General features: G+C 45.7%; 1 protein-coding gene across 1 annotated transcript; it reads left to right on the top strand.

The window, feature by feature from the left end:
- Nucleotides 1-32,395: 32,395 nt before the first annotated feature.
- PERP (p53 apoptosis effector related to PMP22) lies at nucleotides 32,396-61,264 on the top strand. The gene is made up of 3 exons (XM_088453172.1): nucleotides 32,396-32,930; nucleotides 51,776-51,913; nucleotides 59,379-61,264. Exons 1-3 carry the CDS (start codon nucleotides 32,738-32,740, stop codon nucleotides 59,594-59,596), a joined length of 549 nt encoding a protein of 182 aa, XP_088309298.1. The 5' UTR covers nucleotides 32,396-32,737; the 3' UTR covers nucleotides 59,597-61,264.
- Nucleotides 61,265-72,089: the final 10,825 nt, after the last annotated feature.

Genomic DNA, 72,089 nt, shown 5'->3' with positions numbered 1-72,089 from the left:
GCAGGTTAGTGACACGGGGATGATGTAGTGAGGAGCAGGTTAGTGACACGGGGATGATGTAGTGAGGAGCAGGTTAGTGACACGGGGATGATGTAGTGAGGAGCAGGTTAGTGACACGGGGATGATGTAGTGAGCGGCAGGTGAGTGATATGGGGATGATGTAGTGAGGAGCAGGTTAGTGACACGGGGATGATGTAGTGAGGAGCAGGTTAGTGACACGGGGATGATGTAGTGAGGAGCAGGTTAGTGACACGGGGATGATGTAGTGAGGAGCAGGTTAGTGACACGGGGATGATGTAGTGAGGAGCAGGTTAGTGACACGGGGATGAAGTACTGAGCAGCAGGTGAGTGACACAGGGATGATGTAGTGAGCGGCAGGTGAGTGATATGGGGATGATGTAGTGAGGAGCAGGTTAGTGACACGGGGATGATGTAGTGAGGAGCAGGTTAGTGACACGGGGATGATGTAGTGAGGAGCAGGTTAGTGACACGGGGATGATGTAGTGAGGAGCAGGTTAGTGACACGGGGATGATGTAGTGAGGAGCAGGTTAGTGACACGGGGATGATGTAGTGAGCGGCAGGTGAGTGATATGGGGATGATGTAGTGAGGAGCAGGTTAGTGACACGGGGATGATGTAGTGAGGAGCAGGTTAGTGACACGGGGATGATGTAGTGAGGAGCAGGTTAGTGACACGGGGATGATGTAGTGAGGAGCAGGTTAGTGACACGGGGATGAAGTACTGAGCAGCAGGTGAGTGACACTGGGTGATGTAGTGAGTGACATGGGGATGATGTAGTGAGCAGCAGGTAAGTGATGTGTGGTATTGTAGTAAGCAGCAGGTAAGTGCTGTGGGAGGTTATGTAGTGTGCAGCAGATAAGGAACATGTTGATAATGTAGTGAGCAGCAGGTGAGTGACATAGGGTTGATGTAGTGAGTATTAAGTAAGTGGCAAAGGGATGTTGTTGTGAGAAGCAGGTAAGCGACATGAGGATGATGTAATAAGCATTGTTAGTGAGACCGGCATGATTTAGTGAGCTGTAGGTAAGTGACATGGGAGGTTATGTGGTGAGCAGCAGGTAAGTGATGTTGGGTTGATGTAGTGAACAGCAGCTAAGTGACACAAGTAAGTGACACTGGGATAATGTAGTGAGCAGCAGGTCAGTTTTGTCATGATGATGTAGTTAGCGGAAGGTAAGGGTGGTGGGAGATTATGTAGTTAGCAGTAGGTAAGTGATGTGGGAGGTTATGTAGTGAGCATGAGGAACACGCAACAAGCAAAGAAATTCAAGTTGAACCAAACAAAATCAAAGACCATATAACGTATTACACAAGCAGTGATATACCTACTGGAGTGTGCCTATGGATTCCAGTAAGTGGGTCAAGCAAAGGAAATTCAAAACAAGAGTAGCAGAGCACATTTACAATTTTTAAGAAAGGTCTGAGCATTGTCTGTTTGCACATTATTTGGAACAACACAGCAAAGACCCCAAAGGATTACAATTTCTAAGCTCTAATTATACTAAATGGATGTACCTGCTCCAAATCATAAAACCAAAAGGATTGAACACTGAACTAGAACTCAATGTCTTTTTATAATTTTAATATTTTTATTCTGGTCTTATAAGATTTTAACGTATTTATAAGTTCTACTCATCCACATATACTGTATACCACTCACCTAAACACATTCCCCTCCCCCTTTTTTTTGAGAAAGCATAAAAACTAAAAGATTTGTAAAAGACTTTTAACAGAATCCCAAGAAAAGGAAAAAGAAGTTGCCTCCAAATCTGGGACTTCCATTTTTACAATTTTTTTTTTTTACCGTTTTTCAATAAAGCTATTGATTATTTAAACACTGCATGGGGAACACCCCCATTATCCTTGAAAAAGCACACGATGTGCAAAATGCGTTGTTTTCATTGGGAGCACACAAGTAGGCTCTAGCTCAGTGTTGGCTAACCTTGACACTCCAGCTGTTATGGAACTACATAACCCAGCATGCACTGCTACAGTTTTGCTATTAGGGCATGCTAAAACTGTGGCAGGGCATGCTGGGATATATAGTTCCACAACAGCTGGAGTGTCAAGGTTAGCCAACACTGCTCTAGCTGATGCCAGCAGGATTATACAGAGAACAGCCGGCATCTGAAATCACCGGAAGACGCCGCAGCTACTTCTGGCCAAGTCCCCACTGTAGACCGCCAGTGACTGCGAGGAGGACAAGAGCACGGCCAGACCATCTGCATTCAGGTAGGGCTAGATAGGGAGAGCAGTGACCACAGCCCATACATTCAGCGCATAAATGGACTTTTACCAAATGGACACTGGCCCTCCCATTGCCTCATCCTTCTCACAGCGCTGCCGAACCCGGCTGCCACTTACCTGATCCAGCAGCGTTGGGGTCTTGGCCGGTGCGAGGCAGCAGGGAGTTTGCTTTTCCGGCTCCTTCTCTCTCCCTTCCTGGCGGTTGCAGTACAGTTGTCCACGGCTTCCCTAGGGGTGCAAGATAATTTAAAGGGACAGGCGTGCCAAACGGAGGGGTCTCACGAACAAGAAGTAATCCAACGTAGTTATTGTCATTACGCTAAACTAGGAGAGTGATAATTTAATACAGAATTTCAAAGAAATAAACATATTGATCTATGAAATAAAAATCAGGTCACACAGTGAGGATACTCTGATTTTAGTTCAAATTCTTCAATTTATTTCACACTTTCTTTTTTCTATTTTTAACCTCTATTTCGCAGGTCTTGTCCCATAATGGGGCATTTTAGTGTATACCTAATAAAGATTATTTTTCTATTATAACAATAAACATTACTGTGCACCATACAACAGACAAAACTTTTCTTCTCCTCTTGGTATTTTGCAAAACATTTATACATTTTGTCATTCGGCAGCAGACCCTCATCTAAAATAATATGGGGTTCCTTGTCTAATATTGATGTGTGCAGATGTATTTGTTCCTTTCTTTTCTTATGATTTCTTTAGTTTTCTGAAATAAATGTAAGAAACAGTTTGTGCGTGATGCAGCAGAGGGCAGTGCAAATCTAAAACATGAGAGCTGATCTATATGACACTTGCAAATAAGATAGAAAAAATATGACTTATTAACCTTTTGTTATTTAACAATGACTGGAGTGTCAAGTTGTAAAGCAGTTTCTATGGAAATAATTTATTCTTTTTCTAGTGTATAAAACCATTTGTAATATTGTGGTTTGTTTTTCAGAACAGAGGGCCTGATTCAGAGCCGGACGCTCTGACAGAACGCTCTCTCTGAATCAGGGCCGGCCCTCTGGTTTTTTTGAGCGGCCTCCAGGCCCACAGCTATAGCGAGCGGCCATGATGATGGTCGTGATGGTCAAGACCATCGCGACCATTGGGCTTGTGACGAGACCCTTGTCGAAGCTGGATTAGTGGCTGAGACGGAATCAGCATAGAAATTAGCGTGCACGACACCATCTTGCGAATGACTGCTAGACTCCATTTTAGAAACAAGAATCTGCAAGACGCCATTTTGCGAACAGCACCATTTTAAGTTACAACTCACCAGCTAAGTACAGATGGCAATGTTTTTGATAATCTACCAAGGGCAACTGGAAGAACAGCCCCTGAGAAAAAGTAAATAGAATAGACAATGCACCTGAATACTGTGTTTTACATACAAATTGGGAATCCCTGTATGTAGACAAGTATAGTTGTGGCAATTGTAATATAACCCAGGCATTGATCTACACAATTGAATTTGTCTGAATCCTAAACAGCTTTTAGTCCCACACCCAGACAGAATGGCCCCAGCTTCACAGCTGGGGGTAACACATTTGCATTACAGTTTGAAACTGTAAATAAGGAATGAGATATGTGTGTGTGTGTGTGTGTGTGTGTGTATGTATGTATATATATATATATATATATATAATGTGTGTATGGAATCTCATGCATGAACACCGCACATTACGAACAGTTGAGCTGCTAACATGACGCTCAGTAGCGAATGCACAATATCCTGCATGCGAAAGCTGTTTATTAGCTGCATGCGTGCACATCTGCCCCAAATCAGATAAACCTAACTAGCGTATTTTCCCAAACCCCTAATACTTACATAATGCACACTTACACAAAAGGTTCCATAGCTATAAAGTAAAAGATTCAAGTTTTATTCATTTATTACAAATGCTGTGAAATAAAGACTATTTTTGTATCTAAGGTTTAATACATGATAAGTAAGCCATGTTTGATATTATACTGATCCGCACTTTATCCACAGCTTCCCGGTATCAATGGTGTGAAGATCGCATCATGCATTCTCAACTTATGGACCGCAGAGACTTCAAGCAAGAAAAAGTATATGATATGAACAACTGTTAAGATGTTGCATGAGGCGGGAAACCAGAGACCCCCAGTTGTTGGAGGCTGGATTGGGTCTATTTGAATCAGCCCGTTAAATGCTCTGTAACAGATGCATCCCCCTTGGGAACCAATGCTGATTGACGAGGGGTTTCTTGCTGATGCCTAACATCTGGTCCGGAAGCGCTGCGTATGTATACTGTACTTGGGTCTGTATAATTCCTTTGCGCCGAATTGTGTCTGGATCAATAGCGTGTAACTGACTGTACTTTTACTTGAATAATACTTTGTGCTTTGGAACCACAGATTCCAGGTCTGAAGTCTTTATTTACTGTATGACTGCGTACGCAAATTAGCATCATCCTTAGAAGGTATAGGCAGGATATTAGAAGGTACAGGAAGGAGTGTATAGAGGTTCTAAGGCAGTATAGTTACCCTTGTGGTAGGGTCTCGTTGCCGCAAGCCCAAGAGTGCTTTCGGCTCAAACAGAGCCGAAAGCACTCCCACTGACATCACTTGTGATGTCAGTGGGGCCGGCCCCAGACGGAAGGCGTTCCCATGGGAACGCCTCCGTCTGGGCAGCCACGCCCCGGCCTGCCCACCAAAGGGGGCGTGCTGTCACTCAACATCGACAGCACGCCACCTTTGGTACGAGACCCAGAGCTGGCTCCGTCGTGCGCATGCGCACTGGGCCAATATCGACCCACTTGCGAGCGGGTCTGAATCAGGTCCAGAAAGTTTATTTTACTAAATATGTTTTAGGGGCCTATTCATCAACACTAAAATAAAGTTTTTAAGGACATTTTCCTTAATTACCATTATTTTAGTATTCATGTAGAGACTTAGCAAGGAGATATCAGTGATATCTCCTGTGTTAAGTCCCCCTGCGTTAATTTCCACACTTCCCATACATTAGTATGGGGATATGGAAATTATGCTATTCATCAAATTCCGAAAATTTATGTATTTTCGGAATTTGATGGTGTTACTATCCGCCACTGTGAGGTGGCATATAGTAGGTAACACTTACCTGCTTTCAGCTGGGCGTGTCCCCCGATGTCTCCCTCCATCGCTCTGGACTCTCCTCTGGCTCCGTCTGCTATGCTGTCATGTGTTCTGCCAGCATTTTTTTTTTCTAAACAGTACTGTGTTTTGCTGGGAGACCACATGACAGCATAGCAGATGGAGCCAGAGGCTGCTGCGTGGGCAGGTAAGTGCTGGACGGGGGGGAGGTGACTGGAGGGGGGCAGGTGAGCGGAGGGGGCAGGGGGTCACACAAAGTTACCGCCACTGTAGGCAGTGCTGCACATGCGCAGGCTTTACGAATGTAACTGCACATGCGCAGCACAGATTCCAGCTGCGGTAAGTTAGAGCAGGCAGGGATAACTATCTATTTCCTGAAAAGCTGTCATCGCAAAAATGACAGCTTTTCGGAATAGATAGTTATGGGGAGGAGGAATGATGAATTCCTCCAGTAATTAGTTCCATGCGAGTTCTAAACCTAATTACCTCCAGCGAAAGTTTAGGTATGATGAATAAGCCCCTGAGTACTTTACATAAAACAAAAGGTAAGGGGAAAATTCACCTAACATTCTCCTATTTTTAACCTCTTAAACAACTTGTACTGGCAGGTAGGAAAGATCAGATAGAAGACTCTTCTGCACTGTCCTGGGTGCAGGGGCAAATTGGCCAAAAGCTTCACCTGGAGAGGGGGCTGCTTAGTGGAAATCAGTTATTTTACATATATCTTTTTTTTTCCCTTGCCCTTATATAAGTGGCCACTGCTTATTAGGGCTAGCTGTTACTTATTAGTGGCCAGTCTTGATATAGTTGTGCTTCCTCGTGGCTGGTTTCTCCCCAGAGACCAACTACTTTAATGCACCAGCACAGCGGATCAGCATCGTAATGTTTGTCCCTCCTCCTCCTCCTCACGCTGTATTGCATTGTCATCACAAGGATGCTGAGTGTACTGTTTTGCAATCACCTGGATGCTGTCACGCTCTGGACTATTAAAACCACTCTCTTACTGCTCCGTGCCTATCCAGGATAGCACAGAGGTCCGCTCGCGCTGCACATTGCTCCCAGCTGGTGCTGAGGTCTGTCTGTGCTGCCTCTGTCCTGTGTGCTCAGTGTCCTGTTACTGAACATAGAGATGGCTCTCTGCAGCCTCTTGCTCACAGCGTGACTTCCCAGCATGATGGCACACAGGCTGCACGCCAGAGTTCCCTCCTAAAATGGGCACAGCCATGTTGACTCTGTCACCTGACACACTTCCTCTACTCAGAGCGCTGCTCCCAGACCAGCTGATCGCAGCATCCAATCCCTGGGGATCCTCCCCTATAAATTCCATTTCCAGACTGGCCTCTGTTGCCAGTACAAAGTCGCTTCTTGCTGAAGTAACAGCTCAGTGCTAAGCTCGCAGGTATTCTGTATCAAAACGATCCCAGTAAGTTATATCCAGTTCCTACATCTGGTAAACAAGTCTCCTATACCATCTTGCAAACCAGTCTGGTTTTTACCACTGAGACTTATTCTTACAGCCACCATTGGTTCCAGCAGATACCTCCAATCATCGGTCTCATCCGATGCTTCAATTCTTTAACATCGGTCTCAAACCAATCAAGTTCATCAGTTCTTCAACATCGGATTCAAATCCATCAAGTTTTTGTAGATCAGCATCGGTCTCAAACCAATCCAGCTCTCAATCCAGCATCATCGGTCAAAATCCGATTCTGCGCTTTCATTCTGTATTATCATCTCCAGTTCTCATTCCAACCTGGTGTTTAATAAAGATATTCCATTCTTGTTCTCGCCTTCGGACCCATCATCCTCTGCAACTCCTCTACCTCCTCAATGCATGAGGAAGTCCTGGCTCAAGCCACACATGTTCATTCACACCTCCCAAGTCTCCTCTTCAGCCTCCCATGCTTGTTCCAGCCCAAACCAACCCTCAGATGTGACAGTTTGTACTGGCCTATGGATCCAGCAGAGAATCAGGCACAAGCTGCTGGGTTTACACCTGATCTTATTGCTCACCTAGAACACTAAGAGACGGTGCAGGGTCAGGTGGTACAGTACAGAACTGACTAGCCGGTTGAATAACACCCAATCCACTCTGAGAGGCTCAGGAGCTGCCACTTCATCCATTCTGATTTCTCTGGTTCTAGTTTCTTCAGTGGCACCTTGTCTGCACATTCCTACTCCTGCAAAATTTGATGGGAACCCCAAAACTTACAGGGGCTTTCTAAATCAATGTGAAATACATTTCGAGTTCCAACCCAGCAATTTTCCTACACACCGTACCTGTGTGGCATATATCATCTCTCTTTTATCTGGATCAGCCTTAGACGGCTTCACCCTTAAGGGAAAGATCGGATTCCATACTAGCATCTTACAAGGAATTCATCATGGCATTCCACTGAATCTTTGATGAACCTGGCAGAGTGTCATCTTCATCTATTTTCTACCAGGGTTCAAATTCTGTAGGCCAGTATCTAGTGCAGTTTCAAATACTAGCATCAGAACTCTCTTGGAATGATGGAGCATTCTATGCAGCCTTCTGGAACGACTTATCCGACAAAATTAAAGATGTTCTTGTTACTTGTGATCTCCCGGACAAATTAGATGACTTGATCTCCCGTTGCACCAAGGTGGACTTAAGTTTTAAAGAACGTGCTATTGAGAGAGGGAGATTCATTCATTCCAAGCTTCGGGTGAGAATCTCTGTTTATATTGTGCTGTTCCTCCTCATCAGCTCAACAATTGTTCCAAGCATCCTGGAACTCCCGCTCCTAACTCAGCAAGGAGAGGCTAAGTTAGGAGCAGTTCATTCCTCTTCGAAGAAAGCCGATTGCATTCTCTCAGTTTATTTTCAAGTGGGCAAGCGCTTCAAGCAAGTCTCTGCACTGTTGGATTCAGGCGTAGCTGGTAACATCACATCTGAATTGGTTGAGAGTCTGCTTCATTCTATCTACCTCACATGAAGCCCAGACCTTACTCAGGAATTGTTTACTTCAGTACACACTATGAGGTCTCAGGGGGCATCTGGTATCGCAGTGGCGTTCGCCCAAACCCTCCACCCGTCACCAACCTTAAATGGCACTTCCTGTCAATCACTCTACCATGTGTCTGCATATCCTCTGCGATCGCTGTTCTGATCACAGTGGCTAGTTCGCGCACATGCACTACGATGCATACATATGCGCTGTACGCAAAAATCGACTGATTGCGTGCGTATAAGCAACTGCGTTCCTTGCTGAATCAGGCCCCCAATACATTATATCCAGTTCCTATAACTTGTAAACAAGTCTCCTATACCATCTTGCACACCAGTCTGGTTTTTAACACTGAGGGGCCTATTCATCTTACCTTAAAATTCTCTGGAAGTAATTAGGTTTAGAACTCGCATGGCGTTCTACCTAATTACCGGAGGAATTCATCATTCCTCCTCTCCATAACTATCTTTTCCGAAAAGCTGTCATTTTTGCGATGACAGCTTTTCAGGAAACAGATACTTTTCCCTCTCTACACTAACTTACAGCAGCTGGAATCCGTGCTGCGCATGCGCTGTTACATTCGTAAACCATGCCTACAGCTGCGGTCATTTTGTGTACCCCCCCTCCCTCCTCCCACCCCCCCGTCCTGCACTTACCTGCCCACGCAGCAGCCTCCCACTCTGTCCTGCTGGTCTGACACGTGTTCTCCCAACAGACCGCAGTACAGTATAGGAAAAAAAATATATATATTTTTTTCTAAACTTTGTTGTATTCTGCTTGGAGAACACAGTTGTCCGAGCAACCACCGGAGCCAGAGGAGGGAACAAAGCGCTGGAGGGAGCTGCGGAGGACCTGTCCAGCTGGAAGCAGGCAAGTCTCACCTGCTATTTGCCACCTCACAGCGGCGAATAGTAACTCCATCAAATTCCGAAAATACATAATTTTCTAAATTTGATGAATACCATAATTTTCACATCCCCATACTAATGCATGGGGAGTGTGGAAATTAACGCAGGGGGACCTAGCAAGGAGATATCAGTAATATCTCCTGTGCTAAGTGTGTTCATGAATACTAAAATAAGGTTAATTAAGGAAAATGTCATTAAAAACATTACTTTAGTGTTGATGAATAGGCCCCTGAGACTTGTTCTTACAGCCACCATATGTTACAGCCTATACCTCCAACCATTGGTCTAATCCAATGCTTCCAACATTGGGCTCAAATTAAGTTCTTCAATTCACCAACATCGGTCCCAACCGATCAAGTTCATCAACATCGGATTCAAATCCAACAAGTTCTTCATATCAACAACAAACCGATCCAGCTCTCAATCCAGCATCATCGGTCCCAATCCGATTCTGCACATTCATTCAGTATTATCATCTCCAGTTCTCATTCCAACCTGGTGTTTAATAAAGACATTCCATTCTTGTTCTCGCCTTCAGACCCATCATCCTCTGCAGCTCCTCTACCTCATCACAGCAATACATTAGCCAATGTTTGCATTGGACCCCAACTTTACTTTATTTGGTCCTACTAATCTGCCGCTTCCTGGAATGCATTTTACTGAGTGGTGTTTCAAAAGTTACTTCACAGGATATTCTCTTCAAATGTAGGACAGTTCTCGATAATCAAGGTACTAGGGGCCTGATCGCTTATATGATTGCAGCTGCGATTTCGCACAGAATGCAGCTGCAAAAATATGCTAATTATTTTCAAAGCTCAGCTGGCATAGAGCTGCCCACTTCTGCTTTCTCATATCTATCCACTGTCGCTCTTCTACGTAAACATCGGTACCTTCGACATACATCGACCAATCACGCAACATTTACACCAGGTCTGACCTGCCGCAGACACTGCAAATCTCTTCGCATGCAGTGGTCTTTCAAGCTGCATATGCAATCGCAGTGGCTAATTTATGCACGCCTAAGCAATGTCGTTCAAACAGAAAGGCACGTCTGGATTTTTCTGACCACTCCCCTGTCACCGCCCCCAAACACTCACAGCCTGTCACTCACTCTGCATTAGATTCCTCTGTGCGTGCGTGATCGTAGTGCATGCGCAGTGTGGCTTATACACATGCGCAATGGCTAACAATCGCTCGATCTGCGTATGTAGATACCAAATTTAGCAGTTCTTACCAGCCTTTTTGGATTCTCCAGATTTCATTGACAATCAGGAAACAGCAATGTCTGTGCTTTGAAGAGTGCTAAATTATTTTCTTCCTATGATTTGTGGAGCATTGTTCAGAGGCCACTACATACATGTATACATTAGAGATGTGCGCTGACCCCTGTGATTTGGTTTTGGATCTGTATCTCCTTGTGTTTTGGATCTGGATATGGTTTTGGATCTTTTTCCTTGGGGTTTTGTTTTTAGGTTTTGGATCTGTATTTTTTCCCAAAAAATTATATAAACAGCTAAAACCACATAATTTGGGCATGTTTTTGTTCCTACAGTATTATTAACCTTGATAACAATCATTTTCAGGCATTTCCATGCACTTTTAACCACCTCACAGCTCACAAAATTGATTTAAGTATTTTTCACCAATATAGGCCAAAGGCTGCAACGAGCTGGCTGAAAAAAGTAAGAGACAGAGCAGCGGCACAAACGCACGGCAGTTTAAAAAAATATAGGACATCTATGAAGCATTGCCACACAGCAGTGGCAGACAGGATGGCAGTTTAATAAACTATAATAATGTAAGTCAGCAATGCCCCAAATTGTGAAAATGTAAATAAAAGAGGTGCAAGATGGAATTGTCCCTCCCACCCACTCTTATGTGGGATATTAAAAAGGACATGCACAGTTTAACAAACCAAGCACTTTAGCCACTAGGACTGACACTTTTGTGGCTGAACTCCTTGGTTTGTTTGGTCCCCCACAAAACATTTTTTGGAAGGACTATCTTCAATTATTAAGGAGGAGGTTGATGATGAGGGTGTTGGGGGTGAAGATTGCATGTGCTGGTCCAAATTGCTGGTAGCTGATACTGGACTGCTTGTTAATAATTTCCAAAGTATTATAATTTTGTTAACAAAATTGCATGAACTCACTGCAAATGATGTAACAGGGAGGAGGTGCCTAGATGGTTAACGTCCCTTCCTCTGCTAACTTTGGATTTACAAATGGAACAGATGCCTTCACAACTGTTGTCAGAATTTACATTAAAATAATTCCACACCCACGATGTGGTTTTTTTGGCTTTTTTATCATGAGCAAGAACTGTTGCCACTGGTGGCTGATTTACGCAAACAACATCCTCATCCTCATTAGCGTCAGATAGGACACAAATTTCCCCCTCATCCTCCTTTTGCACTTTCTCCAAACTATTATCCTAATTTTCTATTATTTCGCCATCTAATACTAGCACAGCCGTCAGGGCGTCAGTGATCCACTGTGAAACTGGGTGACAGCTGTTATACTTACTTCCTCTATCAAAGGACTGTTTAATAGTCAATTGTTTTTTAAAATTACTACTAGTAGTAGTCTTCTTGGTCCCTTTCTGGGAAGATCCACCCCCAGCAGCAGGCGTAGCACTAAAGGATCCTTCTAAGGAACAACGGATAGGAGAGGAGTCAGTCCTTATGAAATTGGATGTAGAACTACTTCCGATCACGAATGAGGATGTCGATGATGATGCAGGTGTTGGTGGTGGAGATTGCAGGTGCTTGTATCCAGATAGAAGGGAGCAGGCTTGGCCAAGGTTGTCTGGATTTGGGTGAAAATTATTCCACACATGAGAAGTGGATTTTTTGGTCTTTTGCCCAGGCATGGCAACAATGGGACTTTTCCCACCATGGGCAACAACTGTTGCCTGATTTACATTTTTACACAAACATCCTCTGCATCAACATCCTTATCATCCTTATTATCATGCACTACGTAAATATCCTCCTCATCCTCCTGGTGCAATTCCACAGAAGCATCCTCGATTTGTACATCAACATGTTGATTTGTGTTGCTCATCCCCACATTTGCAGAGGGCACACAAATGGAAGGAGAACCCTCTTCAAGTACAGTATTAGAAAGGTCAACCTTTGGCAACCACGGACACACTTGCACTCTCCTCGGGGATCTGTGACTTTTTGGCGACAATTTTTATTTTTTTTGTACCTCTTCTACAAGCGGAAGGGCTTAAATCATCACAACTAGAACCACCAGTCATAAATAAAGGCCAAAGCCTTATCCTTTCCTTGTCACTTTGTGTAGTGAATAGCATATTGACAATTTTTTGTTTCTCTAAAGCGGACTTAGCTTTAGATTTTTTTTCTTTAACAGGGTAAAAGTTGATTTTTTTTTACAACATGGCCTGACTTAAGCCTTGGTTTCTCGGTCTTCACAGATGACGTTGACGGCCTTACATCGTCATCATGACTGCTGCCGGCAGATACAAGACTGGTATGAGGATCCTGCTCTCCTGTCATGTGACTGTCCTCCACACTCACTGTGGTCTTACAGCAGTGTCACAAAGCAATTATAGCGCAGGTAAGTTGCGGCTAACGCACACAACCACACACAGAAAAAAAAAATATTTTTTCCACACTGGGGGGGGAGAGCACCCCTGAACGAGGCAGCAGCCCCTTGATAAATGACACAGGCAGCACCCCTATGTTGCTGATAAGTGTGGCTAACGCACACTCACACACTGAAAAAATTGTTTATTTTTTTCAAACTGGGGGGAAGCACTCCTGAATGAGGCGGCAGCCCCTTGGCAAATGACACTAGCAGCACCCCTGCGCATCTACATTGCTGATAAGTGTGGCTAACGTGCACACACATTTTTTTTCACACAGGGGTGAAGAGCACCCCTGATGGACAGAGCACCACCTGGAAAACACAGCAGCACAGCCAGCCCCTATGGACAACAGCCAGCCCCTATGGACAGGACAACAGCCAGCCAGCCCCTATGGACAACAGCCAGCCCCTATGGAGTGAATAGGACAACAGCCAGCCCCTATATGGACACAGCCAGCCCCACCCCTATGGACATTAAGCAGCCAGCCCCTGAGTGACAACAATAGCCAGCACCTATGCACAGCAACAGCACAGCGATCACATTCACAGCCCCCTCCCTTTTCATTCTCCACAGCCGGAATGAAAAATTGCGGCGATCGCGGGACCTTTTATACAATCCAAAACCAGACCCAAAAATCTAGCGTGCAAAGGAAACCTCCATGTTCATCATATTATTATTACATTTTATTTATAGGGCGCCACAAGTGGTCCGCAGCGCCGTACATACAGTAAAGGGTACACAGAACATTACATTACAATACAGTAACCAAAATATAAACAGAACACAAGTAACAATTAGCAACACAATTCTCCACACACAGTACAGCTCTGAAGGTGAAGGCTGTCATAGAAGTGCTAGAGAAGAAGGCTGTGAGAAAGTGGGGAGGAGGACCCTGCTCCTAGGAGCTTACAATCTAGGGGAGACAGACAGATGACATGAGGCATGAGTGTGTAGAGGGGGACCTGAGTGCAGGAAGTAAGCAAGGTAGAGATGACTGAGGCGGGAGGGACAGAGACCTGGTAACATGGTTACGTGGTGGAAGGGTATGCTTTGATGAACAGGTGGGTTTTCAGTGCATGTTTGAAGCTCTGCAAGGTCGGGGAGAGCCTGATCGAGCGAGGAAGCTCATTCCAGTGGATTGGGGCTGCACGGGCAAAATCTTGGACACGAGCATGAGATGAAGTAACCAGGGTGGAGGAGAGGTAACAGTCATTGGCAGGCCGGAGTGAGCGGGAGGGAGTGTGTAAGGAGATGAGGTTGGAGATGTAGATAGCAGTAGTGTTAGAGAGGGCCTTGTATGTGAAGGTGAGGAGTTTGAAGAGGATTCTGTAGGGGAATGGGAGCCAGTGAAGGTTTTGGCAGAGGGGAGCAGCAGAAGTGGAATGGCGGGAGAGGAAGATAATGCTAGCTGCAGCATTGAGAACAGACTGGAGGGGGGCAAGATGGCAATGTGGGAGGCCAATAAGGAGAAGGTTGCAGTAGTCAAGCCGAGAAATGATTAATGAATGAATAATCAGTTTGGTAGCATTCTGGGAGAAGAAAGGCCTAATGCGAGCGTTGTTGCGTAGCTGGAACCGATACATCCATATTCTCTAGATCACTATATAGAACTACATAGTTATCATAACATACCTGCAATGTATGACTTAATACAACCTCATTACAGCCTCATACAAACACATCCCCGATTCACAAAACATGACAACCAATGTGGAAAAATTATTGCAGGAAAGAAATGTGGACAAGCTAAGTAGTGGTTGTGGCTACACTACTGTAAGTAATTTGTGTGATTTCATTGAGGGTGATGCTGGTATGATAATAAATATATAGAATAGCTGAATAATTTAAACAAAATTAACTTCACTGTGACCAGAGACGGATTTAGACCTCATGGGGCCCTAAGCAAGATATAATTTTGGGGCCCTGCTAACTCAACTGCATGCAATTGTACACACACACACACACACTGCCCCCATAGCCTCACACACTCACAGGGCCCCCATAGCCGCACACACACACAGGGCCCCCATAGCCGCACACACACACACATTGCCCCCATAGCCACATACACACACATTGCCCTCATAGCCACACACACACACACACATTGCCCTCATAGCCACACACACACTGCCCCCATAGCCACACACACACACTGCCCCCATAGCTACACACACACACACTGTCCCCATAGCTACACACACACACTGCCCCCATAGCCGCACACACACATACACTGCCCCCATAGCTGCACACACACACTGCCCCCATAGCCGCACACACACACACACACTGCCCCCATAGCCGCACACACACACACACACTGCCCCCATAGCCGCACACACACACACTGCCCCCATAGCCGCACACGCACACATTGCCCCCATAGCCAAACACACACTGTCCTCATAGCCACACACACACACACACTGCCCCCATAGCCACACACACACACACACTGCCCCCATAGCCGCACGCACACTGCCCCCATAGCCGCACGCACACTGCCCCCATAGCCGCACGCACACTGCCCCCTTAGCCGCATGCACACTGCCCCCATAGCCGCACACACATTGCCCCCATAGCCAAACACACATTGCCCCCATAGCCAAACACACACACATTGTCCCCATAGCCGCACACACACACACATTGCCCCCATAGCCACACACACACACACACATTGCCCCCATAGCCACACACATTGCTCCCATAGCCACACACACACATTGCTCCCATAGCCACATACACACACTGCTCCAAAGTCACACACACACTGCCCCGGATCCTGGTGGCGGCAGGTGAGAGGGAGCAGGGAGGGAGAGAATGCTCCCCAGGTAGCAAGTAAGAGGGAGCAGGGGGAGAGAATGCTCAGCAGGTGACAGGGTATGCAGTCGGGAACATGGCTGCCTTAATACCGACAGCCGGCTTACCGGCTGCTTTATCCCGGCATGGAATAAATGACCGGCGTCTATATATAGACGCCTGTCATTTACCTGACGCTGGGAGACCGGCACCCGGCATCCCGATCGAAGGGATGCCGGGCACCGCGAGCGTACAGCCGCGGGGGGAGGGTTAGGTTTAGTGCACCCGGGGGGGACTTAGGGTTAGGCACCCCCCCAGGAGGGTTAGGCTAGGGGAAGGGGGGGGTTAGGCATCCCTGGGGGGAGGTTAGGGTTAGGTACCCCCCTGGGTGACTTAGGTTTAGGCAGCAGGGAAGGGGGGTTAGGGTTAGGCACCCCTAAGGAGGGTTAGGGGGTTAGGTTAGTTTATACTTACCTTAGGGATGATCGAGATGTGCAGCACTGCCGGGCTTCCGCTGCGGGGCTCTGCTGATCTGTCGGGCTGCCGCTGCCAGGAATCGAACTGCCGGCCATGCGGCAGCCGGGATTCCATACCGATTCCTGTGAGAGGGAGCAGGGGAGGGGGCGGATGAATGCTCCCGTCCAGGCAGAGCCGGATTTACACTTCATGGGGCCCTAGGCAAGTAACTGGTCTGGGACCCCCTCATCTGTCCCTACAAGGAAAAAAAATTCTACATAAACTAAAAATATTCTGCATGGAATAAAGTATTTTTTAAGGGATTTTAACCTGCTGAAAGAACAAGTACTGTGACAATATAAGTAACGTCATAATACCTGTGCTGTTTATATTGGAAAGCTTCACTGGCGAAAATTACATCCTTGCAATAATGCAAATGCAGCAGGAGATGTACGACACGGAATCAGTATGAATTACCGCTGGACTCCTGGCCGGCGGGTCAAATCCCGACAGCGGATGGCCGATAGAGGAGGAAATCCCGATCGTCCCAAAGGTAAGTATAAACTAACCTATTCTACCCCTAACCCTCCTTTAGGGTGCCTAACCCTAACCTCCCCACCTGTGCCTAAACCTAACCCCCCTCTTCCCCGCCGCCTAAACCTAAGTCCTCCGGAGGGGTGCCTAATTCTAACTTCCCCCCGAGGGTGCTTAACCCTCCCTCCCCCTAGCCTAACCCTAACCTCCCAGGGGGGTGCCTAACCCTAAGTCCCCCCCGGGAGCCCTAAACCTAACTCCCCCCCCCCACAGCTATCCGCTGTGGCGCCCGGCATCCGCTCAATCGGGATGCCGGGCGCCGGTCTCCCGGCGTCGGTAAAATGACAGGCGTCTAGATTTACACACCTGTCATTCGGCCCTCGTCGGGATTAAATTGTCTGGAAGCCGGCGGTCGGTATTCCGTCCGCCGGCTTCCTAAATGTATACCGTACGACACACTCTGCATTTGTGATCCCAGCACTGCTTTGGAGGTTGCAGGCTGAGATCACCATCACGACCATCGGTGGTCATTAGTTGCGATGGTGGACGGCGCCAGGCCTCCGGCCAGCTGAACAAGCCTCAGCTTACTCAGGCTGGCCAGCTTGCAAGCAGATCCTGGGCTTGACACTCCCGCAAAAGGGGTGGACACGCCCCCCATTTTCGGAAACGGCGTCCGACCCCGCTCCGCCCCTTAAATGCCTCTGCCTGTCAATCAGGCAGAGGCATTGAAGGGTATGTGTGCGACTATGCAGGACCCATTCTACACACTTGCAGAATGGGTCCTGTGCATGCACAGATTCCCGATGATCGGGAATCTGCTATCAGCAGTGCACTGCTGAATCAGGTCCTTAGACAGCAAGGAAGTAAGGGCCTATTCAGACCCGCTTGCAAGCGGGTCGATGGAGGCCCAGTGTGCACGTGCATTCCCTGGAGCGAGCGCAAAAGGCACTTGCTCCGTGGCTCACTACAAAAGGGGCAGCTATCGATGCTGATCGACAGCTCGCCCCGTTTTGTAGGCATGGCCGGGGGTGGCTTCACAAAAAGAGGTGTTCCCAAATGAATGCCTGCCGCTTGTGGGCGGCCCCACTGACATCACCAGTGATGTCAGTGAGAGAGCTTCCAGCTCTATTAGAACCAGAAGCTCTCTGGGGCTTACGGCGATGACACCCTACCACAAGGGTCTTATCGCAAGCCCGATGGTTGCGATAGTCTTGAGCATCATCCTGGCTGCTCGCAATAAGTGGCCAGGAGGCCGCAACTAAAAAAAACAGCGCCCGCCCTGATTTAGAGAGACAGCTACCAAGTAAGCTTCCCCCTCTCCCCATAGAGACAGTCAGGAAGGAATGGCTCTGGATTAAGACAGTAGAAAACGAATATGTGGTGTGTTTGGTCACTAGCGGAGATATGCCGATAGTGGTGTGGAGGGAGGCAAACAAGTAATGAGCAGAGATAGTTGGAGATGGGACGGATACAGTCAGAAGGGCACATGGGATAATAAGGACTGGCAGAGACTCCTGTACAAAGGGAGGATAATGAACATGAACAACAGGGGAGAGGACTGGTGCTGGAGGGAGATGGGGTGCGCCAGGGGCAGCAGAGGAGCAAGTCACGTACTTTGAGCTGCTTTGGAGGTCGCAGGCTGGGATCACCATCACGACCAGAATAATGGCAGAGCAGCACAGCACCTGCCACCGAGCATTGTGTCAGTGACCAGCAGTATTAAGCAGTCACAGCGCCGGAGTCGGGTTCCAGGCAAGGGCAGAAATGAGGATGAGATTAGGCATCCGTGCTGGGGGCGGACATCACTGACTGCACCTGCCCCCAACTCCCCACCATCGCAGGTAGCTCTGCCCACACCACGCCCCCCGCTGAAGGCAGCAATGTGGATTCCCTCCCTCAGAGTGGCATGAGAGAGCCGGCACCCGGCAGTTGTCTAATGCACTGACAGCCTGCCAGGGCTGGAAGTATTTAACAAGAGGAAATGCTGTCCAGTGTCGATTAATCAGCCCCGTCAGCGGGCCCCCTGGGACCCGCCGGGCCCTAGGCGACCGCTTGTGTTGCCTAGCGGTAACTTTGCCACTGCGTCCAGGGTCCCAGTGGAGGAGACAGGAGAGGGGAGAGAAGATGTGGCAGAAGGGGGAGGAAAGAGGACACGGAGGGGGACAGAGCTGACACAGCACCGGGGAAAGTATGCGGTGCACGGGAGACAGCAACAGGGGAAGGAGAGAGAGGACACGGGGGAGACAAAGCGGACACTGAGGAAAGGATAAGGGGGTTTACACACAGAAGCGTGTCTGAGGGGGCACCGGCTGCAGAAAAATCCATAGGGACATGGCAGGTGTAGGGGGGAAAGTATCACTTTTTCAAAAAGCTGACTCAGCAAAAAGAGCAGCTTTTCAGAAGTCATATTTCTGTTAGGGAGGCATGATGAATGCCTACAAAACATTTTTTTAAACTCACAGCGAGTTTAAAACATAATTATCACAAGTGCTAATTATGTAAAGATGAATAGAGCTCTGACTGACACACCTTACAAACACAAGCACCTACTGACACACACTTATAGATACAGATACCGCTTACTGATACAGACACCACTTAGTGACACACACTTACCTACACAGACACCTCTTACTGACAAAGACCCCTTACTGACACGGACATCCCTTCCTGACAGATACCGCTTACTGACAAAGACACACTTATTGACACAGATAACACATACTGAAAGATTCCCCTTATAGACACATTATTATATTTACTCACAGACACCACTTACTGACACACACACTTATTGACAGATACCACATACTGAAGATTCCCCTTACTGACACTTATTGGCACACTATTATACTCACAGACACCCCTTACTGACACAGATACCCATTACGGACAAACACACAACTTACTGACACAAACACACTCACTGACACAGATACCACTCACTGACACAGACACCACTCACTGACCCATACCCCTTACTGACATTCACACTTACTGACACAGACACCACTTACTGACAGACATACTTACTGACAGACACTACTTACTGACACAGATACTGCTTACTGACACAGACACCACTTACTGACAGATGCCTTACTGACACAGATACCACTTACTGACACAGACACACTTACCGACACAGACACCTCTTACTGATACAGACATCCCTTCCTGACAAATACCACTGCAGCAAGTGCTCCTCGGTCCTGACCTAAGCTGTCTGTGGAGTGGAGGGTAAAAAGACAGCTTGGCAGGTAAGCAACCTTTTGCTTGGGCCAAAGAGGGGCAGTGTGACTGGGGTGGGTGCAGGCGACACAGGATAGCATTTCCATTTCCTCACCCTGCACAGGATAGCGGTATGTGTGCTTTGAGTGAGGTCCCAGTGAGGAGCGAGGGGCCAGTGTGTACCATTGTGAGGAGAGGAATGTTGACACCTAATGTCCCCCTCTACTATCTTGCTAATACGCCACTTTCTCTGATGACATTATAAATATATATATATATATATATATATATAGTAACACGACCGGATTAGGGGTCCCTCTCCTGGGGTAGATGGACTCCCTCTTCACACACACCGCAGCTGGAAAAATAGTACACCAGTCTGGGGTCTCGTACTAGCTGGTCGGTACCAGTCTTTATTGTGCAACGTAAAAGGAAAACAAAGCATAAAAGTAAACGCTAGCCCGTCTGGGCGCTAACTAGACAAGAGGTTCCCCCTCTAAAGAAATAGTGGGGCCTACTGCAAGCATATGCACAAGACTTGCAGGTCGTTTTCACCAAGTGTCTCTGAGCCAGCCAGTCTGCTTGCTCTCCCAGGTATGAGCTTACAATCACACACAGCCTATATCAGCCAGTTCCAGGTGCAGACCCTAATGAGCCTGCTAACAGACCAAAAAGGCCAAAACCTAGAGTGGCCTGTGGATGGAGCCCTTCCTCTCCTCACATCCACATCCCCAAGATCCAAACCGGCTTTTCAAAAAGCCGATACTCAAATCTGCTTCATTGCAGACTTTTCTCCTGGGGTTTTTTAGAACACATAGGTTAAAAACCTAGGACAAATGTATCTACCACTGACCACTTTACCAGTGTTCCTATCATATATCACCCCCTTTGTTTCGACCTGTGGGGCGGAACAACTGAAGCCCCCAAGCAATGAACACGTGACAATGCGTCTGCATTGGCCAGCTGGCTTCCTGGCCTGTGTTCTACTGAAAATTTAAAGGTTTGTAGTGCCAAGAACCATCTTGTTATTCTTGCGTAACTGTCCTTGTTTTCTGACATCCATTTCAGAGGGGCACGGTCAGTAATCAGTTTGAACTTCCTTCCCACCAAATAGTGTCTGAGAGTTTCTAACGCCCATTTTATGGCCAAAGCTTCCTTCTCCACTGTGGCATAGTTTCTCTCTCTCTTCTGTATATTCAATTTCCTGCTTAGGTAAAAAATAGTGTGTTCCTCATCCTCTTTGCTTTGGGACAGGACTGCTCCGATGCCTACACCGGACGCATCAGTTTGTACCACAAACTCTTTGTCAAAATCAGGGGTCACCAGAACAGGTTGGTTACATAAGGCTATTTTTAATTCTTGGAAAGCTTTCTCTGCTTCAGTACCCCATTCCACCATGATTTTTTGTTTACCCTCGGTAAGGTCAGTAAGTGGGACCGCAATGGTGGCAAAACTTTGTATTAACCTCGTATAGTATCCAGTGATCCCTAAGAAGGCTCTCACCTGCTTCTTATTGAGGGGTTGAGGCCAGTTCTGTATTGCCTCAATCTTATTGAGCTGTGGTTTTATCAAACCTCTGCCAATGGTGTATCCCAGATATTTTACTTCCTCCATCCCTAGACAACACTTTTTCGGGTTGGCTGTCAAACCTGCCTTAAAGATGGAGTCTAACACTGCTTGTACTCTGGGTAAGTGAGACTGCCAATCAGGACTATGTATGACCACATCATCTAGATAAGCCGCAGCATATCGTCTATGGGGTCTTAGAATCCTATCCATCATTCTTTGAAAGGTAGCAGGCACCCCATGTAGCCCAAAGGGTAACATCTTGTAATGAAACAACCCTTCTGGTGCAGAAAAAGCTGTTTTTTCTTTGACGGTTTCGGTTAATGGCACTTGCCAATACCCTTTGGTTAGGTCCAGAGTGGTTAAATATCTTGCTGTCCCCAGCCTTTCAATTAGTTCATCCACCCTTGGCATCGGGTAGGCATCGAATTTTGAAACACTGTTCAGCTTTCAGAAGTCATTACAAAAATGCACACTCCCATCGGGCTTTGGAATCAACACAATGGGACTGGACCACTCACTATGCGATTCTTCAGTTACCCCCAATTCTAACATTTTTTAAATTTCCTTTCACACAGACTCTCTTTGGGCTTCAGGCACCCAATAGGGCGTTAGGTTAACTTTAACCCCCGGGTCAGAGACTATGTCATGTTTGATGACCGTGTTTTTTCCTGGCAGTACCCTATTTCTGACCAAAAATTCCTTGACCTCCTTCTGTTGACTGGCTGACAGGATTTTTGCCATTGTCACTTCGGGTACCACGGGACCTGGGTTTACTGGAGGGGCTTGGACGGCCGACAGTGCTTCTCTAGCCTTCCAGGGTTTTATCAGGTTCACATGATATATCTGTTCTGGTTTTCTTTTCCCTGGCTGGTAAACTTTATAGTTGACCTGTCCCACTTTTTCTAAGATCTCAAAGGGCCCTTGCCACTTAGCCAACAGTTTACTTTCTACCGTGGGAACCAACACCAACACTCTGTCCCCAGGAGCAAAGTTCCTTAACCATGCATTGCGGTTATATACCCTCTGCTGTGCTAGTTGGGCCTGTTCCAAGTGCTCCTTAACTATCGGCACTACAGCCGCAATTCTCTCTTGCATCTGGGAAACATGTTCAATCACTGTTTTATAAGGACTGGACTGCCCTTCCCACGTCTCCTTGGCAATGTCTAGTAACCCTCTTGGATGTCTCCCATATAAAAGGTGAAAACCCGGTGGAGGATTGGGGAACCTTTCTTATGGCCAACAGCAGATAAGGCAACAAATAATCCCAATCTTTACCATCTTTGTCAACTACTTTCCTTAACATGTTTTAAGGTCTAGTTAAACCTCTCGACCAAACCATCGGTTTGGGGGTGATAAACTGAGGTCCTTAACTGGTTAATCTTAAACAGGCGGCACAACTCCTTCATAACTTTTGACATGAACGGGGTACCCTGGTCAGTTAGTATCTCCTTAGGTATTCCCAACCTGCTAAAAACATGGACCAGCTCTCTAGCAATGGACTTGGTTGACGTATTGCGTAGCGGTATCGCTTCCGGGTATCTGGTAGCGTGGTCCAGAATTACCAGAAAATATTGATGTCCCCGGGCAGACTTCAACAAGGGTCCCACCAAGTCCATAGCTATTCTTTCAATCGGTACCTCTATAATTGGTAGTGGGACTAGAGGACTTTTGAAATGTGGTCTGGGAGCATGATACTGGCATTCAGGGCAGGAGGCACAGGAGTCAGATACGTCTTTATGGACACGGGCCAAAAAAACCTCTGCACGATTCACTCAGTGGTTTTCTCTATCCCTGCCGTTATATGACCATGGGCCAGATCTAACACCGTTCTCCTCTAAGCTTTGGGGACTATTAATTGTTCCACACTCTCCTCCCCTTTCTTAGTCATCTGATACAACAGATCCTGACATATTACCATGTGAGGATACGTCAAGGGACTATCGGGATCTACGGGTTTACCATTGACCACCTTAACATTCTCCCTGGCTTTCACCAGAGTAGGGTAATTTAACTGCTCTACGGCAAAGACCTCTCTTCTGACCTTTAAATCCGGCAGACGATCAACAGGCTCTACAACACTTGGCAAGCCACCATCACGCTCCACATTCTCTAGTTCGCCAATCATGCTAGAAAATGGGAACATCTCTGACTCCGCCACTACATCAGTCACCCTTTCAGATGAGGCAGGGTGATTTACCACTGTGCAAAACTGGCTTTCCCACAACTTCCAGAAGTGAGCAAAGTCTCTTCCTAATATCACATTATACATTAAGCCCGGTACCAAACCCACAGAGACTACCGCGGAACTACATGGCGTCTCAATGTTCACTTCGGCAGTAATATAATACAGAGTATCCCCATGTATGCATGTCACACCAACAGTTTTTCCCTTATGCTTCAAAGGGTTCACCAGCTCAGTTCTCAAAAGTGTAACCAGGCTACCAGAGTCTAACAGAGTCTCTACTCGGTTGCCTTCCACAGTGAGTACACACGTGTTCATCTGTCACAGCCTGCCAGTCAGCAATACAGGCTGGCTGTGCAAAGAAAGACCCTATGCGGTTTACAGAAGCAGTATCACATTGCATGGGCTCAGAGGTAAGTGAACAATTAGCTGCTATATGGCCGAAGCCACCACATCGGAAACATTGAGTCATATTAATGTCTAGTCTTTTGTGGGGTAGGAACCTTCCTGGCCTGGCAGGCCTGTCTTCAGGTTTCCGACCCTCAGTCTTGGGCACATTCCACCACCCAGCACCCTTCTCCCCAGGAACAGTCTTACCATTGTTGATGGGAGTCCGCTGGTGCGCCATCGGGGCTCGGTGGGGCAGATTTATCAGCTCCTCAGCCACCACGTACCTCTCCACCAGTGCGAGTAACTGGTCTGCGGACTTAGGGTCGAGGTAGGGATCGCAGATACCGGTCCATCACGACTCGTTTGACGATTTGTGGTTCTGTCAGCGTCTCAGACTGTAGCCACTTGGTGGACAGATGGACGAGGTCATACATCTGTGAGCGTGGAGGTCTGTCCATTTGGAACTCCCAGCGGTGGACTCGTTGGGCACGAACAAAAGTGGTGACTCCCAAGTGAGTTAGGATCTCCCGTTTTAATTTCACATAGTCCTTAGCATCGGCCAGGCATAAATCGTAATAGGCCATTTGTGGCTCCCCAGACAGGAAAGGTGCCACCAGACTTGCCCATTGCTCCTTGGGCCAACTTTCGGCTGTTATCTCAAATGCGGTGAGATATGCCTCCACATCATCGCCTGAAGTCATCTTTTGTAGGAAGTGACTGACTCGTTTGGAGTGAGTGGTGGTGGGAGGACCAGTATTAGCATCTCCAGGCCGGGCGACCAGGTGCTGTACCACCTCCTTAATAGCCTGGCGGGTTTCCTCAAGGGTGACTTGTTGCTACCTCCATGGCCATCAGTTGTACATTGGTAGCTTCCTGCTGAGCCCAGATAGCTTCCTGCTGTACTCGGGTAGCTTCCTCCTGAACTTTATTAGTCTCCTGCTGAGCTGCCGTAGCCTGAAGCAGGGCTTTTACAACATCCTCCATTTTACCTCCAGGTGCTGGTTGGAAGCTGAACCTTGCCTCTCTGAGCATTGGCTGATGCCACCTTCAGGGACTCAATAATCACATGTCTGTCCCTTTAAATTTTAAAGGACAAATTTTCCTTGCTGCACTTTTCAGTGTGTGCTTGCCCGCATTCTCCACCAATTGTAACACGACCGGATTAGGGGTCCCTCTCCTGAGGTAGATGGACTCCCTCTTCACACACACAGCAGCCGGAAAAATAGTACACCAGTCTGGGGTCTCGTACTAGCTGGTCGGTACCAGTCTTTATTGTGCAACGTAAAAGGAAAATAAATTATAAAAGTAAACGCTAGCCCGTCTGGGCGCTAACTAGACAAGAGGTTCCCTCTCTAAAGAAATAGTGGGGCCTACTGCCTCCACCATCAACACAAGCGTATGCACAAGACTTACCGGTAGTTTTCACCAAGTGTCTCTGAGCCAGCCAGTCTGCTTGCTCTCCCAGGTATGAGACACTAGCTTACAATCACACACAGCCTATATCAGCCAGTTCCAGGTGCAGACCCTAATGAGCCTGCTAACAGACCAAAAACTAGAGTGGCCTGTGGATGGAGCCCTCCCTCTCCTCACATCCATACCCCCAAGACCCAAACCGGCTTTTCAAAAAGCCGACACTCAAATCTGCTTCACTGCAGACTTATCTCCTGGGATTTTTTAGAACACATAGGTTAAAAACCTAGGACAAATGTATCTACCACTGACCACTTTACCAGTGTTCCTATCACTATATATATATATATATATATATATATATATATATAACTCACAGTACCACAAGTCTGTACTATCAAACATTAAAAGAGTATTTTTTGTGCTTGATTAAATGGTTACAATAATCTGAGGTTAAAAAAGACAATCCGCACTCCATAATTGTATATCAAAAAATTGTATATATTTAGTAACCAACACATACTCCTTATTGCCATTAGATCAGAGCAATCAAACAAAGTGCCTTAGTGCAAAAAGTGCATAATGAGAGAATGAGAGAACCAGAGTACTTATCATGGTAAGTGGATCTATGGCAGAGGACCGGCAGCAGAGAGCCCGACAGCAGTTTCTGTGCTAACAAGCACCTTCTTCCAGGGGCAGCGCTCTTTGCTTCTTTGTCTATTCTTCATTTCTTGCTTTTGATAGTTTCTCTATCCTGTGATTTCTGATCAGGACTGGTCTCTTTCTACAAGTATCTTCTTTTTATTATCTTTTTTTGATCTATTTATTCTTTCTTTGATCTATTCATTCCTATTTTTTCAATCTGTTTTCCCATACTTCTCTCACCGCTTTATCTTATTTAACTTCGCTATCACTTCTTTCCGTCTTTCAGGCCACTTTCTGTATCCCTGTTTTTCTGCCATCTCCTTCCTTTTCTCTTGCTTTACTCACAGGTATGATTTATGAATATGCACAAGGTGTTTTTTCTATGTTTATGGTTTTAGCTCCTTTTCTCAGTCATTCTGATTCCTCACTACTTGTTCGTAACAGGACAGCCATCTGCGTCGGTCCACTAGTGTCCCGGTTGCCTTGACAACCGGTGACACGCAGCGGTATAACGTCATCTCTGCGGGACTTCCGAGACGACATGGGGGGTCCTGCTCATTAACTCTGGTGTACTTTTCCCTTCATAAGGTAAGCAGTTCTCCCGTTCTTAATGCTTTTACCTTGACAAAGGGGCGTGTGGGCCCCGAAACGTCAGTGTGAGGTGTTACATTAAAACTTCTTCAAAAGTCTTGCAGTGCCGCTGATTTGGTCCACCTATCTACAGTCTACAGAGGGCACAGGAGCATTTATGGGTTTAGCAGAATGCTGCAAAGTAAGAATGCTTTAAAAAAATAGAAATGTTAATAGTTTATTTTTATCACTTAACAAAATGCAGTGAATGAAAAGAAAATATAAATCAAATACCTATTTGGTGTGACCATCCTTTGCCTTCAAAATAGCATCAATTTTTCTAGGTACACTTGCACAAAGTCAGAGATTTTGTAGGATTATAGTCAGGTGTATGATTAACCAATCATACCAAACAGGTGATAATGATCATCATTTTCATACAGTATGTAGGTTGAAACACAGTCATTAACTGAAACAGCTGTGTAAGAGGCTTAAAACTGGGTGAGGAACAGCTAAACTCTGCAACAAAGGTGAGGTTGCGGAAGACAGTTTCATGTCACAGCTCATACACCATAGCAAGGCAACAAGACACAAGGTAGTTATACTGCACCAGCAAGGTCTCTACCAGGCAAAGATTTCAAAGCAGATTGGAGTTTCAAGATGTGCTGTTCAAGCTCCCCTACGTTGGGGACCGTAGACGCAGTGGTCGGCCAAGGAAACTTAGTGCATCAGATGAAAGACACATCATGCTTACTTATCCTCAAAATCGGGAGATGCCCAGCAGTGCCATCAGATTAGAACTGGCAGAAACCAGTGGGACCAAGGTACACCCATCTGCTGTTCAGAGGAGTCTGGAATCGTGGCCAAAAAGCCATACCTTCGATGTGGAAACAAGGCCAAGCAAACCAACTATGCTCAAAAACATAGGAACTGGGGTGCAGAAAACTGGCAGCAGGAGCTCTGGACTGATGAGTCAAAATTTTAAATATCTGGCTGTAACAGAAGGCAGTTTGTTCGCCGAAGGGTTGGAAAGTGGTACAATAATGAGTGTCTGCAGGCAACAGTGAAGCATGGTGGAGGTTCCTTAAAAGTTTGGGGCTGCATTTCAGCAAATGGAGTTGGAGATTTGGTCAGGATTAATCTTGTCCTCGATGCTGAGAAATACAAGGAGGTAATTATCCATTATGTAAACCCATCAGGGAGGCGTCTCATTGGCTCCAAATTTATTCTGCAGCAGGACAATGACCCCAAACATTCAGCCAATGTCATTAAGAACTATCTTCAGCGTAAAGAAGAACAAGGAATTCTGGAAGTGATGATATGGCCCCCACAGAGCCCTGATTCGACATCATTGAGTCTGTCTGGGATTACATGAAGAGACAGAAGGATTTGAGCAAGGCTACATACACAGAATATCTGTGGTTAGGTCTCCAAGATGTTTGGAACAACCTCCCTGCCAAGTTCCTTCAAAAACTGTGTGCAAGTGTACCTAGAAGAATTGATGCTGCATTGAAGGCAAAGGGTGGTCACACCCAATATTGATTTGATTTAGATTTCTCTTCTGTTCATTCACTTTGCATTTTGTTAATTGATAAAAAATAAACTATTAACACTTCTTTTTTCAAAATTATTCTTACTTTGCAGCATTTTCTTCCACACCTGCCTAAAACTTTTGCACAGTACTATATAAATATATATGTTGTTTGGCAAACTCTAATCAGGTCTTCCTGTTCTTGAGGCTCACCAATGGTTTACATCTTTTGGTGAACCCTCTATATTCACTCTTGTGAAGTCTTCTCTTGATTGTTGACTTTGACACATACACACCTACCTCCTGGAGAGTATTCTTGATTTAGCCAACTGTTGTGAAGGGGTTTTCCTTCACCAGGGAAATAATTCTCCTGTCATCCACCATAGTTGTTTTCCGTGGTCTTCCGGGTCTTTTGGTGTTGCTGAGCTCTCCGATACGTTCTTTCTTTTTAAGAATGTTCCAAACAGTTGATTTGGCCACACCTAATGTTTTTGCTATCTCTCTGATGGGTTTGTTTTGATTTTTCAGCCTAATGATGGTTTGCTTCACTGATAGTGACAGCTCTTTGGATCTCATATTGAGAGTCGACAGTAACTGATTCCAAATGGAAATGTCACACCTAGAATCAACTCCAGACCTTTTACCTGCTTAATTGATAATGAAATAACGAGGGAATAGCCCACACCTGTCCATGAAGCTTTTGAGTTGATAGTCCCATTACTTTTGGCCCCTTAAAAAGTGGGAGGCACATATAGAAACCTTTGTAATTCCTACACCGTTCACCTGATTTGGATGTAATTACCCTCAAATTAAATCTGAAAGTCTGCAGTTAAAGCACATCTTGTTTGTTTCATTTCAAAGCCATTGTGGTGGTGAATAGAGGCCAAAATATAAAAATTCTGTCAATGTCCCAATATTTATGCACCTGTGTGTGTTTATATATATATAGAGAGAGAGAGAGAGAGAGAGAGAGAGAGAGAGAGAGAGAAACGGTACTCCAGTGGACAAACAGTCCTATCTTGCTCTGGTGCCCTCCAGGAGGACAGCACCCCCAATGCAGAATAAACTTTAAATCATAGGCGGCACTCGGAGGCTGAAGACATGAAACCCCCAAACGAGGGACTTTATTCAGTTTGTCCAAACTGGCTGAATAAAGTCCCTCGTTTGGGGGTTTCATGTCATCAGCCTCCGAGTGCCGCCTATGATTTCAAGTATATTCTATATATATATATATATATATATCATTTCAATTGATCAAATCCCACTATTAGATAGAATACTGGGTAAATCATACCAAAACTGGCATCTCCACAATCCAGCAGTGCCCTCATCCCCATGACTCTGACGGCAAAATTTATTAAGCGGTGGGTTCTAAACCCGGCGGTTTGGTGGCGGTTTGACGGCGGATTCTATTCCGTTTCAAATGACTGCTGCGGTTTTGCAGCAGTTTCTAAAGGACAGCCCTGTTTTATTCTATTCTAAAAAATGTTTTGACTGCTGTTTTGCAGCGGAACTCAATGCTACCGATGTTTTTGCAGTCTTGCTAAACATTACGGATGTGTGTAAGGTACAGTGATTGTTTTAGCACTGCTGCCAATAATAGTCAGAGACTTTATTGGCTGCTGGAGCCGGGCTGGAGCTCATTCATGATCTCCGCCTTCCGGCTCCCGAACTGGGTGAAGGGAGAGACGTCATGACGTCTCTCCCATAGTGCCGAATGGGACGGGAGCAGCGGACAGCGGCGGGCGCAGAAGCGGGGATTCCGGTAAGTATAATTTTGTCTGTGTGTGTGTCTGGATGTTTTATGTGTAAAAATCTGGGGGCACTGTATAAGGGGCACTACTGATGGCACTGCATAAGGGGTACTACTGGGGGAACTATATAAGGGACACTACTGGGGACACTGTATATTGGGCATTATATATTGGCACTACTGGGGGCACTGCATAAGGGACACTACTGGGGCACTTTATAAGGGCAACTACTGGGGGCACTATATATTGGGTACTGCATAAGGGGGACTATAGAAGGGCCACTATATATTGGGCACTATATATATGTATATATGAAATTACAAAACAAAACTCATAGCGCAAAAGCTTCTCTCATCTTTTTTGATAAACATAAAAACATAACGCCAAATCTAGATGGCGTTTTCTTCTTGCTTTCCTTCTCTGCCCTGGCCTGGCTCCATGTTCTCAGCTTCCCCGCTAGCTCCCTCTTCAGTCAGATCCCCCCGGCCATCTTCCCGATCACCGACGCTGATCGGCGCATGCGAAAAGTTTTTGCAAATGCGACAGATGTTTGAAATCTCCTCACCAGGACAGCCATTTACCGCATGGGCTATACCGGCACTTCAAAATATATAAATACTGTGAAAATTGCGAAGCAAAAATTGGCTATTTTTTTGTGCTGCTTTTCGCTTTGCTTTTCTAATAGATTCTTAAAACTGGCATATTAAGGGCAACAAGCCTGTAATCAAAAGCGCTGTGGCTCCATCTCTATAAGAGATCTGGTATATCTGCTGGGTTCAGAAAGCACATCCAAGCCTCGTTCTCCCGTCAAGTGACGTCACTACGGGCAAAATTTACTAAGCGGCAGGTTCCAAACCCCGGCGGTTTGACGGCAGGTTCTATTCTGTTCTAAACCCCAGGGGTTTGGTGGTGGTTTTGCAGCGGTTTCTAAATGACAGCTCTGTTCTATTCTATTCTAAAATGTGCTTTGACGGCAGTTTTGCCGCAGTTTTGGCCTTAGTAAATCTACAGATAGCAAAACCGCCGCCAAACCTCAGTCAAAACACATTTTAGAATAGAATAGGGATGTCATTTAGAGACCGTAGCAAAACCGCCACCAAACCCCCGAGGTTTAGAACAGAATAGAACCAGTCGTCAAACCACCACCAAACCTCCGGGGTTTAGAACCCGCCGCTTAGTAAATTTTGCCCTACGTCTGCATCCTTTTGCCAAAAGAGTTTGAACCGCTTTCAAGAACTAGCTCCCAAAAGCTGTTTTGTTTGGTTCTTGGTACATAGGGATTAGAATAATGGGGACTGTAATCTACGCTAGTTAGCCTTTGCAGATTTCAGTTAAATCTTCTGCGTTTAGCTATTGATACATAGGGGGATGATTTATTTGTTTCCACACACAGCTATGAGTAATGGGTACCTGACTATTTGAGTGTGACATGCAATAATTGAATTTCGCCTCCTGATCTCCCGTGACTTTAAATGGGATGTCAGCCACTATAGAACAATTGAATTGCCCCCACCATAGCCGGAAAACATAAAATTATGCAGAAACTGTAAGAAACAAGCTTGTTAAATATGCCCCTTAACCCTGCGTCAGGCGCAGCTGACAAAGCTGTTCTTGCTCACTTCTCCGCCGCAAGGGGGCGCAGGGGCTGTTTGAAACACCCCCTAGTCAGTTTACCCACCGCCTGCGTGGAGTGCAGTAGTGACCTTCCTGGCCTCTTAGGCTCATTTCTCCTGAACTCGTCCGACTTTTGAAGGTATGTATTTATTTTATTTTCTCACAATTTTGTGTATTTTGCTCATTTTATGAATTAAAATTACAAAGGTTGTGGGTATTTTGCGGAAATATATAGGTTTGTCTAGGGTGGCCTCTTAGGCACACTGTGCCTCTTAAAATTTTGTATTTTACTTGCTTTAAGGTTAATAAATGTGGTTTTGTGAATCAGATTTCCATATATTCTCTCTTTGTACATCCTAATGAAGGTCACTGATCACTTTAAGAGCGTTTGAATTGCGTTAATTAGGTGCTAATGACGATTTTATAACAGGCGCCTGTCAGGGGCACTGCGCCCAAATCTGGGAGTCCCAGCGGTGCGCCAGACTCAGGGTTAACCTGTATATAAGTAGTGCTCTTCATGACTGACAATAAGTTAAATTTTCATCTATGGAAACTGAAAATGTTGTTTTTAAGTATTAAATAATTGTGTTAATACTAGTTAGCTTTTGCTATAAACCAAACTCTGCCATTACAGTCCAGGTTTTAAGGATATCCATGCTTGAACACAGGTGACTTAATTAGTACCTCAGTCAGTTTGTTTGATTTAATCATCTGGACTCAAGCATGGATAGCCTTAAAACATGACTGTAATGGCAGAGTTTGGGAAACTGCTATAAAGTATGCCTGTTCCCAGATCAGAGGGCTGCATTGTGCCGGGCTGAGAGTGAGTGAGTGACTGCTGTGAGAGTGCAACTGGGTGAAACCAGGGAGTGGTGTAACCTGAGCTTAGGTTTGTTTACCAGCTACAGAGTGAGGAGGGGAGAAGTGGCAGAGACAGCAGCCAAAGTCATAACAAGCTTAGTCGCCCCACCCCTGATATAACAGGTCCGTGCAGCCCTGTGTGAGTCACGGCACATGTATAAGGTGCGGCTGGCCAGCAGTAACCGGCCCTGCCTATCCGATTCCCCAGTAAGAGCACTTTCCTGAGAGCCGTGCGCAGCCATACAGCAGCTCTGACACACTATCGCCCACCGGCCAGTGTACAGTAGCTTGTTTTACTCGGACCAGACATCTGCAACATGTTCAAGTGCGGCATCGCCTATCCCAGGTGTAAATGGATCCTGCCCCTGCTCCTGCTATTCGCAATCATCTTCGATATAATCGCCCTGGCCGGCAAGGGCTGGGTGGAGACGGAGTCCGGCAGGGAGTATGCCTCTCTCTGGGAGGCGTGCAGGGTGAACGCTGAAACCTGTACTTCCATCCAGGATTACGGTAAGTTCTACCCGGCGTGGTCAGTGCAGGATAGTAAGCAAAATATCGGGGAGAGTGCAGGTGACAGGTGGCTGCATAGTGCATACCATTACTCGGGTTAGGGGTGTAACATAGAAAATACTTTAAAAAAAAAATATTAATTTACGCATTTTTTTTTCCGTTTATGTTGAGGTAGTAGCACAAATCCGAGGCACCCCCATTTCCAGGCCTATGTGCAGCAGCCTTGGCTGAAGAGTAGTGTGTGGGGAGGGACATTGGAATGGAGAGCAAAGATCAGTGTTCTGTAGACAGTACAGATGGAACAGTCCTATCAGAATCAGACCTGATGTGTAAGCAACAGTGTAGAAGCGTTTGTTTCGGGTATTTATCAAGCTGTTTGTTACATAAAAATATGCAGGAACTTCAGTTAGTTAATTAGCACTGCAGATCAGTCCCCATTATTCTCAATGGAGACTACGATCTGACCCCTGATGTACAAAACTCCGATAAGCAAAGCTTTATGTAATTTACTTATTTATTAACAGTTTCTTGTATAGCGCAGCATATTCTGTTGCGCTTTACAATTGGAAACATTTATAGAACAAAACAGGGTGATAACAGACAGACATAGAGAGGACCCTGCTTGCAAGCTTTCAATCTATAGGGCAAGCTTACTATCTTCAGATGGTGTAAGCCTGTGGAGGCTCCAGGTGCAGGAGAGAGATCTTTCTATCTGTCTCGCAGCGCCCGGCCTGCCCCGGAAGCTGATGCTGTGCGCATGCGCAGTGTCGGCTTCCCCCGGAGAAGTCTTTCACTGCAGTGAAAGACTTCTACAATTTGCCGGAGCTATAACTTGCAGGGACAGTGGTTACTGTAACCGCTGTCCCTGCGAGTTCCCCTTTGTTCATAGTGGATATATTTTAATTAAAAATGAAAATATCCTTGGCGAAATGGATAATGATGATCGCGGCTGGTCTGTGATTATTAATACATAGGCCCAATGTTTCTATAATTTTATTATAACTGTATAAAATGTAAATATAATCAGTCTCTAAATCCAGCTCTATACAGTTGGGGAAATGACACTAATGATTTATTACATGAACTAGACCAGTCATGATTGCATGCACATAGTTTAACCAACACATTTCTATTGCTAAATGTAATAGTAATCTGATTCCAGAAGCACTGAGGGGGTCTGTGTACTAATAAACGTGAAACTGCCGCGATTGTTAAGGGTCCATATCGCAGGGGATATTTTCATTTTTAAAGAAAATATACCTGTCATGTGCATAGGGGAACTCATGCTGTCTTTGCGAGTTATATTCCTGGTAAATTGTAAAAGTCTTTCACGTGTGTGAGAGACTTCTCCTGTAGAAGCTGACACTGGGCCTGATTCAGACCCTGTCGCCAGCGCTGAGCGCTCGCAACCGGGTCGATGGTGGCCCAGAGCTAATGCGCACGACGGAGCCGGCTCCGTCGTGCGCATGTGCGAGACCCAGATAGCGACGGGCAATCCGTCGCTCTGGGTCTCGTACCAAAGGGGGCGTGCTGTCGATGTTGAGTGACAGCATGCCCCCTTTGGTGGGCGGGCTGGGTGAGTGGCTGCCCAAACAGAGGCGTTCCCATGTGAACGCCTCCGTTTGGGGGCGGCCCCACTGACATCACGAGTGATGTCAGTGGGAGAGATTTCGGCTCTGTTAGAGCCGAAATTTCTCTGGGGCTTGCGGCAATGAGACCCTACCACAAGGGTCTCGTCGCAAGCCCGATGGTCGCGATGGTCTTGACCATTGCGACCATCTTCCTGGCCGCTCGCTATAACTGTGGGTGTTCACCCACAGCTATGCGAGCGGCCAGGAGGCCGTTCTACCAAAAAAAAAAAAAAAACTCGGCCCAGATTCACAGCGAGCGCTCTGTCAGAGCGTTCAGCTCTGAATCAGGGCCACTGTGCGTGCGGACGATGCGATGGAGAGTCTCTCTCCTGACCCTCCATAGGCTTACAACAGTATACACCATCTGAAGATGGTGTAAACTACCAGGGCCAAACTCCGAAAAGCTTTGCTCTTAGAAGTTTGGCACATAGGGGTGAGATCATCGTCCCCGTTGATAATAATGGGGACTGCAATCTGCAGTGTTAATTAGCACATTGCCAGAGATTTCTGTGAAGTTTCTACACAATTATATATAAGAAAAAGCTTGATACGGTATTAAGTCAGCATCTGGATAGGTCAGAATGCCGACAACTTCTAACGGTATGTATGAGGATTATGGTTGGGCTGCGGGAGGGGTGGATTAGGGTAAGGTTTAAGCAGCGTATCCACTAGACGATATGCTCCAAAAGCGACATCCTCTAGTGTTTCCCCAGCAGTGATGTGCTCAATGGCGTTAATGTGATGTGCTCAATGGCGTTAATGTGATGTGCTCAATGCCGTTAACGACATTGAGCACCCATACTGAACGATATCATTCACGATCTCATTCAGTGACGTCACCATCCCTCATCCCCGTACTTGCAGAACCTCACAATATAGTCAGGTTGCCCTACAAGTATGGGCAATGAAAGATGATGTCAACGACCAGAGGGAACGTGCACCGCTTGTCGTTGACAGCATATTCACTGGACGATATTGTGGACATTATCGTACAATTTTTTGTCTAGTGGATACGCTGCTTTATGGTGCATACACACGATCAGATTTTTCCTTCAGATATGAACGATAACGATTTAAAAATCGTTCAGTCGTTCATATCTGAAGGAAAATCTGACATATCTGACATGCCTGAACGATGGACGATCAACGATGCGCGTTCCCGTTTGTCAGATAACGATATCTGACATCTGATGGGTTTGCAGTCAGACTTGGACGATTCCATTCATTTTAATGCAGTCAAAAATCGTTCAAATCGTTCAAAACTTTGGTCAAATCGTTCAAATCGTTCAATCGTTCAGTCGTTCATCTGACAAATCTGACAAGTCTGACAAATCTGACCGTGTGTACGCTCCATTAGAGTTGTTGCATTTTCTTAGTTGCCTCTTAGTTGTGTTTATGTTGAGATACAATTATTTTAAAGAGATTGTATTGCTCTGTTATGAGCACAGTGTGTTTTTCACAGTCGGTTAGTGACAGGTTTTAATGTTTCTTGTAGGTAGTGTTTAATAGTTTAATTGTTCTTTGTTGCATATGGTAGGTACAATTATGATGACTAATACAGAAGTGAAAAAAAGGAGTTTGCCATAGTTCTAATTATTCTTTTTCATTGTACAAAGTAAAATGAAACCCTCTGATTGGGGTTTAGGGGTATAAGACTGCAATTTTTCTTTTCAGTAGTTGTCATAATGGTCTACAATTATCTATACACATTGTACAGAGTTCAAGAGGTGATGGGAACAAAAATGTGTTTAAAGTTGGTGTTGTGAGAGCAAGTGGTGTGTTGCCATGGTAATAATTTGACGGTCATGTTGCTTTTACTCCCTGGTGAGTGCAGCGCTGGGCAAATGCATAGAAGTAAAAGTCCTTGTAGAACTTGAGATGTTTGACTTTTTGTTTTTCAATTCATAAAGCTTAGCAAAATCTGTCTATTCTCGCCCATTTTTTTTAGCTAGATTTGTGCCTCTTTATAACCCTATCACTAAAGGTGCCTACACACTAGGCAATATTTTACACGAACCGCCCGATTCCGACGCATTGGAGCGAGAGATCGTGTAAAATGTCCTAATCGTGACTGTCAACTCACAATCACGCTGCCGATGCATGTACACCCGCTGGTTGTACAACGCATCTTCAGATTTTTCCTGCTGCAGGCAGGTTCTGACAATCTCAGTCACGATGCACTGGAAATAGTTAGGATGCACGATAGATCATGGATCTATTTGGACAGTTTTTAACACCAAATCGTGCCCACGACTGCCAGGGAGCTGCTGGGGAGAGTTCAAGGGAAAATCAGACACAATATCTCATCGTGACCACATCGTCTAGTGTGTAGACACCTTTACTTGTCTGAAATGCTCTTTCATCTACGTGTTGTTTCCAAAAATATCACTACCATGTTGTAGAACTACACAGTGATAGTGGTCTTGTATTTACAACACAATTGACATCAGGTGCTCTGTGAATCACTTATATAGGTGTAGTAAGGAAAATTGTGCACTCTTTGAATTTGAGATTTCGCTTAAGCTAGGGACACACTAGACAACTTGCAAATGATGCGATGTTGTCAACAATTTCCCTTGAACTCCCGGACAAACTATTCTGTGCATACACACTGTGTAATGTAACAAACTACCACACAAGATATCTTGCATCAGTTGGTGGTTAGATCGTTAACTATGTAATGTAACCATATTGCCTGGTAGTGCATACGTACTGCACGATCTGAGGGGAATAGTTAACGAGATTGACCTTCCTGCATGTAGAGAAGATCGTAAGATGCGACGGGAGTGTGCATAGTGTGTACACACTTGACGATTTCAGCGAATTGTCATTCCAATGCGTTGGAATCTGCCATATCGTTCAACATATCATGTAGTATTACAGTTTGGTAGGAATGGTGTAAGTAGTGTCTGTTTGTTTGGGGTTTTTTTTTCCCCTGATGCATAGGCCCCTAGACCTTTTGTCATTGCTACCACTTTTTTTTTTGTTTTGTTTAAATGCATTTTAAGCTTTAATGCAGCAAGCCAAAACTAAGCACCAGCTGGGATGGGAAATTTGACTGACAACAGCTGCAAAAATACTGAGTGCTTAATGTGGTCTGTGACCTAAGGCAGTTGAAGGTATAAAATTGAGCTATGCAGTTTTTAGTTGTTTGGAACACAATTCTATTTTGTTTAGTGCACAGTTTCTTCTTTAACATGTTTCTTATACTGTATGCAGACCGAGAGAGACTAATACAGCCATATTATGTAGGCAGGCTTTAGATGTTGTCACTAAAGGGCTTTGTGCAGTTTTGTTTCTTATTTAACACCCTGAAATTACGATCTCCAAATATAGTGCTGTATATGGAGCCAAACACTCATACATCTGTCTTCTGTCTGCCAGGGAGTCTGTAAGGATGTATATTAGTTCATGTCCCATAGTGCACCTCTTGTATATCAGTGTAACAAAGAATATCACGTTTTCTGATATTCTTTGTCACACTAACGTCTGCAAAATGTTTTCTTTGTTTCAGTTGTTCCTGTCTATTTTATTGGATTCTGTGCAATTGTTTGTCTTTTAACCATATGTAAAAAGCCATTAGAATATGTTTTCAATATGTTATTGGTATGTTTAATTTATTCTTCCCAATCCCTACATTTTTTTTTTTTCATCCATCCATCCACTACATGGCCAAAAGTACACCCTTTCTAATTGGTGTGTTTGGCTATTTCTGCCACACTTATTGCAGCGGTTCCCAAACTTGGTCCTCAATGCACCCTAACAATCCAGATTTTAAGGATATCCATGCTTGACCACAGGTGATATCATCAGTACCTCAGTCAATTTGATTTAACCACCTGTGCTCAACCATGGATATCTCTAAAACCTGAACTTTTGGGGTGCCTTGAGGACCATGTTTGGCTTAATCGTACATAAAATCAAGCATACAGCAATCGCTATAATCAAACCTTAGCAATAGCCATGGTCATACTGAAGAGATCAGGGATTTTGAATATGGCACTGTCATAGGATGCCACCTCAACAAGCAGTCCATTTGGCAAACTTCTGCCCGGTTGGAGCTGTTCCTGTCCTCTGTAAGTGCTATTATTGTGAAATGGATATGACTAGTAGCAACAGCTCAGATGTGAAGCTGTAGGCCACACAAGCTCATAGCGCAGAACTGAGGAGCGCTGAAGCAGATAATACATTTGGGCCTGATTCAGGGATGGCCAGAATTGTAGAGCCGCACACAAGCAGCTTTTGCAATTCCATCCATCTTAATGCAAATGCAGAAGGTGGTGTCAGACACATTTGTGAGCACCGGTTTCTCCTTTGGTCAGGCTGTCGGAGCTGAAGTTTCCGCAACCTAACTGAGTGCTGGTCACTTCAGAGGCCAGGAATCTGCATCCGCCAACGCAGACCCTGGCCTCGTCCCTCCTGGAAAACTGGGTGACACACACACATTTCTGGGAACAATGACCTTAGTTTCAACATATAATAGAGTCTCCAATGCCTCTTCAGTCACTAGGGGTGGCCATACTTTTGGCCCTGTATAGTGTGTGTGTGTTTTTACAGGGAGCTTGGAAAGTCCCTCCGCAGTGACTGTGTGACAGAGGCAGCTCCAGAGGTGCGGCTGCAGTGCAGTCCAAAATTCAATTAGGGGAGCTACAACACCTGCCACCTCAAATGTTACCAAACATTGTTGACCAGGGCTAACTGGCAGTTTATGTGGCTCCCCTGTTTGAATTGAGAGACTTTCCAAACTCCCTGTGTATATATAGCAACTATCAACTATTTTGCTATGAATTGCACACAAAACAAGTCCCAAATCAATATTGGACAGTAAGAAATAATTTCTATTGCAACAATAGAAAAACTTTTTTCTTAAGTACCATTAAAATCTATCTGGTGCAGCTAAGTGGTACTCCGCTTTGCAGTCTTGTATGACAGCAGTAAGAGCATTCTTCCTATTTAACTAGCACAGTCCTGGGGGTAACTTTGCTTAAGGTCGGTTTTACTTCAAATACCGAAAACGACCAATATCTTCGTCTGAATATTGTAAAAAAAAAAAATCAGACTTTTTATCTGTGGGTTTTTAGTTTCAATTGAAACCCAACTTTGATCATTGTCAGTTGTTTTTGCAGCTCTAAATGCCTTTAGTTTTGATCTTTAAGCAAATAGAAATGAATAAATTAAGGCAGACCCGTGAAATGTCGACATTCTGAAAATGCTGACAGGGTGCCACAGATAGTTAGGCAGCTGGGAGAGATTTGGGTTAAACACTAAAGGGAGGATTAGGTATAGGATGTCATTGGTGTATCTATAATGGGTGCAGGGTATGCGGTGCACATGGGTCCAGGGGCTCCACACTGCACCCATGTTTAATAACTCTCGGGAGTCCAGTGTCAGCACTGCACAACCCATCAGTTTAAAAATGGGGCAGCTGCCATTTTTGTTTGGTTTGCGCATGTGTAGTAGAGAAGTCTCCAGTACCATGACTTGGGCACCATATAACCGGATGACCTGTGCATGCGCAGTAGACTCTTGCACAATGCCATAGTCTACTGCACCACAGAGAGTATGCACATGAGCCCTGTCTCTTAAACTGCCCTTGTAGGTGGGAGAATACGTACTGGAATGCTACGGCTAAGACCTCACCACCGCCAGGAACCGTAAGAAGACACTGGAGCCGTTGCTTGCACTGAGAGTAGGTGAGACGCCACTAGACCACCAGGGATGGTTTGTCAACAGCTTATCAAGTTGACCTATCATCCGTGCAGACATGATGGATGTCAACATAATTGTCAACCAATCACACCACACCCTGTGTACTGGTAGCCTTTGCTTGCAGATTCCTTCCCCACTCTCTCTCTCATTTAGCTATAGATAATTGTTTCTTTAATGTATTGATCTAAATAAACTGTTTTGTAGTTAAGCATTTTATTCTTGTCCTGGCCCTCTAGCTATTGTCATCCTATGATGGTGATAGCGGTCAGAGGGCAGTGGCAGTACCTGTACGACCTTTGTCCTTGTTAAATTGGTGAAACAGTGGAAGATCAGGTTTATTCCTATGGGGCACTGCGATGAAGACTAGAAAAGACTTGATAACCAGAGCCCTAAATGTTTTCTGGTGCATAATTATAAGGTTCATCTTGTGGACAGCAGTGTTGGTGTGTGTCCAGCCTCCGCTCCCTCACACACATACTGACTAGCAGCGAGATCACAGCCTTGTTACATTTTTGGCATTCCTGAAAGATATGTCCTTGGTAACAACTATTCACTACATTTTCAACAAGTGAATGGATTCCATTCCTTGCAATCTATTTTTTTTTGTTAGTTAGTATTAAATCTTAGCACAAGCAGAATGGCAGTTTGCTAGGAGCCCCAGTAAGTTTGTATAATGCTGTAGCATGCTTTCTTTTGTTCTATATGGATTTAGCCTTGGTGCTTGTGTTCATGCATCATTCAATGATAGTGTGATTTCTTTGATGAGAATCTGAAAGTGCATCTTTGTTTTATTCAGAATATTTAAAAATGACCAGCAGTGTATTTCCCCCATTTGTTTTAGACTTTATTGCAGAGAAAATGGAGCAGAGTGTAGTGCAGTGAACGTTGCACTATCTATATGGAATAATGAACTTTGCGTAGAGAACCCTTATAATTGTGAATAACTAGGATTCTCAGATTGGGTCGGGGGGTGACAAGACTTTCGATTAATCGCATCACTGTAGACCTGCCCCTACTCTACAATACCTGTGATCTTGACACTGTATAGTGGGGGGCATGGCCACAATGACTCAATCGTGCTGCCATACCCATATGGCTTTTACAGATGTGTCCTAATAGGCTAATACACCTAACATCAATATGCCATGCTGCACCTGGTGCCAGATCCCCTGCTACTCTATCGCCAAGCTATTTTTTTTACCAATGCAGTGTGACCAAGACGCACCACCAGACTGCATGGATTAATCTGATATGTGATACTTGTATATCTGTGTGCGACTGAGTCTGTAAATAAAGCATTACTGAACTTGGCGTGGAAAAAAGCAGCGAATGCTGCATCCCAACCATTTATATACAGATTCCATTCTCTGTCACACACAGATGTACAAGTGTCGCATATCAAATTAATCAGTGCAGTCTCGTGGTGCATTTTAGTAGCATCACATTGCAAGTCAGATGCATTTCGGGTGAAATATACTCTGCGCTAGCAGTGTCGCAAGGGACCTGGCTGTTTATTTATTATTTTTTTTTAAACTCCAAAGCATTATCAGCCCACCCACCAATCCAAATATCTCCCTGATTACCCAGATGGAAATTGGTTATTGTGTTTCATTAGCTGGCAAATCTATATTTTCTGTGCAACGTGAAATCTGGGTATTTTTGCTTGGGAAATTAAATTCTACATAGTAAAAACGTTTGCATTGTACCGGGCTTCATGTTGGGGATTTTATTTATTACCAGTTATTTATATAGCGCACACATATTCTGCAGCGCTTTACTGTGCATATTAAATCTTGCTGAACAATTGCAGTGAAAATAAACACAGCTTGGTATAATATTGCTGACTACTGCTGATCATATTTACCAGACATTAAATTGTCTGGTAAATATATAACTGACTATCCAGTTTTTGACTGACTAATTTTGCTAAAAGTATACTTCTCACCTTGATACGTCAGAGGCATCAATTTTGCAGGCAAACAATTTATTACTTAATTTGGACATATGCCGTGAAGTTTATATTGCAACAAATAGTGGGCGATATTAAATAGACTGTTAGCGATTTGCAAACCAGTCAGAAGAGATAAAGCCATGCATCCACTGCCCAACTATGGAAAGAGAGTACGATTACGACGTCGTAATCGTACAGTCGTCCCTGATCCCCTGTAGGTGCCCACACTGAATGTCATTCAGTGCCGGCACCCTCCCTCATCCCAGAACATGGCCAATCTGTCGGCAAATTGACCGGCATGTTCGGGAGATGATTGATGCCGGAAACGACCAGCGGGAGCGCGCATTGCTGGTCGTTTCTGACATTTTAGTGCCCAATTCATGCACGATGAATGATAACGATATCGTTCATTAAATCACTCATTTTAATCGCCAAGTGGATATGCGGCTTTAGACAGAGAGCCCATGTTCAGGAATAATTGTTTTTGCAGCCACCACAGTAAAAGCCTGGCAGTGTTTTCCCATTGGTAGTGCTTCCTGCTAATCACACGATGGACAGGCTGTTGCAGGCGGAGGCGTTTTCTCCCCCTGAGACTGTCAGTCTCGACTGCAATGAGCCGAAAGAGCGCTTCCAATTGTTTGGTCACTTTTGTACTGGTATGATCACCTGCTTGTCAAGTGTCACTTAAATTGCCGCGTAGGGCTGGGAGCAGTCCCCGGGACTCCGATGGGGGGGAAGCCATGAATAGTGATTTTTAATGTACTTTTCAGCCTACCCAACAATGCTATTTTGAAGTGATAATGTAACTTTCTTTGTAAGTGCATTGTTAATTCTAGATGTAAATTTAAACTACTCCACCTTTTGGAAACCTTTTATTTAAAATATATCTGATGGCTGTCCCTCCCATTGACTGTATAGGATTATTCCATATACTTTTTTTAAGTAAAGGTAAATGATGAAGCCTGTGTCAGCACAATAATTCAGATGACTCACAAAGAAGCATACTATCATGTTTCTACACCCACATATAAAACAACCTAGCTCTGCTAAATCATTTGGGTGGAGTATAGACTAGCTTGTCTGGAGGGCTAGGTGTGGTGTATAAGTCACAATTTAGTTCCATGATGACACGCAGAAACCAATGTAGTAAATGTGAACCTAAGCCTGTGTGTGATACTGAATATCATTAAAATATATCCTTTTAAAAATAATGAAAGACTGGAAAACTAAAGCTGCATACACACAGTACGATATGTACCACCAACGACTTGAGAGATATCTTTCAGTGAAGTCATCCTGCTGAACCGGCGAAGTTGACTGTCGTGCAAGTTGGCCTGCATGTACGGACGATCATAGATACAGTTATCGTTCATGCGGGAACGCACATCGTTGGTGGTTCACTGCTTAAAAATGAACGATATATTGTTGAACATTGCCGTGTACGCATCTTGAGAAGTGCAACATAGTTTTGTTTTTATTATAGGTTAATGAAGAGATTGTGGCTCGGTGACCTTGTCTTGCTGTTGTCTACCTATTGCCTTGTACTCAATAATTGGTTAGCTGGAGTGCATGGGTTTGTGGATTAAGATGGAAATATCTGCTGGAGTGCAGACAATGGGCATGTTAAGGAGTTTTTATAAGAAATTGGTTCCCATTCAAAGAATAATCCTAAAATAATTTGATTTATTCTAGTTATGCAAGACTGGATGGACCAGTGTTTGATTACAACACCATGTTTGCAAAAGCAGCATTTGTTAGTAATCTATAAAGCACTATACTGATCAGTGCAAAAGATGTATGCACTTTCCATTCAGCATGTGACAGGGTAATATGCCACATGCTTATGTTAAACCTCCTGTGCATTCATACCCTAATGCCACTTTTACTCAGAATTTTCCCAAATACACTGCTTTTACCCGGCATTTGAGTGCCGGTTCGTTTTGCCGGTCCCAACCTGAACCCCCTTTCACACAGAAAAGCAAATTTACCAGGTCATACATGTCTACCCAGTAACTTGCTGATCAACTCTGGTATTTTTTTCTGTATGGAAGGGTCAACCCGGGTCTCCGACCCTGTTCAATACCAGGGTCCAAGTCCCGTGAATTTTGATCTGGGTTGACTCTTGCACACTGAAAGGACCTGTATTGATCGGCAAATTACCGGGTAATAGTGCTTTACCCAGTAAGTTGCTTTTCTGTGTGAAAGGGGTATTAGATTACTTATTAGTGGTAGTAAATGACTGACTGTTCTAGATCACAAACTTGGGCCAGGCCCAGAAAAAATATTGGTGTTTATTAGTCTTTATTATGTGAGCACTGAGCATGTCTGCACAATTTACTTGTTATGTTTAGTAAATGTACTTGTCCATAGTGCTAATGTATCTTTACTTATAATAAGGTTGTAATGGTTGTGTCTGTACACAGAAATGTACTCCTTGGGACTGTGGGCCTGATTCAGAGCCGCTCGTAAGCGTTCGCTCTGAGCGATGTTCGCACAACGGCGTATGGGTTATAATGCGCATGCACAAACCAGTTATTGCGGTCGGAAATGGTGCGCTCGCAAAACAGCGAGGAGCTGCTAATTTGATTGACAGAATGTACCGTTTGTGGTTGGTAACGGGAAGGTGCTTGAAAACGGGGGAGTGGAGATCCGAACGCAGGCGTGCCAAACGGTCAAAAGGGCGTTTAATGGGAGTGCATAATTAGTAAAGGAGCGTCATCGACCACGTCACTTGGTTGTCTTTTAGCCTGAACTGCTCACAGTGATAGCGGTAAGAAAAAGCTACCACAAGCACTGTGAGCAGTTCAGATGCCTTTCGATGTACCCGATTAATCTAATAAATACCGAAGATGACGTGTGATGCGAATGGCAAAGGGGCGTCTTTACAAAAAAGTGAGAGCATTTTTCGCTCTCTCAGCCATAGAGGCGTCAACAAACCGCAAAGAGCGAGCGCTCAGTTTAAATAGCCGGTCCCTTTTTTGGAACGACTGTCCGCAAATAGCGTCCGGGTCTGAATCAGGCCCTGTGTATGAACTATGTAGACTATTTATTGTTTTGCTGAAGTTTTGTTTGTTCTGACATCACTCAAAAACTACAGGATGAATTTGGATTGCGTTTTCAATATTGTATAGCTAGCTCAGTCACCCAGAAAGAAACTGAGGTGTGAATTATCTCAATGTGACATTAGGGAGAGGAGCAATAAAGAGAAAACCAGACACTTGACATTCTGCACATGCAGTGTGCAGGCTCCACAAGCCAAAAATGACGATGTTTATAAATATAATATTTTGGGGGGACAAATATACTTTTAGGGACTGTTTATGAACTATGGAGACAATTCTTCTATCGGAATTTGCATAGGCCTCTCAAGTCCAAGATGACCATATATGTATATACACATATTGCACGCCCCAAATGTGTGTGTGTGTGTGTATATATATATATATATATATATATATATATATATATATATATATATATATATATATATATATATATATATATATATATATATATATATATATATATATATATATATATATATTTTTTTTTTTAAATTTCTCAGGAAAATACCACTATATATTAATCACTAATCATGCAGCTTATCTTGACTCATGAAGTTGCAGTTTACATGTCAATCCAGTAGATGGCGCACCAAGACAAATGCTACATATCCATTCTATGGTGGCACATGTTACTTGCAACCGTTCCTTGTTATACGGTTTAAGTAGCAATGGATTTGGGATCTACAAGATAGTGCGCTGGAAGTCCAGCTGCACAACATTGCACTGAAAGTTGGTGTTCCGATCATGCTTCTGCGGAACTTGACTCCGCCCAAGTTATGCAACGGAATTCGACTTAGGTTCCTCTGTAGAGCAATGACTAATTGAAGCACGATTCTAGCGGAATCTGGCGCAGGTGAGACTGTGTTTCTTTATACTACTTGTACCCCTAATCCCCAACAATTTTTCCCTTTTTAATTCAAACACCTGCAGTGTCCTGTAAGCGTCTGCTTCGCTATGACTATCAAAAAATCGCAAGGACAAACTCTCAGGGCTACAGGCGTAGATCTTGGGACCAGCTGCTTCTCCCATGGACAGCTTCCTGTGGGTTGCTCACGAGTCAGTAGCCCCAATCGTGTTTTTGTGTTAATCCTTGAAGGAAAAACTGCAAATATTGTTTACAAATACATTTTGTGATCAATGTCTATATAAAATATACATCACAATATTGGATGCCACTGCTTTCTTTGTAATAGTTCCACTGAGCAATGACGGACATCCATGCGAGCAAAGCTGCGGGCAAAAGGTAGTTGGGAATATTTGCACTACGTGGCTCTTTTGCTTTAAAATAAACTGTATGTTCTCGCCGTATTTTCATCTGGGTTCCTCCCACTCTAGTCTAAAAACATACTAGTAGGCAGTGCCAGATTAAGGTCCAGATGGGCCTGGAGCTGAAATTTATGAAGGGCCTATTGTATGCTGCCGCAGGGGTGTGACCAACGATGCGGGGGGCGTGGCCTGTATGTTGTGGAGTGGTCTAGCGCCTACCTTCAACCACCCCAATGACCCTCCCCACTTTGCATATATATTTGTGCCCCCACCACATACATTTTGGTATGCCGATAGTTGTCACCTATCACACAACCTTTGTGTAGGCACAGGTGTAATTATTGCTGCCTGTACTACACTACCTTGCCCACCACCCACTGAATACATTTTGCCCATCAATCAATGCTATAAACACCAAACCTCTTACCCACTACCTCTTGCGGGAGACCATCCCGCAAACACTGAAGTACCCATCATTCACTATCGCTCACTGACCCCATATTTCACCATCTGTGATCCCTCTCACCACCACTCCCTGACCCTGATGCTGACACACTGATATACCTCTCATAACAGACTCACAAATACCCCTCACTCACATCATACCCTCACCACATTAGACACACATATACCCCTCACTCACATCATTCACTCACCACATTACAGACACAAATACCCCTCACTCACATCATTCCCTCACCACATTACAGACACACATATACCCCTCACTCACATCATTCCCTCACCACATTACAGACACAAATACCCCTCACTCACATCACTCCCTCACCACATTACAGACACACATATACCCCTCACTCACATCATTCCCTTACCACATTACAGACACACAAATACCCCTCACTCACATCATACCCTCACCACATTAGACACACATATACCCCTCACTCACATCATTCCCTCACCACATTACAGACACAAATACCCCTCACTCACATCATTCCCTCACCACATTACAGACACACATATACCCCTCACTCACATCATTCCCTCACCACATTACAGACACAAATACCCCTCACTCACATCACTCCCTCACCACATTACAGACACACATATACCCCTCACTCACATCATTCCCTCACCACATTACAGACACACAAATACCCCTCACTCACATCATTCCCTCACCACATTACAGACACACAAATACCCCTCACTCACATCATTCCCTCACCACATTACAGACACAAATACCCCTCACTCACATCACTCCCTCACCACATTACAGACACACAAATACCCCTCACTCACATCATTCCCTCACCACATTACAGACACACAAATACCCCTCACTCACATCATTCCCTCACCACATTACAGACACACAAATACCCCTCACTCACATCATTCCCTTACCACATTACAGACACACAAATACCCCTCACTCACATCATTCCCTCACCACATTACAGACACACAAATACCCCTCACTCACATCATTCCCTCACCACATTACAGACAGAAATACCCCTCACTCACATCATTCCCTCACCACATTACAGACAGAAATACTGTTTTCAAAGTCTGACATAAAAAGAAAAACACCAAAAAATTTTCTCATAACATTCTCATTTCTTAAATGAAATTGTCCTACCTCTCAGTGGGCCCGTTGTTATTCACACCTCTTCCCGCAGAAGCTGTTTTTCTATCACTGACCTGGGATACAGGTGGTTTTAGAGGTGGTTCACAAAATGCAAGCCCCAATTTTCCTTCTCAGAGTTTATATAGGATAGACAGCATTTATTCTAATATTACTATTGCAGTCATAATGTACATTTTATTTAGATTATTCTTTCCATCCTTAACTTTTTTTCTTTGTGTTGTCCTCTGTCCTTTGATATGTCTGCTTGTACCCCTCTAGGTCTTTATGTTCTGTATTATATGCCCCCACCTCCCCATACCTGTATGTGTTGCACTAAGCTTCCCACCTTACCTGTATGTCCTGTGTTGTGCTACCCCCTCATCTGTATGTTCTGTGTTGTGCTACCCTCTCATCTGTATGTTCTGTGTTATGCTACCCTCTCATCTGTATGTTCTGTGTTGTGCTACCCCCTCATCTGTATGTTCTGTGTTGTGCTACCCCCTCATCTGTATGTTCTGTGTTGTGCTACCCCCTCATCTGTATGTCCTGTGTTGTGCTACCCCCTCATCTGTATGTCCTGTGTTGTGCTACCCCCTCATCTGTATGTCCTGTGTTGTGCTACCCCCTCATCTGTATGTCCTGTGTTGTGCTACCCCCTCATCTGTATGTCCTGTGTTGTGCTACCCCCTCATCTGTATGTCCTGTGTTGTGCTACCCCCTCATCTGTATGTCCTGTGTTGTGCTACCCCCTCATCTGTATGTCCTGTGTTGTGCTACCCCCTCATCTGTATGTCCTGTGTTGTGCTACCCCCTCATCTGTATGTCCTGTGTTGTGCTACCCCCTCATCTGTATGTCCTGTGTTGTGCTACCCCTCATCTGTATGTCCCGTGTTGTGCTACCTATGTCCATTATTATGCCCCGTGTTGTGCTACCTATGTCCATTATTATGCCCCCAATCTGTGTCTATTATTATGCCCTCCCCCTATATCCATTATGTTCCCCCTCTGTGTTATTCCCCCTTCTGTGTCCATTAGTATGTGCCATCACCCCGTGTCCATTATTATGCCTCCCTGTGTCCATTATTATGTCCACCCCTATATTATTTATTATTCCCCCTCTATGTTCATTAGTATGTGCCATCCTCCTCTGTGTCCATTATTATGCCCCCCTGTGTCCATTATTATGTCCCCTCTGTTATTTATTATTCCCCCATCTGTGTACATTAGTATGTGCCATCCCCCTGTGTCCGTTATTATGCCTCCCATCTGTGTGCATTATTATGTCCTTCCCCCTCTGTGGCCATTAGTATGCCCCAACCCCCCTCTGTGTTCATTATTATGTTCCCTCCTGTGTTCTTTATTATGCCCCCCCAGTGTCCATTAATATGTGCTTCACCTCCTCTGTATCCGTTATTATTTGTGTGTCCATTATTATGCCCCCCTGTATCTATTATGTCCCCATCTGTGTGCATTATTATGTACCACCCCCCTCATGTCCATAATTATGTTCCCCCTCTATGTTCTTTATAATGCCTTACCTGTCTATTAGTATGTGCCACCCCCGTAATCATTTTCATGTGCCTCCCAGTATCCATTACTATGCCCCCTTCTGTGTTTATCATTATGTCCACCTATCTGTCTGCATTATGTCCTTCCTCCCTCTGTATCCATTAGTATGAACCCCTCTCTGTCTCCATTATGGTGTTCCTCCCCCATCTCTGCACCCATCTGCTTCCTCCCCTCCCCCCTCTCTGCACTCCCCTCCCCCATAGTTCACCTACCTTCTTCTCTCTTGTCTGTTCCTCTGCCTCGGCTCCTCTTCCAAGCTTACACCTTCGGCTTCCAAGGGTCTTCTCCCCACTGGCACTGCACTGACAGGAAGGTCAGGTGCTGTTGGTGTCAGGTGCGGTGCGTCTCCTCCTTATTCCACCATTGTGTCAATGGCAGCACACATCCATGAGACCCGTCGCGGCGGCGCTTATGTGACGTCAAGCAGCGTGACATCACATGGCAAAGAGGAGAGGAGGAGCTGAGGCACACTACGCGGCGCAGGCAGGGATTGTGAAGCAGAGCCTTATACTGCGCCGCTCTATACATTTTTGTAAGGCAGCCAGGACTAGGATTTCCCGGGTGGTGTGGAAGGGCAGGACGTCGGCCGGCCGCTTGTTCCGACAGGAAAAAAAAATTGTTCCTGTCTCCAGCGGATCCTCCTTGGTGGTGTGGGCCTATTTTCATGGGAGGGCCTGGAGCTGCAGCTCCACCCGCCCCATTGTTAATCCGGCCCTGCTAGTAGGTAAATTTGGATTTTAACAATGTATACATGTGGTAAGGAATTTAGAGGTCTGTCTCCTAACACTGCTTAGTAAACAGAGTGAAAAGTGATAAGGTGCCAGCCAATCAGCTCCTAACTGTAATTTTTCAAGCACAGCCTGTGAGATAGCAGTTGGGAGCTGATTGGCTGGCACCTTATCACTTTCTTATCACTTTTCACTCTGTCTCCTAACACTGCTTAATAAATAGACCCCATAGATTGTAGGCTCCATTGGGGCAGGGACTGATGTGAATCACTAAATATTCTCTGTAAAGTGCTGCATACTGTGGGCCAGATTCAGAGACTGGCACTAATGCGATTGCAAGTGCGTTTCTGTACGCATCGTAGCTGCGAAAATATGCTAATGTTGGCAAAGATCACCTGAGCATAAAGTCTCCCACTGCCTCCTTCTTACCTGCGTGCGACAAAGCATACCTACATCGGTAACATCGAAGCACATCAGCGGCCATCTTATCCTTGCGGAAGGTCTGACCTGCCGCAGGCCCGGGTGCTCTTTTGACACGCAGAGCTGCGTATGCAATAGCAGTGGCTAATTTATGCACGCCCATGTAACAAAGTTTAAACTGGCAGGCATGCCTGCGTTTTTGTGACCACTTCCCATTACCACCCCCAACGCTGGCAGTCTGTCAATCACTTAGCGATGGATTCCTCAGTGAGTGCGTAATCGCAATGCGATTGCAGCGTACGCACAGTGGCAAACAATCGCTCAATTTGCGTGAAAACTGCATTAGGGTCCATCTCTGAAGCCAGCCCTGTATGTGCTGTATAAATAATGGTCAATAAATAATACACACTTAAGACGCTAAAGTTCTCTCCACTGATCTGGGTTAAGAAAAGTTCTGTGTTTTTATAAAGGTAAACCATATTCCTTCTAAAGGTGCCTACACACTTAGCGATATTTTACACGATTTGCCCGATTCCGACGCATTGTGATGACAAATCGTGTAAAATATGCCCAAATAGTGAGTGTCCACTCACGATAACTATGCCGATGCGTGTCCCCGCAGGTCATACATTGCATCTTTAGATCTGCCGTGCTGTAGGGCAGATTTGACAATCTGGGTCACGATGCACTGGAATAGTTAGGAGGCACGATAGATCGTTTGTCACATTGGACAGTTTTTAACACCAAATCGTGCCCATGACTGCCGGGGAGCTGCTGGGGAGAGTTCAAGGGGAAATCCGACACAATGTTGGATCGTCAGCACATCACCAAGTGTGTAGGCACCTTTAGTCTTAGATGCCATTTCCATTCGTGCAGTATGTAATTGTTTCTTTCTTCCAGCCTGGGGCAAAGCATCAGCTGCTCTTCTGATCATTGGGTTCATCATCCTCATCTTATGCTTCATAATCTCCTTTGTTGCACTGTGTTCACCACGCATTTCTCTGCTGAGAGTAATTGGAGCTCTTCTCTTCTTGGCTGGTAAGGATAAAAAGGTTTTGCAATAGTATATGTTTGTATATGTTTAAAATATGTTTTATTTTGTGCTTTTTCATATTTTTTTCATAATCATGAGAGTGGAGTAGTAAGCCATATTTATGGTGGCCAGGCCAACCACATTTACACTCTATGCTGTGAGTATGACCTAGGTCCTAGAGGAAAGAGTGAGTTTGGAGCATGTTTAGGAAACTGCAGGAGAATGCTGTAGATATACTGTATATATTATATTTCAACACTTTACGTAATGACTTGCTTTGTATAGCGCAATAGGTTTTATTCAGGCAGTACTATAGTTTGTGCATTACCCCAGACCAGTGCCGGATTACCAAATAGGCAGAGTAGGCACAGGCCTATAGGCCTCGCGACCAGGGATCAAATTAATATTGATTTGATCTTGAAAGAAAATTTACAATCAAGCTTTCTTAAATGGTTTCCAAAAGATAGAAAAAATTAATCAACTCAAAGAAACGAAAACTTTACATTAAGGGGTATATTTACTAAAGTGAGTTTTTCCGAAGTGGAGATGTTGCCCATAGCAACCAATCAGATTCTACTTAACATTTAACTAGCACCTTCTAGAAGATAATAGCTAGAATATGGTTGCTATGGGTAACATCTCTACTTCTAAAAACTCTCACTTTAGTAAATACACGCCTAAAGCTGCATACACACGTAAAGATTTTCTGTCCAAACATCCAGCTAGTTGATTGGTTGGAGTGAAAATCTGGTAATGTATGGGAGTAACTGATCAGCAATTTGCTCCTAAGTGCCAGAAAACAGATGAAAATGGACGTCAGACAAGTTTGAACAAACTGTTTAGATCATACATTTAACAAACAACAGTTTTTGTCCATTTTCTGGCATTTGGGAGCAAATTGCTGATTGTCATTTGCTTTCAGACCTTACCAGATTTTCATTCCAACCAATCAACTAGTTGGATGGTTGGACAGAAAATCTTTACGTGTGTATGCAGCTTTATACTGTATTTCTACTTCAGGGTCCATAGGGTATCCACAGGATACCTTGGGGTATAGGTGTGACGTCAGTCGCAGGGCACCAAAGAGTTAAGCTTTCAGCCTCCCAGGATGCACTAGGTCCCCCTCCTATACCCCGCCCCCGGGCCAAGGCACCTCAGTTTAGTTTGGTGCCCGGCCGGAGTCGGGTGCACCTGTTGGAGTGGGGGCTAGAAGAGCCCCTGAAGCTTTTTCTTCATGCAGCGGTGGCTGCACATCTGGATGAACAGCATGGACAGTCAGTCCTGACGTCCATGCTGTCTTCCCTACACCCCGCCGGTACCAGAACGCCGGTACTGATCCGGGGATGCTGGTGGGCGTCTGGGGTCACAGCTAGCGGTGACCCCAGATGCTCCGGACCATGGCCGGATTCAAGGGGGACAGAGGTAAGCAGCGGGGTCCCGCGGTGGGTCCCCGCTGATCACATGGTCCTAAGTCCCCAGGCAGGGGGCTCCCTGGGGACTGGCTGCAGCGTGGAGCCAGGCGACCAACCTGCGCTTCCACTACCCCCTGGGACAGCGGACCGCAGCAGAGCGGTAGCGCTGCGGCGTCCCAGGGGTTAAATGCATGCCAGGGGAGCGCGCCTTCCCTGTCTCACAGCCGGCGCCTCCCCCGCTGCACACAGCCCTCTCTGCACTGTGCTGACTGGTTCTGTGTCAGCGCTCCTCCCCCAGGCCAGCTTCTCTCTGCTCCTCGGCGGCCATCTTCTCTGCAACGCATGGTGAACGCTGCTGGAAGTCTGGAAGGAAGCATCGTGGTCTGGGTCCCCCCGCATACCTCTCCTCCGCTGTGGCTCAGGTCTGTGTATGCAGCGCTGTGTCCTACCAGGCCCTGTGTCTGTGTAGTTGAGTGATCAGCGCTGTTAGTGCAGGAATGGTTATTTCTCTGCATTGTATGTGACTGTGCTAGCGCTGCCTGTAACTTTTCTTCTCTAAACTGTCAGCTTTATTACTGTCCCTGTTCTTTCTGCTAAAGCCCTTGCGGTGCGGTGCTGCAGGGTGGTCTCTCGCCTATTTAATACTTAATTGGTGAGAGAGGTCACATACATGGTGCCATCATGTCTGAAAGTGATTTTCCCCTCCGGCTACAGTGTACCACGTGCAAAGTACCGTTAGCGGAGGGGGAGGGTAGCGCGGAGGGCCTTTGCCGGCAGTGTTTATCCATGGCGCGGCCTATTACGGTTATGGCACCGGTACAGGAGCCGCCCTGGGCTTGTTTCGCTCAGGCGTTAACAGCTTTAGTGGGCCAGTTAGCTACCGCAGCCCGCGTTTACTCCGATGGGTTTGTCCCAGTAGTCTGTGGTGTCGTCACCCATGCAGGGGTTCCCACGACAATTGGTGGTACCCCACAGTCTCCCTATTTCCCCGCTCCCGGGTTCTCAGGAGCCAGCGTGGGTTAACTCCCTGACGAGTTCTGTACAGCACTTGTCGGATGTGTTGCAAGGGGAGTCTGTGATGCGGCCTCATAAAAGGCCGGTGGCGTCTCTGTCCGCTCCTTATGAGGATGACGAAGGGACGTCTGATGATGGGGAGATTCTGGATCCTTACGATCAGGAACCTCTCCATACTAAGGACGCTGATGCTAAGTCCAAAGTATATATTCCTGGACTTATTCGGGCGGTCCGCACAGCCTTGGTGATTGAGGACGAAGTTCCCCCAGCGGCTAAATCTAAGTATGCCTTTTTCAAAGATGTGAAGGGCGATGCCACAGTCTTTCCTCTTTCGGGTCAGTTGGTGGACCATTTAGAGGAGGCGTGGAAACAACCTGGCAAAAGATACCAGCCGCAGAGACGCCTGGCGGTGGCTTATCCGTTCGCGGATAATTATTTTGCTAAGTGGGAATCCCCTCCACAGGTGGATTCTCACGTGACCCGTCTTGTCCGTAGTGCCACATTGCCGATGCCATCCATGTCCTCCCTTAAGGATGCTACGGACCGCAAGGTAGAAATCTGCCTGAAGTCCGCTTATTCCCTTGCAGGGGGGGCAGCACGGCCGGCTATGGCCATTTGCTGGGTTGCCAGAGCGATGGAGCGCTGGGCGGATTCATTAGAGGCTTCTTTTGAATCCGACTGTCCGGCCGAACAGGCGGAGTTGATTGGCAATCTCCGTGATTCGGCCACCTACATCAATGAGGCGGCTCTAGACATTAGTACTCTGGTGTCTAGAATTTCTTCAGCAGCGGTAGCTGCTCGTCGCACCTTGTGGCTGCGATCCTGGAAGGCGGACGCAGATCCAAGAAAGGTCTGGAAGCGTTGCCGTTTACCGGAGAAGTTCTCTTCGGTCCGGATCTGGATAAGATTGTGGCCACGCTGGCGGCAGCCAAATCTGCTTGTCTCCCGTCGGCCGCTGCTCCTTCTGGTTCTGGACCATCGTCCTTTCGGTCATCTAGGGCCCAGGGCAGGCCCAAACCACAGTCGTTTCCTCGACAGGCTGGCCCTAAGAAATCGGTCAAGCCCCGGAAACAGGCATGGAGTACCAGACGTCCGGCCCCCAAGCCAGATGACAAGCCTGCGGCCTGACGGTCCGGGTCTCCCCTTGGGGGATCCCAGGGTGGGAGGCCGCCTGCTGCAGTTCTCCCGGTGTTGGTCGTTCACTACGACAGACACTTGGGTTCTGGAGGTGGTCTCTCACGGGTACGCCCTCTCCTTCCGGCACAGACCCCCGGCTCGATTCTTCACCACAGGTCTACCATCAGACCGGAACAAGGCTACGGAGCTGCGGAAGGTATTGCACACTATGCTCCAGGCTGGAGTTATAGTGCCTGTTCCATTCTCCCAGAGGGGCCAGGGTTTCTATTCAAATCTATTTTTGGTACAGAAACCCAATGGGTCATATCGTCCGATTCTCAACCTCAAAGCACTCAACAAGTCTTTGCGGGTCCCGAAGTTTCGGATGGAGACCCTACGGTCCATCATTCTGGCGCTGGAACCTGGGGACTACATGGTGTCATTGGACATACAGGACGCTATGGCGGTCATGGCGGCTTCTCTGCGGCTGCAAGGAGTCCGCATGTTGCCGTACTTGGACGACCTGTTATTGGTGGCAGGATCTCCAGAGCTCCTATTACACCACTTGGACCTGACCATTGCACTGCTGCAACGGCACGGCTGGCTAATCAACTGGCAGAAGTCCACTCTAATCCCGTCTCGGAGGATTCTGCATCTTGGAGCCTTATTGGACTCGGGACAGCAAAGGATCTTCGTGAAGGAGGACAAGATCTCTGCTTTACAGTCAAGGGTGCGCAGTTGTCTGCACAGCCGCCGGGTGTCCTTACACTCGGCGATGAGGTTACTGGGCTCCATGGTGTCGGTGTTCGACATGGTGGAATACGCCCAGTTTCACTCCAGACCTCTGCAGCACCTGATCCTGTCCAAGTGGAACGGGCTGCCTCAGTCTCTGAAGTTCCAGACGATTGTGCTCACCCCGGAGGTTCGCCTGTCCCTTGCGTGGTGGTTAAAGACGACCCACCTCAACAAGGGACGTCCGTTCTGGGTTCCAAATTGGGTCCTGTTGACAATGGACGCCAGTCTTCAGGGCTGGGGAGCAGTTTCGGGTCCACACTTGTTCCAGGGCAGGTGGACGCCGACAGAAGCGGAGCTTCCAATAAATATCTTGGAACTCCGTGCGGTCTTCAATGCTCTCCTGCAGGCACAGCGGTTTCTCCAGGGTCACCCGGTGCAGGTCCAGTCAGACAATGCTACCACCGTGGCCTACATAAACAGGCAAGGAGGAACTCGCAGTCGGGCGGCTCTCGTAGAGGTCTCTCGGATCCTGGTTTGGGCGGAGCGCAATCTTCCGGCCATATCAGCGGTCTTCATCCCGGGAGTGCTAAATTGGGAGGCGGACTTTCTAAGTCGCCAGGACGTTCATCCAGGGGAATGGTCCCTGCACCCGGACGTTTTTCAACTACTGGTGGACAGGTGGGGTCTTCCAGAAATCGACCTCAAGGCGTCCCGGCACAACAACAAGTTGCCGGTGTACGGGTCTCGCACAAGAGACGAAGGGGCGTCTCTGGTGGATGCTCTGTCCGTCCGGTGGACGTTCAGGTTCGCATACCTGTTCCCTCCGGTCTCCCTTCTTCCACGGGTAATCCGGAAATTCAAACAGGAAGGAGGGACGCTCCTGTTGATAGCTCCCGCGTGGCCCAGACGGCACTGGTTCTCAGACCTTCAGGGTCTGTCCGTGGACAGTCCTCTGCGGTTGCCGCTATGACTGGACCTTCTGTCTCAGGGTCCTTGTCTTCACCCGGACCTGACTCGGCTGTCTTTGGCGGCGTGGCTGTTGAGACGGCCATGCTGAGGTCCTGGGGGTTTTCCAGCTCTGTGGTGCGTACCATGTTACGAGCTCGGAAACCGTCTTCCGCGAGGATATACCATCGCGTGTGGCATACGTTCTTCCAGTGGTGTCGACCGAGAGGTTATGCACCGCGGGAGTTTCGTCTGTCTCGGATTCTCGCCTTCCTGCAAGCGGGACTAGATCATGGGCTTCGCCTTGCTTCTTTGAAGGTACAGGTTTCGGCCCTATCTGTCTGGTTTCACCGTAGGATTGCTACAATCCCGGATGTGCGCACCTTTATGCAAGGTGTTCTCCGTATTCAGCCGCCCTTTGTTCCACCTGTGGCGCCTTGGGATTTGGCTGTGGTCCTGAGGGCTCTCCAAGGACCGCCGTTTGAACCACTGGGCTCAGTGGATATTAAATGGCTAACAGCTAAGACTGTTTTCCTTCTGGCCGTTGCTTCAGCCAGACGTGTTTCTGAGTTAGGGGCTCTTTCTTGTAGACCCCCTTTCTTGGTTTTTCATGGGAACAGGGCAGTGCTCCGCACTCGGCCCGAGTTTCTTCCCAAAGTTGTTTCCCAGTTTCATGTTAACGAGGAAATAGTTGTTCCGGCCTTTAACTCACCGGGTCTTTCCGTGGGTGAGGCCTCTTTGGATGTTGTGCGGGCCTTAAGGACTTATGTTGACCGCACTTCTTTGTTTAGGAAGTCGGACGCTTTGTTGTCCTCTATGGCTTCTGTAAAAAGGGTTGGCCTGCTTCAAAGCAAACTTTGGCAGCCTGGATCCGTATGGCTATTTCTGAAGCTTATCTTCATGAAGGCCTACCGGTCCCTCCTTCTCTGAAGGCTCATTCCACTAGGTCTGTGGGTCCTTCGTGGGCAGCTCGACGTGGTGCCTCGGCAGTTCAGATCTGCAAGGCTGCTACGTGGTCTTCTGTCCATACCTTCGTGAGGTATTACAGGTTTGACACCTTCGCCTCTCAGGATGCTTCCTTCGGGCGGCGGATTCTCCTTTCTGCACAGGAGCGTCCCCACCCTTAAAGGATACTGCTTTGGGACATCCCCAAGGTATCCTGTGGATACCCTATGGACCCTGAAGTAGAAAATATGAGATATGGTAAGAACTTACCCTTGTTATCTCTATTTCTACGAAGTCCATAGGGTTCCACAGGACTCCCGCCCTGTCGCACCTGTGCTGCAGATGGGCTTTGCTCTGGTCACCGGTTTTCCGTCTCCCTCTGGTGAGAATGTGATTCTTGTATGTGTCCAGATCTTTGTTCTCTCTCTTCCTTCTCCTCCTCCGGCCTATGGCTTGGTAACTAACTGAGGTGCCTTGGCCCGGGGGCGGGGTATAGGAGGGGGACCTAGTGCATCCTGGGAGGCTGAAAGCTTAACTCTTTGGTGCCCTGCGACTGACGTCACACCTATACCCCAAGGTATCCTGTGGAACCCTATGGACTTCGTAGAAATAGAGATAACAAGGGTAAGTTCTTACCATATCTCATATTTTTCTCTATAGAGTCTTTAAGTTGTTAATGGGTACATTACATTAAAGTACATAAACCACAGACATTAGATTCGCATCACAGTTTTGCTTTAAAGCTCATCTTCTGTCAGTTTGTAAAAAAATGTCTGTGCAACCTACGTACGGTTTATTAAAATTGTTGGTTGGTAAAATTAAAAACCTATTAGAAGATAATTTGCGAGGGTGACCCCGAGATTTCGACTGCCTATGGCTCTCCATAGGGTTTAATCCGGCACTGCCCCAGACTAATTTTAGAGCGTAGCAAAGGAGCTCAACACAATTATTTAGTCTTAAATCGTGAAATGTAAACACTAAATTGTAATTTAATATAGGAGCAGTTCTGTCTTCTTATTTTAAGTCACCAGTAGTGACTTAAGTTAGATTCGATTTAATTTAGGGGTCCAAAATTTCATTTAGCTAAAGCTAATTCAGGTAAGTATTCTAATTGTGGGTTTATATCAATTAATGTAAGAGCTGAAAACAAATCTGGAATAACATAGTTTGGCTATTACAGTTTTTATAAATGTGGCATTGTACATTCAAAAAAAGTATAAACTATTTTAAATTCTACAGAAGTTATTTTGACAATGTATTTTGCATATAAAGAGTAAAATATTCATTTATTTTTTTTTTCCAGTTATTTTGCAGATTATTTCACTGATCATTTATCCCGTAAAATACACATCCGACTTGGCCACGTCTTATGAGAACTACCTGTACAGCTGGACCTATGGTTTTGGTTGGGGCAGTACTATCATCATGTTTGGCTGCGGAATCTTCTTCTGCTGTCTCCCCAATTTTGAGGATGAACTATTGGGCAACGTCAAGACCAAATACTTCTATACATCCTCCTAAATTCAGGACAACACTTATTTTTTTTTCCCCTTTCCCTTTTAACATTTGGAAAGAGACAGTCCTATTTTGATATCCTCATCTGGTGTTCCTATTCTGTTGGACATATGTATACATATATTTTATCTATTTGGTTTGTACTTTTAACTAGAAAAAGTGTCCCTTGTTGCGTTAGCTATATCTTTTTTTTTCTGTAACGAATATTTGACTAGAGTTTTTACTTTTGGTCTGGCTGATCTTTTTTAATGTTGCAATTGAATTTCGGTATGCAATTGGTTTCACATTAAAAGTAAAGATACCTTTTTGGTTTGTTTTGTTGCTTTTTTTTTACAAGTTGCTTATTTTACGGTTTGCTTTAAGGGTAGAAGTTTTATGACTTTTTTTTGTTTTTATTTTATTTTGCATTTAAGGTTAATTGGGGGAAACAAAGGAATGGATAGTGGGGGGAAAAAAATTGGTAACAACCCTCTCTTAAAAAAAAAAAAAAAAAAAAAAAAAAATTACTTTACATTGAGACCTGAATCCAGCGCTCAGACTTTTTTTTATTTTTTTTCAGAATAACATGTTTATATCTAAATGTAACCATTGACTGCCTTTAGCCAACTTCAGTTTCTTGGCATATTCAGCACTGTCTGCAGTTTTGTGAAGCTTTCCAACAAAGCCTCTATAATGAGCCTAGTTGTATTGTTTGTTTTTGTGGCCTTTGGATAGGAACACAGAGCTACCCTGTGACATATTCAAAAGTGACATAATTAGATCATTTTGGAAAATCACAGAAATATAAAGCTCCTGGACCAGCTTCTTCTACTTATCATGGCTGCACCTATGTTTAGGCTCAAGTAACACTGACCAGGAGAGTGCACTTCATTAAATAGCTCCTTCCAAGTTAATTGGATTCCACAGGAAGGGAGTACTAGAGAGTAAATGTTATGTTTTATTTACCTCTATGCTGGACAGTAGTAACTTTTGTTAATAATATTCATATTTTCCATTGCCCAGGGTGCGGCGCTATTGACTTAATTGAATATTCCCAAGCTGAGATTCTACTAAAAATGTGTTTTTTTTTTCCCACAATACTGGCTGGTTGGAATGAAAACCTGGTAATGTATGGGAGCAAATGACAGTCGATCATAAGTTTTAAAACACTGAAAAAAGGACAAATTGTTCAAATTCGTTAAATTTGTGTGTATTAACCAATTTGTCTGAACAACCATTTTTGGCTATTTTCCAGTGTTTGTGAGCAAATGGACGATTGTCATTTGCTCCCATACATTACCAGGTTTTCATTCCAACCAGCCAGATTGGACAGATATCTGACAGATAATTGTATAGTGGGTGCCCAGCTTAACCGTGTTAGGAGGGCGTTAGAAGGAGTACTAGTAAATCTAATGTGAAAGCTTAAAATACAAGGCAATCACAGGAGCTAAGTGACTTACTAATGTGACTAAAATTAGACAAATGCAATGTGGCAATGACATTGTCATAGTTCCTTTTAAGCATCCTTACTACTGTATGTTTACTGTAATTATTCATCTAACATGAGGTAGCACAAATCTGTCTTTTTTTACAAAAGATGTTTAAATCTATTATGAAAACACCAAATTATTTGTACTGTACAATTCTCTTTTTTTCTGGCTCGCCTTTTTACTAAAATAAATGTGAAAAAATGAACAGTGACGTAGTTGTAAAATTTTGTTACCATGATTGGTTCACTGTACGTGAGTTGCAAACTTTGCCTTACAGCAGTATGTGTGGGAGATACTGGAAACCAATCTTGCTGAGGGTAACCAACGTCTTGTGTGCAATATGCACTTAATTAAACAAATCTTTGATAAACACGGTAACAAGTTTTAAAACCATGTTTCATTAGGGCTGGATATTTGGCAAAGGGAAATATATAGGAGGAATTTGCATATCTCCACCCATAAATAAACCCTTAACAGCAGGATGATGTATATAAACACATACGCAGAATAACACCATAGGGGCTTCGGGGTCTTAGACCCGGAAGTCCCTCATTCGCAAAGGACCGCTTTTACCGAGAGAGCTGTCCTTTGTGATTTTCATCATGCATATAGACGTTACTGACGCCGGCCTGCAAGCGAAGCGTGTGTGTGTGTGTCACTCAAGTCTTGCTGCAGTCATCCCTGTGGGCAGTGCGTATCAGACAGACTCTGACACTGCCTGCCGGGATCACTACAGACCATGTAGTGCGACTTTTGAATGATTATTGACTCTCGTCATTCACTCAGGCCGCTCCTGTCTATTCTCCAGCTCCTCATCAGCCGGGAGGAGACTTCCCGTGACCTCCTTCCCCCGCTGCCGCAGAGACCTCTCTGCAGCTAGGGGAGGTAGTAAACATGGTGATTGGTAGGAAATAGCGCAGGCCCTGGCTGCTGCTCCCCATCCTCTCTCCCTCTGTGTGTGTGTGAGGTGTCACCGGTTCCTCCGTCTGGTCACTGAGTTACTGTCACTCTTTGCTGCTGCATGTTCCCAGGTGAAGTGAGACTTCCTTCTGCACAGAGAAGACTCCCTTTTCCTGTCCTACTATCCCTCCCTACCAGTATCCTACTCTGCTGACAGCCCCTTCCAAGCTCTTCTGTGTCCCTAATCTGTCCTGCTCTGCTGGTCCCTGCACCCCTTCCTATCTGCCTGCTCTATACAATGTTCTGCAGCCCTCTCCTCACTTACTGCATGTTCTATGCAATGTTCTGCATCCCCCTCCTCACTCACTGTCTGCTGTATGCAATGTTCTGCTTTCGTCTCTGAGCTCCCTCCTCAGTCACCGCCTGCTCTATGTAATTTTCAACAACCCCTCTCTCTGTGTCCCTAGTCCCTGTGCCGTGCTTCTGATCTGTCCTGCTCTGCTGGTCCCTGTGTGAGATACTGCCTATTGCAGTGAAGGCAGTATGCGGTGCGAACATGCAACACAGCTTCCTGTCCACATGCCCCTGACCTCACCTCTCTGCTGCTCCTTCTCTTCTCCCAGCCTGATGCTCTTGCTGAGCGCCACAGAGGGAACACAGGATTGCTGGGAGCCTGCCACCGTGCTGGATCCCCCCCTTAAAAGGCATATATAAGCGCATTCGATATGGATCAGATGTAGCTGCCTTTGTGCGGGCACTACCCCATTATAATCTGTTCCGCAGCCCTTTTTATCACCAGTGCCTCTGCCCCCTCCCCATCAGTACCTTTTGACACCTTCCCCACTTGTACCACTGCCCCATGTTCCTCCCCACTTATGCCTCTGACCTCTTCACACCTGTGCTTCTGCATTTCTCTCCACTTGTGCCTCTGACCTCACCACCTGAGCCTCTTATCTGTCACTGGCTGTACTTTTTACCCCACCTCACCATTACCAGTGCCCCTACCCTCTGTCGCCACTGTGCTCTGTAGCAGTGCCCTACAGAGCAAGTGTAGCAACAGTGACAGGAATTTGCAGTACCCCGTTGTGGAGACATCAGGATTCCTAGCAGTGAAGAAGACCCAGAAGCAGTGCAGGTGAGCCAAAACCAGGACTAGAAGGGAACATGGAGATCAGGTGAGAGATCTGTGTCGGAATGACACTACTTTAAGCGCTGGATATGCGCAAAGTGGTGGCACATCACATGGAACTGAATTCCCATAAAATTATGGATTTATTATCCAGCTAAAGAGGGTCTCTGTAGACCATTTATGATTTATTTATTTTATTTTTTTTTAAATTTAAGATTAGCTTCACATGCTGGCTATGCAGGGCCGGATTAAGGTGGGGGCACTGGGGGCATGTACCCCCGGGCCCCCCTCTCGGAGAGGGCCCCCTGCCACCCACCACTGATCAGACTGGTTCCCGCGATCCACAGCGCAGGCGCAGCCAGTGCTGTAGCAGCCGCTGTCTAAGATATCAATAAGAGTCCCCGCCGGCGCCGCAGAGCAGTGCTAGGTTGCCGGGCCGGCGGTGGACCAATGAGATGACAAGTTGCAGCCTGCGGCTCTCAGTGACTACATGGCGCGCAGGCTGCAGGGAAGAAGCCGGGACATTGAAGGAGGGGGCGGGCGCCGGGCACGCCACACACACAGCCACATATGGAGACAGAGAGGGTGGAACATGCCGTGGTGAAGCTGAGGGCGGCTGTGGCTGAGGCATTGTGTCACAGCATCATAAAAGAAAAAAGTAAGACAGGATTGACTTTTTTTTTTTCTTTCTTACTACATAAAATGTAACTAATGAAAGGCACTGGGTCCTATAGCTTTGCGTGTGTGTGTATGTTTGTGTGTGTGTGTGTGTGTGTGTGTGTGTATGTGTGTGTGTATATATATATATATATATATATATATATATATATACATACACACACTATATAATATGTCTGGTATAGTTAGAGGTGTTATGCTTGCACTTTAACACAATAATTGGAGATGGGGTTGTGTGTCCCTATGGCCAATCCCTATTTTATTTTACCCCCTGGACGAAATAGTCTGAGATATCTGCCTGGATTATACAGGTTTTTTGAGCGCTTATCCCTGCTTTTGTACCGACATTGTGTATTTATCGTGTTGCATAGCAACTCTCTTTTGAAGCGCCCATTGGTTAACACACACTGGTCACATGCGCAGGGGTTTGCGTGCCGAGAGTGGAACGCATCGCTGTTCAGCACGCAACAACCGCGTTGTGTTATACAATGCCTATGATGCGACAAAAGTGACTTTGCTTCAGTTGGCTAAATGAGTTGGAGATGTAAGTTATCGGTAAGTCACTTTTTTTACACGTGAAGTTTGGCACTCTGGAAAAGAAACAGTATGCTGTGGTGCACTCCTACTTTAGTAGAAGCAAATAGGTACAGTGGGCCTGATTCAGACCCGCTCGCAAGCGGGTCGATGTTGGGCAAGTGTGCATGTGCACGACGGAGGCTGCTCCAGCGTGCGCATGCGCGAGACCCGAATAACGACGGGCAAGCCGTCGTTATGGGTCTCTCACCAAAGGGGGCGTGCTGTCGATGTTGAGTGACAGCACGCCCCCTTTGGTGGGCGTTGCTGCCCAGACGGAGACGTTCCCATGGAAACGCCTACCATCTGGGGCCGGCCCCACTGACATCACTAGTGATGTCAGTGGGAGTGCTTTTGGCTCCAAAAGCACTCCTGGGCTTGCGGCAGACGAGACCCTACCGCAAGGGTCTCGTCGCAAGCCCGATGGTCACGATGGTCTTGACCATCGCGACCAGCATCATGGACGCTCGCATAAGCTGTGGGTGGTAACCCACAGCTATGCGAGCGTCCAAGAGGCCGCTACAAAAAAAGAAAAAAAACACCCTGATTCAGAGCAGGCGCTCGTTCAGAGCGTCCGGCTCTGAATCAGGCCCAGTGTCCTGTAGAAAGAAAGAAGGATCACTCCACTTTTAAATTAGTATAAATATGTACCCTGAGGAAAAGACTCATAGAGGTCTTGAAATATCGGTAACTATTTTAAACAGATTTGAACTATTTTTGAAAGTTTGTGGAGTGCAGCTTTTTCCTTTCTACAGGATACCTATATTCTATATATAATATTAATATTTACCACCGAATTGTACCGTAATTCTCTCTCTAGTGATTGACGATGAATGATTTTAATTTTAGACTTTAGGGCCCCCCTGTCTTAAGTGCCCCGGGCCCCCCAAAGTCTTAATCCAGCTCTGTGGCTATGCCCACTTTAACAAAATTCAGGATGGGGGTGCAGTAGCCTAGGCATGCTCTATGGGCCATGTCTCCACCCTACACCTCTGCGTAGTAGATGGGCAGGCATTTTGGCTAAATGTGCTCACTTATACTCCATGTTAATTGTAAAGCTTATTTTGACTATCCATGTTCTTAGTGCTTAGAGTGTACCTGCATTTTCTTTCCTGCATGGTATGGTACTACAAGTCTCATCATGGTAGCACCTCTTATTATGTTTAAAATTAGGTTATGCAGTCCAAGACCCCCCTCCTCCCCTTAATTTTCTCCAATGGGCATGTGAGCTTCAGAACTGGACCATGGAAGAAGGTGACCTGGTGTAAAAGAAACAGGATTCATCATATCATGTGGATGGTCTGGTGCACGTGTGTCATTTACCTGAGGAAGAGATGGCACTAAGATGCACTGTGTGAAGAAGGCAAGCCGGCGGAGGCAGTGTGATGCTCTGGACAATGTTCTGCTGGCAAACCTTGGATGTTGTCATTCACGTGGATGTTACTTTGACACCTACCTCCTACCTAAACCTTGTTGCAGTCCAAATATACCCCTTCATGGCAACGGTATTCCCTGATACCAGTGGCTTCTTTCAGTAGGATAATCCACCCTGCAAAAATTGTTCAGGAATGGTTTGCGGAACATGACAAAAAGTTGAAGGTCTTGACTTGGCCTCTAAATTCCTAAGATCTCAATCCGATAGAGAATCTGTGTGATGTGCTGGAAAAACAAGCCCAAGCCATGGAGGCCCAACTTCGCAACTTACAGGACTTAAAGGATCTGTTGCCTAACTCTAGAGGTTTTGTGGAGTACATGCCTCGACAGGTCAGAGCTGTTAGGGAACCTATGCAATACAAGGCTGGTGGTCTTAATGTTGTTAACAATCACTTTACTTTGTCTGTGGGAAGTTGGAAACTTTGCATGCACGCAGGGCTGGCTCCAGTAGGAGTTGTGCCCTGTATCGATCGGGACTCAGACGCACGTTAACCCTGCACGTGGCATGCTGTGTGTGACTGAAAATAGGGCATGACCTAATTACCACAGGCCATGCCCCCTAAATGATGCTATTTGGGGGCGTGCCTGTATGGCATGCCTCCCATTTAATGTCTGGCTGGGGGCAAGCTCAGCACTCCTCCAATCGCTGGGCTGCCCCTGCCCTCTCCCTGCATTGAATGGATGTCGCGCGCATGCACACAGCATACATTCCTCTTCTCTAGGCAGTGGGGGTGCTCAACCTGACCACCGGTGGGACACTATGGCCTGCGGGTGGAATAGCTGAAACCGGTATGGTTGGGAGGGTTGCGCCCTCTATGGGGTGGCACCCCTGTTCGACCACACTGGTCGAACGTGCCTCGAGCCGGCACTGCATGCACGGTCATCATATTAAGTAATAGTTTGTATGAGACAACTTTGGTCTTGATTGAGAGGTGGATGCAGATGCAAACTTTATGCAAATGCCATTACAAGGCCATTTCCTGGTGTACATCCGTGTGTATGAATGTGCAAGGACTGAGACGCCTGGTGCATTTGTAAATGCCACCAACAGTCGCAGCATCGAAGCTTGCAGCTTCAGATTTACTGTTTGAGTATCACCTTCAAAATTAATGACTGAGTGTCTGAGTATGCAAACATGTCAGTGACACTCCCAAAACACACCTATATGATGGATCGTTTCTGTACATCTGTGTGTCTCCAATACAACCGTGTCTTTTTGTGTACACTCTGGTTACATATACATGGTAAGAGGTTTTTTAGGGTTTTTCACGCACGCACACTAGCAAGCTAATCAGGCCCTTTATTATTTAGTGTTGTCAGCAGACTTTTCCCAACTTATGACTGGCAATAAAGAGGCACATACAGTACAGGGCTGATGAACACCCAAAGTAGAAAAAATAGTAAGTGCCATTAGAGAAGCATAAGAAACAGTAAATGTGATCAACCTCCATTGATTAATGGCCTGTATGCTGTGACATCACTAGATTGATGTTTGCACAGGATTATCTTTATGCATTGATGCTTCTTATGGAATGTCTGTCTTTAAATGCCGGGGTAACTCCACTTACCTTTTAATAGTAATTTTATATAAAATATGAACAATAATTCAGGCATATTGTAAGGGGAAGTATATTTATAGAATGTTGCTTTAAATGTACAACACTGTTATTTTCTAAAGTATTTTTGTGGCAGAGTTTAGCGGGAACAGTTAGCATAGTAATGTATATATATAGTAGGTAATTTACATATATGGTAAGAACAGGAAAACTGCAAGCATTGCTACATAAGCCTGTACTTTTCGGATCTCTGTCACATGATTGAGCTCATCTGGTCATTCTGTTTCTGCACATTGCATAGAGACACATAATGTAAGAAATATATAATAAATAAATATATTGGAAAAGTCTAAGAAGTTATTACAAATGTACCACGTGTTTAACACATCGATCTGACAAGTTTAACATATATCCATAATTACCCCCAACAGGTTTGAATTAATATGGCAATCTGTTTGGCAGTGCATTTAATATTCCTAAAGTAAAACTGTTTTAAATTAATTTTATTATGTAATAAGCGTGTACTGTTGCAGATGGTATAGCAGAGTGAATGTGCACACCAGCGGACACCCTGAAGTCACTGAACAGCCCAGTACTTAGCCAGTGGTGTGGTTTATTTAGCAGGAACTTTGTATGTACAGCTGTGCCCACAGTTATGCATGTAACAGGCTCTCGACATGGAGCAGAGCAAGCAGACCAGCAGCTGGTGACTGTATGTTGGTAGAGGTGCAGGATACAAATGGTGAACAATGCTGTGGATGCAGTATATCGCAGGGTCTCACTGAGCTAAGTGGAACACATCCATGTTCCACTGCGGCACTCTTAAGTTGGGTACACACCTAACAATGGGTCTCAGGGTACCAGCATCGGCAAGTGCACACAGACTTGGCTATGCTAGAAGCAATGGCGCGACAGGGGAAGCCATGCTGCATTTGGGTGATGTTGCTGACGACATGCGGGATTGCGCAGCATCAGCGACATAGCGGGTACACACTGCCCCATGTGGACGATATGTTGTCCGATCCGCCGACTCAGACGACGTATCGTCTACTGTGCTGGATGGTGCAGCGTATGTGCAGAACTACAGATGTTTGTTAGGGAATGAAGCATCCCTAAAGGAGCCAATATGGAGTCTGTGCAGTACTGCTCTCCTAGCCTCGGACATTATTTCAAATGAAAAATGTTTAAGACAGTAGCTGTCATATTCCATTTTTAAATTCACAATTACTACTATATAAGGAAAAACTATTGTAGAGTTTTCCACAGTATAATAACATCATGGTTATACATAGTCATAGCAAGTGTTTGTTATCTTGTGATCACATGTACGATTAGGACACTCCCACTTTCATATACCATCCAGTGTCATTTACTTTTTCCATTGTTATTAGTAGAAGAGAAGTTATGATTATGTTGTGAAATAACAAATTATATGTATTTTTTTTTTTACTAAGGACCCGACATTGTCAGTATAAGTGTGTGCTTTTAAATATATACATATATATATATATACACACACACACACACACACACACACACACACACACACACACACACACACACACACACAGTGTGTATATATATGTACACTATATATAGTAAGGGGTTAAACATTTAAGTGTGCCAGGTCCAGCCTGATTATATATATATATATATGTATATAGCCCTTTCTAGTCTACTCATCAGCCTGCATAATTTACATGCAGGTGTTAGGCCTGAGGAAGTACATAGCTGGGGAGCCATGGTTACAATGCTCAATACTCCTTTTTGTGTAAGTGAATATGATCCTGCTGTAAAAATGAAAGCTGATTTGAAGAAAACATTTGATCCACAGAGGCGTCTTTTATCATTTACATTTGTCCAGAATTTAAAACCACATGGCTGGCAGAACCCAAAGGATACAGCCAAAGCAGGATCCACCAATGTGGTGGAAGGGATATACAGTGTGGGCTCTTATATGCTAAGTTTTCTGCTGAATTTAACTCACAGAACAATATATAGTTATTATTGGCAGAAGCTATAGGAGTTAATATTGGTGTCAGCCAGGGATGGACTTGGCCTTTAGATCAGCCCTGACATTCTCCCCCTGTGCACGCACTCACAAAGGAGACGTGGTTAAGTTTCAAGGGGGCGTGCTGTGAGTGACAGGAGTCTGGCCTTACAGCACGTTCCCTGTCTCTTCCCGGTCGAGCAAAGCGCACCAGCCAATCACTGCCGCCGCCACCCCTTCCCTTCACCTGAATTTTATACCATGAACTCCGGTGGGGGTTGGAGGGTGAAGACACCTCCAAAGTCAGGAAGGTGGCTTCCACCCTGTGCAGCGGCAGCTATTGTACACTGTTCGATCCAGCCCATCTGGCATTTGCCACAAGAGCCAGATGGCAAGTCCGGCCCTGGTGTCAGCGGTGTGTGTTGGAGGTTAGCTCACATGATGAACAACTGGACCAGGTCTTTGGCTTATTAACCAGGTAGGACACAGGATGCAAGTGAACACATGGTTAATGCAATAGGTACACAATGCAGGAATATAGTGTAACTGGTCCAGCCAGGAAGGAACAGGTTAACATAGGTGGTGTGCGGTATCTGGAGCTCACACCTGCACATACACTCAGTGGTGGCAGTGGAATGTATGCTGTGTCTAGCAGTGGTAATAGCAGGCTCTATTATGTGTCTGCACACTCTCCCTCAAGGAGACACTCAGGGGTACGTCCATCTCTAATGGAGGAGGAAGATCCATTCATGCACAATAGCGCATAGAGACGGAGGTCGCTGTGACATCAGTGCACCTTCGTTGCTATGGGACAGAGGACCTCATTCAGAGTCAGTCGAAGCGGCCGCACGGTCGTACGCCACCAAGGTTCGCTATACTGCGCATGCGTAAAGTTTGCAATGCGCGTGCGCAAACTAGCCGCTACGATCAGAAATTTCTCTCTCCTTGAGCACAGCCAGGTCGGTAGTTTGAGTGACAGATTGAGGCATTTGTGGGTGGTAACAGGGGAAGGTGTTTGAAAACGGGGGAGTGGAGATCTGAACGCAGGCGTGCCTCATTATGCGAACGGCGTTTTATGGGAGTGCATACGAATTATGGGAGTGCATAATTAACAAAGTAGCGTCATGGCACATGTGACATGGGAGGTTTTTACACTGACATGATCGTAGAGCTTAAGAGAGGGTATGGTCAACCTTAAGCTCTACGACCAGTTCTGATGGTTCCCGATGGTCTCGATTAATCCTTATATGCCCGGAGATGACGTGTAATGCGTACGAGAAGGGGGCATATTTTTTTGTCTTCCGGCCGCTTCCTCCCCTTGGTCGGTCAGCTACCGATCCGAACTTAGGGATGCAACTTGCGAGGGAATCATTTGAATATCCGGCCCCTTTTCCCGTACGACTGTGCGGCCGCTTCGACCGACTCTGAATGAGGTCCAGAATCCGGGGGACCCTGCAGCAGAGGAGACAGTGCAGAACGTTCTCCTCATTATTACATCTAATATCTTGCTTCATACTTGATCACAGAGATTTTGGGCTTTAGCATTATTTGGGTACTTACAAAACTGCAATTATAGTTAATAGAAGTACAATAATGAGACAGCCACAGCTTTAGTGACATGATATTTCTTGATTAATGCTGTTCAAGAGTGATTCAAAGTGTTTCATCTGTGAAGAGCCTGCGTTTATTACACACACATTACAAGCAAAGCAACTCTGGGCCCGATTCAGACCCGCTCGCTAGGATGCGTTCGCACGCAGCCTGCTGATGTTTGCAATGTGCGCATGCATATGCATCGCAGTGCGCTTGCGCGAACCAGTCCATGCGATCGTCCCTAGTGCATAGAAGGCTCGCTAGCTTGACTGACAGGACGAGGCGTTTGTCGGTGGTGACAGGGGTTGGTCGATGGAAACAGGGGAGTGGTGGTGCGAACGCAGGTGTGTCTGAGCATCTTAATGCCGTTTCAAACGCGCGGATAATTAAGACGCAGCGTCATAGTACACGTCACTTGGCTGAATTTTACACTGAAGCACTCACAGTGCTTGCGGTAGGGTATGGTCAGCCACAAGTGCTGCGTAATCATCCGATGGTTCTTGATGTTACCGATTGTTACATACACTTCCTGGAGGTGACGTGTATTGCGAAGGGAAAGTGGGCGTCTACATACACATTGTGATCGCACGCCAAGACATAGTGGGCGAGCTAATGCTTTGCTGTGCGATCGCGGAATTTGCATACTTTGGCTGCGTTCAAACACATCTAGCGAGCGGGTCTAATTTGAGCCCTCAGTGCGAAGAAAAGGGAGAAAGTTAAAAACTTTTCAAAATTTAGATATTATAATTTAGTTATGTTTACAGTTTTGCCTTGTTCAGAAAGCTAACAATTGTCCTGCGCCACCTCACGGATATCAAATCATCACTAAACTAGGGAACATTATATGGCATCAAGCACTGTATCTGCAGCCATTATAGAAATTATCTAATTGCTATACACAGAGGAGTAGCGTGGAACCATAGCGCTCGGAGAAAGTGCATGTCGTAGCGCCCCCTCCCTATACTGAACTGTGCCAGTGGGGTATGGCCAGCCTGCGGGGGAACACTGAAATTAAGAGAAAAACAGCAAATAGTGGCAGTATGACGCTGGGCGTTGAGGTCCCATTGGGGGAATAGAATGCTTCGGTGATGCACTATCTGACATTAAGGAGTAGCTGCTTTGGCAATGCTTTATTTATGTATAGCACCTAGGATCTGACTTTTATCTACTTTGAATC

Source organism: Taudactylus pleione, unplaced genomic scaffold, assembly GCF_031769625.1.
Source record: "Taudactylus pleione unplaced genomic scaffold, aTauple2 ptg000006l, whole genome shotgun sequence".
Lineage (NCBI taxonomy): Eukaryota > Metazoa > Chordata > Amphibia > Anura > Myobatrachidae > Taudactylus > Taudactylus pleione.
The sequence above is the reverse complement of the archived record's forward strand: the minus strand, read 5'-3'. Positions and strand labels throughout refer to the sequence as shown.

What these genes read in the sequence shown, in the direction of transcription:
- PERP (XM_088453172.1), top strand. Translation starts at nt 32,738, where the DNA reads ATGTTCAAGTGCGGCATCGCCTATCCCAGGTGTAAATGGATCCTGCCC. An exon ending in TACTTCCATCCAGGATTACG is followed by an intron (nt 32,931 to 51,775) that starts GTAAGTTCTACC and finishes TCTTTCTTCCAG; the next exon opens with CCTGGGGCAAAGCATCAGCT. An exon ending in AGCTCTTCTCTTCTTGGCTG is followed by an intron (nt 51,914 to 59,378) that starts GTAAGGATAAAA and finishes TTTTTTTTCCAG; the next exon opens with TTATTTTGCAGATTATTTCA.